The following is a 72,089-nucleotide window of genomic DNA, read 5'->3' as shown; positions in this document are numbered from 1 at the left end:
CTTTGGAACTTTAATTCGTTGGAGTAGCAGAGCATTGTTAAAGCGTTCGTAGCAGCACACGGAAGAGCACAGGTTCTTCTGATCGATTTGATTGATTTCTGGCTGCTTCCCGAGACTCCTTTTATAGGCTCTGTGAAGCTGATCCAGATCCCCAAGCTTCGGGATCAAGCTTGACCCGAGGCGGATCCGTCGACCGATCCCTGCGTTTGGTCGATCGATCAAGCAATCTTCTCTCATCTGATTCGCCCGATCCGCTCGCTCCGCTTCGATCTGGTCGTCTCATCCTGGGTTCGATCGACCGATCCCGTTGTTCGGTCGACCGATCAGCGGCTCTGACACGATCAACCTGGTCTGATCCAATCGTCGCTGATCCTTGGTTCGGTCGACCGATCCCAAGGTTCGGTCGACCGATTCTCTGGTCGAGCCCTGGTCCAATCTCTGTGAATCTGATCTGCTGACTTGGGGGTTCGGTCGACTGATCCAGGTCAGATCTAACCCTGCACAAAAATGTTAGTCTCCTGCAAAACGGAGTTAGAATATAATAGATAGTATACGAAAAGTAAGTTTGACAGTCTTTGGACTGTCCGGTTCTGACTTCGAATTTCCAACCGAAAACCCTAGGTCGAACTGACGCCTACTGTTCCCTCTTCCGGGGAACGCGTCCTCACCTACTCCCCTCAGAAGAGATTACCATATGCCAGAACTATCCTCCCGACCGACTGGACTTTCCGCCTAGGGTTACCCCCTCCTAGGACCTAGGGTTACCTCCACCTAGGGTTACCACCCCCTAGGACCTAAGGTTAACCCCCCCTTAGGATTTCCCTCCACCTAGGGTTACCACCCCCTAGGACCTAGGGTTTTCACCTTGCATAACCGCAGCTAGGACTTTTGCCTAAGTGCCCTTAGGACTTTCCTGCAAGCTTAATCAGGCACATCAGAAAACAAGGAATCTTAACTTTGAAACCCTTTTTGTCATTATCAAAACTAAGGTTCAATCATCGGATGCTTTCCGCACCAACAATCTCCCCCTTTTTTATTATGGCAACCGAAATTCAAAGTTAAGTAAAAACATGCAATAACAAATAAGCATGATAAACACAGGCATGACAAACATATAAATTTAGCTCCCCCTTCATAGAAGCTCCCCCTTGAATTTACTACTCGGTATAAAAAATTATTTTAAAAGCCCCCTTCTTTGAATTTTCTATTCTGCCCCTTTTCCATATATCAAAAAAGGTAGTAATCAATGGCCTTAGTTTGTTTGAATTTTTTTCAAAAGTATTTAGGAGAGCTTATGACACTTAGCTTTTTTGAATCAATGAAACGTGAATTTGAAAGCGACTTTGAAAAAGATAGTTCGTTAAATTCTTAAGTCTTTTCCTAAATTTTGAGAAGCTTTCTTTGAAACAATATTAAGTCAAATTTGAAGAAGCCTTTTGGAAAAATACTTAGCTTAAAAGAAAAAATATTTAGTTAACTTGTCAAGGAGAAGGCTTTTAAGTAAGTTTAGTTTAGAAAGATGCTTAGTTTTTAAAACACTTTGTTACAGACTTAGTTAAATTTGAGAAAAAAAAATATCTTGAGAAATCTTTGAAAAATTTTGAAGAGAGAAAGAAACTAGTTCAATTCGAAAAGGTTTTGTTTAAAACATTTTTTGTTAAAGTCTTTAAAAGACTTAGTTTAATTTTGAAAGAGTTTTTAGGAAATATGCAGTTAAATCTTTGAATTAAATTTTGAAGAACTTTTAAGTTAATTAAATTTTGAAAAATATTTAAGTTGGTTAAATTTTGAAAAATATTTAAGTTAATTAAATTTTGAAAAATCTTTAAGTTAAGTTAATTAAATTTTGAAAAATCTTTAAGTTAACTAAATTTTGAAAAATATTTAAGTTAATTAAATTTTAAAAATATTTAATTTAATTTAATTTAATTTAATTTTATTTAATTTTATTGTCCTTAGTCATCTCACCCAATCTAGATTTTTCAATCAGGGGATCCTATAATTTTGTGAGATGAATTAGTTTTATTATAGGGTTTGATTTAACTTTGTGTTAGATTCAGATTTAGCTTTGGGCTCAACAAATAGGCATTCTTTGGATAAACTTCTAGGCTATGGTGAGTCACTTGGACATCATTAAAGTAGCAATGCCTTCGAGGTTTTCCAAATAGTCATATCCACTGAACTTAGTACAAAATCTTGGTCTAACTAGTTATGATCCATAAAGGGTAGCTTCGGTCAGTTCCACTTAGCCAAATGCACCAGGTCGAAGTCATATCTTCCTAGACATGCATAGACTAAACTTCCCTGACGTACTATCATCCAATACTTCACCAGTACCGTGAGTTAAGTTAAACTTAGCCCTTTTTATTCTAGCCCTTATTACCCTGCCGGGTAGTTTGCATTGGGTTACCCTGTCGGGGAGATTCCTTTTGGAGGTGCCAGCTATTTTGAAGCCTCCCCCTACATTATTAATTTTTTTTTATATTTTTATCTAATATTTATTTATTTATTTTTAACACATTAGATTTAAGTTTTTTTTAACTAATTAATTTATTTTTAGCGATTTTTCTTTTTATTAAGATGATTTTTCTATTTACTCCCCCTGGATCATAGCCTCGGTATGGTCTATCGAGATAATGTATTTGATCCTTGGGGACCCAATATTGTCTAAGTCCAACTTGATTGACCAGGTTAGACTTGGGTACCCATGCTTTAACTGTTTTACTATTTGATCTATTTACTAAGGATAGATAAGAACGAAATTTCTTTTTAGCATGAAATCCTAATCCGGATCTATTATATACGGCTTTTTGTTTTCCAAGAATCAGGTCAAGATTCTTGGAACCTAGTGTGAACCGTTCCAATGTAGTCTTTAAATCTTTGACTTAACTTTTCAGGCTGGAATTCTCTTCCTCAAGTTTTTGAACTTGAGTTGAGGTTCCAGTCTAAGTTTGGTCAATCAACGATTCGGTATTAGTCGCTTCTTTAAGGGAAGTTACTTCCTTTAGAAGCGACTTGATCCGAATTTTAGATTTGGCTACTTTATGCATTAAGTAATTAATTAAACAGTATAAACGACATTTACTTACAGAGGAGTTTGGCCCTTCGAAAATGGAAGCAAATCCGTGGCTTCTCTCGGACTCTGCTTCCGATTCGTCCTCGAATTCGTTGGTGTAGTCCCGAGCCGTCAATGCGAGAAAGCTTGCCTGCTCGACTTCTTCGTTGTCGGATTCCTCAGAAGAGGGCTCGTCCCAAGTTGCCTTCAGGGCCTTCTTCCTCCTTGGTTTCTTTGGATCCTTTTGGTTCTGGCAGTTTGCCTTAATATGCCCCTTCTGATTGCACCCGTAGCAGGTCACCTCGAATTTGACCTTTGAGTTTGGTTGGGCTTCTTTGGACAGGATGACCTTTCTGACATCCTTTTTGTTGAAGCCCTTCTTTTTGTAGAGTTTCTTTACCAAGTTGACTATTTCAGTCGTGAGCTCGTCGTCGTTGTCCGAATCTGTTTCTTCTTCTGACTCTGGTTCGGTTCTGCGTTTTGTTCTTGATTCACGCGCTCTGCCTGTACCTGCAACCAAAGCCAACCCTTTCTCGGCAGGGCGTGCATTAATCTGCTCATGAAGTTCAAATTTTGCAAAAAGTTCATCTAATTTAATGGTAGATAGATCCTTGGATACCTTGTAAGCATCTACCATGGATGCCCACAAGGTATTCCTCGGAAAGGCATTTAGAGAATACCTGATGATGTCCTGGTTGTCTACCTTCTGTCCTATTGCATGAAGCCCGTTGAGCAGATCTTGTATCCGGACGTGGAGTTGGGCAGCCGTCTCACCTTCCTGCAATTTAATATTAAATAATTTATTGAATATTAGGTCTCTTTTACTTACTTTGGTGTCGGACGTTCCTTCGTGAAGTTCGATGAGCTTCTCCCATAGCTCCTTGGCGCTGGTGAAGGGGCTGACACGGTTAAGTTCTTCTTTTGATAGGCCACACTGGAGGGTGCAGGTCGCCTTGGCATTTACTTCCACCTTCTTAATCAGTGACGTGTCCCAGTCCTCGTATGGTAGTGGCTTGCCGGCGCCATCAGTTGGTAGTTGGAGCCCGGTTTTGACGATCATCCAGACTTCAAAATGAGTCTGGAGATACGCCTCCATCCGACCCTTCCAGTACCCGAAGTCGTCTCCGGTGAATAGCGGGGTGTTATCATATATTCTTGAGCAATTTTGGATCTAGTATGCAGAAAATAAACAATAAGAAAATTCCAGGACTTGATCCTGGATTAGTAGTGCGGGAAGTATATGAAATAAAAAAATGAACTCGGGTGGTGTTGCACCAACCTCGAGCAAGGGATCCAATTACGAAAAAAACGGATTGGAAAATGGCAAGAATACTGATTCCGATCGACTCCTAAAAACAGAAAATACCATGAAAGATGCTTGATTGGTGGTTGCACCAAATCAAAACTACCCCGCTCTGATACCAATTGTTATATCGAAAGCGCTAGAGGGGGGTGAATGGCGCTCGTGGCTTTCACTTGTTCCGGAATCGAAAATCGTTCGAGTTAGAGTAGTGGAAATAGATAAGAGAACAAACACAGAAAATAGAGGACACCAAGATTTTACTTGGTTTGGAGTCTAGGGCGACTTCTACTCCAAGGCCCGCGATCGTTAATCACTTTCGGTGGGAAACAGCTATAATATCGAAAAAGATGATTACAATTTGAAGTACAATTAAGTGCAATAAAAAAACTATACCAACGAAAGGAGAACAGAGAACTTTGGAACTTTAATTCGTTGGAGTAGCAGAGCGTTGTTGAAGCATTCGTAGCAGCACACGGAAGAGCACAGGTTCTTCTGATCGATTTGATTGATTTCTGGCTACTTCCCGAGGCTCCTTTTATAGGCTCTGTGAAGCTGATCTAGATCCCCAAGCTTTGGGATCAAGCTTGACCCGAGGCGGATCGATCGACCGATCCCTACGTTCGGTCGACCGATCAAGCAATCTTCTCTCATCTGATTCACCCGATCCGCTCGCTCCGCTTCGATCTGGTTAAGTCTCATCCTGGATTCGGTCGACCGATCCCGCTGTTCGGTTGACCGATCAGTGGTTCTGACCCGATCAACCTAGCCTAATCCCATCGTCGTTGATCCTTGGTTCGGTCGACCGATCCCAAGGTTCGGTCGACCAATCCTCTGGTCGAGCCCTGGTCCAATCTCTGTTAATCTGATCTGCTGACTTGGGGGTTCGGTCAATCGATCTAGGTCAGATCTAACCCTGCACAAAAATGTTAGTCACCTGCAAAACGGAGTTAGAACATAACAGATAGTATACGAAAAGTAAGTTTGACAGTCTTTGAAATGTCCGATTCTGACTTCGGATTTCCAACCGAAAACCCTAGGTCGAACCGACGTCTACTGTTCTCTCTTCCGGGGAACGCGTCCTCACCTACTCCCCTCAGGAGAGATTACATGATACCAGAACGATCCTCCCGATCGACTGGACTTTCCTCCTAGGGTTACCAACCCCTAGGACTTAGGGTTACCACCCCCTAGGGTTTTTCTCCACCTAGGGTTACCACCCCCAAAGACCTAAGGTTACCCCCCTTAGGATTTCCCTCCACCTAGGGTTACCACCCCCTAGGACCTAGGGTTACCACCCCCTAGGACCTAGGGTTACCACCCCTTAGAATTTTCACCTTGCCTAATCGCAGTTAGGATTTTTGCCTAAGTACCCTTAGGACTTTCCTGCAAGCTTAATCAGACACATCAGAAAACAAGGAATCTTAACTTTGAAACCCTTTTTGCCATTATCAAAACTAAGGTTCAACCATCGGATCCTTCCCGCACCAACAGGTGCCTCCTATCGGATTCCACACCCACTTCGACCAGGACAACTACTTCACTACCATAAACAAGGTTAAAGGGGATTATACCTGTCTCTTCTCGTGGAGTAGTGCAGTAAGCCTACAATACACTAGGTAACTCATCAATCTAGCTCCCTTTAACATGATCAAGCTTAGTCTCGAGTCTAATAATCTCTCTATTGGTGACCTCAACTTGACTGTTGGTGACCTCAGCTTGACTGTTGCTTTGAGGATACGCTACAGATGTAAAGGCTTGTACAATTCCATTACTCAAACACCATTCTTGGATCTTTCAACCTTAGAATTACCTCTTGTTATCTGAGACAAGCTTGTGTGGAATCCCAGACTGACAAACAATGTTTCATCCACATATATCTTCCATGTTTCTTCTGGCTCGGGACTTTATTTCTCCGTTATAAAATCAACTAAGGCCCTAGCTTTGATGGTTGCTCGAGGTTAATATTATATGTCATATTCACTGAAATCAATAGTCCGCTTAATCAATCTTCCTGATACTTCTGGGTTAATAAGCATCAGGCCCAGAGTTCTAGTAGTTAGTACGATGATCGAGTGCGAGAGAAAATAAGGATGTAATCTCAAAGCATCTAAAACCAGTCCATAAGCCAACTTCTCAAGTGTGGTGTAGCGACACTTGGCCTTTTTTAATAAATGACTTAAGAAATATATAGATTGTTGTTCCTCTCCTCTTGCCTTACTAATATCGACCTGATAGCATTCTCAATAGTGGATACGTACACCTATAAATGTTCTCCTACTATCAATTTGGTGAGTACAGGCAGGGCGGAGAGATAATCTTTCACGCTCTTCGAATGCTTTGTTACATTCGGTGTCCCATTGAAATTTGGTAGTTTGGCTGAGTATCTTGAAGAATAGAAAACTTTGATCGGCTGATCTTGTTATGAAGCGAGATAATGCCCTGATCCACCCGGTCAATCGTTATGCGTCCCTTAAATTGTGCGAGGAGCCATATCTCATAGAGCTTGCACTTTACTTGGATTAACTTCAATCCCTCACTCTGTAATTATGTAACTTATGAACCACTCACTCTTGGCTCCGAATAAGTATTTGATGGGATTAAGCTTGAGCCCATACTTAATGTTTGGCAAGTCTCATCTATATCAACACACAAATTTACCACCCGGAGTGACTTAATTAAGATGTCATCTATATAGACTTTCATATTTTGCCTGATTTACTTCCAGAACATCTTATTCATAAGTCGTTGGTATGTAGCTCCTATATTTTTTAGTCTAAATGACATAACATTATAATAATAACTCCCTTCAGCAGTGATGAAACCTTTTCCAAGTTGTCCTTAGCTAATGGGACTTGATGACAACCTTGGTATGCATCTAGCATGCATATTAGTTCATATCCGAAGGTTGAATCCACTACCTGGTCGATGCATAGCAAGGGATAATAGTCTTTGGGACAAGCCTTATTTTGATCCCGAAAGTCAATACAAACTCACCACTTATTTCCTGGCTTAGATATCAGAACCACATTAGCAAGCCAGTTCTAGAACTGTACTTCATGAATGTAGGTAGCTTCCAGCAGCTTGTCTACTTCTGCCCGAATGATCTTATTTTGTTCGACACCAAAATCCTGCTTCCTTTGCTTGACCAGTTAAGCGTCCGGTCAGACATGAAGCACATGTTCTATAACCGTTGGAGATATTTTCATGATTTCCTTGGGCTTTTAGGTGAAGATATCATTATTGTGTGTTAGACATGCAACAAGCTCTACGGATAAGTCAGCTTCTATTTGAGTAATAGCCTCTGATCGACCTGGTCGAATTTGTACTTCTTTTTTCTCTTCGTAAATCAGAGTCGGGGTGCCTCCTAGATGGCGTTAACTTCCAACCACTAGCTTTTCGGGGAGACGTTGACTTCAGTCTTGATAATATTAATGTAGCACTTACGTGCTACCTGTTGATTTCCTCTATTCCCCCCCCCCCCCCCCCCACTTAATCATCCATGGAGAATTTTATTTTTAGGAAGAAAGTTGAAACAACTGCTCGGAATTCATTTAGGGCCAACCAACCCAAAATGAAGTTGTATGCCAAGGGCACGCCCACCGTAATAAAAGTTGACCGGCTCATCCTCATTATGGGCTCCTCCCCTAAGGATATGACCAGCTTAATCTAGCCGAGTGGTTGAACCTCGTTACCCGTGAAGCCATATAGTGGTGTCATAATGGTCTGGAGCTCACTCTTATCAATCTGCAGTTACTCAAACGCCTTCTTGAAGATGATATTGACTTAGCTGCATGTGTCAATATAGGTATGATGTATATTATAATTGGCTATAACATCCTTAATAATCAAAGCATTGTCATAAAACACTTCCACCCTCTCTACATCCTTGGGTCCGAAACTAATCTCAGTTCCATGTGCATGCTTTTGGCTGCAATTGACTGCGTGGATCTCTAGTCGACGAGCGTGCGACTTTCTTGCCCAGTTAGAGTCTCCATCAGTCGGGCCTCTTGCGATCATATCAATATCCCCCAAGTAGCATTATTGTGGTTTTCTTCTTGCCGCGTTGGGAGGATGCTTCTGCTATACCCGGGTGCGGGTATGGGCCCGGTTATCCTGCTGCTGGGGTGTTCTTTGGCGTTGTGATGCCTTGTTAATTTCTTCGGGATGGTTCATTTGGCCACTGATAATATCGATGATTGGGAGATGATGAGCACTGATGGAATCCTTGGTTGGCTGCTTGACGTTTCTCCTGATTGTAATGATAAGTAGGGGTGAGCATTCGGTTAATTCGATCTATAAATTAACCGAATTAACCGAAAACTGATTTAGTGTTGGCTAACCGAATCAAATCAAAGTTTTACTAAAACTGAATTAACCGAATTAGTTATTTCAGTTAACACCAAATTAACTAAATTTGTTTAAAATAACAATAAAAAGAATTTATACAAAATCATTATCAAATTAACCGAATTAACCGAATGCTCACCCCATTGATAACAATCCTAAGTATTGTGCATTTCCAATCAATGATAGTTGCAGAACTTTGGATCCCACTTGGTGAACTCGGGAAATTGCGTCTGACCATCCCTCACATGTTGCATCACATGAGGTCAAAGCTCGTAAACAAGCGGATGAGCGCCCACTTAGGACCCTATGTATGGTAGGAAAGGAGGAGGTGCTCGGCTCTCAGGAGCGATTATTGGCACGGCTGTGGCGACCTCCTTGTCCCACGCAGATTGAGTTTCTTCTAGATTAATATACTTGGTCGTCCGTCCAAGTAGATGACCCAAGTCCCTTGGGGTTTCTTTATTAGTGATCGGAAAAACATACTATCTATGATCCCTTGAGAAAAGGCGCCCACCAGAATCTCAGGGGTGCCCGAGGGAACGTCCATGGTTACCTGATTAAATTTTTTGATGTAGATCCTTAATGTCTCATTTTGTCCCTGTTTCAGCGAGAATAAGCTCAACATAGTTTTATAGTATCGGGGAATACACCTAAAGTGATGAAGGAAAGCTTTACAGAAATCCGAAGTGATAGATAGACTCGGTCGAGAGCCAATTGAACCATCTCTACTCCGAGTCTGAGTGTGTGGTGAGGAACACTTAGCACTTCACTTCATCTATGTGCTGGTGGAGGATGATAGTGTTTTTGAACTTAAGGAGGTGGTCTTCTAGGTCAGTTGCCCTTCCATGTTCTCTGATTATTAGGGGTCAGAAGTGGTTCAACAGCTTATCCTCCAGTATTCCTTGGGAGAATGATATGTTGATCTAGGGGAACTGCTAATCATTAGAGTGTTCCCCTTTTGAACATCCCGAGTAGGGAAGAGGGTCCTTGAGACCTTTCTACTCGGCCAGCCCCTTCGAAGGGTGTATGGAACAAAGCCTAATGATGTGGTACTGAAGACGGGGGTATAGCCAGTAAGATGTTCAGTTATGCAAGTACTTGCACAAATCCCATTGGGGGAAGAGGAGTCGACTGAAATCCAATTGGCCCTTCCCTCCACGTCCTTTGCTCAGCATGTGGCCCCGTTACTAATAGGGGTAGGTCATTTGGCAAGGGGTGCTCCATTATTGCTTGTTGTTGCTGTGCGAATTTCTATATTCGCGTAGCTATGAGCAACTCCAAATCTTCCTGTGATAGAGTGATGGTTGTGAGTCATCCAACTTCTTTCATCTCCTTGTTTTAGATTCAAGCGAAACTTTTTATAGACTGCACTAAATTTGATCATGTCTAAAAGCTGCGAAGATAACGCACTAGGTGGATGACTCTGTTGTTGATTAGAAGAAGATACCGAATTGGATGAAAATGCTCGGAGTTGGAGCAAAAAATGTGTTGGTGCAATTGACTTCTAGGGTTTCAATGTTTGACAATGCACCCAAGTCTGGTCAGTTTGACCAAGCGTTAATCCAAACAAGACTTGATGTTTGGAAGAGAGTAGTCTAGTCAATACTAGATGACTAGCAAGGGTAAGTTCTAACCAAAGGATAGGCAATGAGAAGTTCTGGTGAGTGAAGCTAGGCCCTAGAGATTAGCCAAGTGGAAATCCTGGTGAGTGAAGTTGGGCCCTAGAGATTAGGCAAGTGGAAGTCTTGGTGAGTGAAATCGGGCCCTAGTGAGTGAAGCTAGGTGATAGAAGTCTTGGAGAGTGAAGTCTGGCCCTAGTGAGTGAAGCTAAGTGGTGGAAGTCTTGGTGAGTGAAGCTAGATGGTAGAAATCCTAGTGAATAAAGTCAGACCCTAGTGAGTGAAGCTAGATGGAGGAAGTCCTGTGAGTGAAACCAGGCCATGGAAGTTCTAGTGAGTGACGCTAGACAACCCTTGGGAGGTGACCATAGGTAATGTGTGACCGACTGGTTTATCTATGGTGAGTGAAGCCGCCCGCGGTTGATCGGACTAACGAATCTTGAAATATATTGACACTATTTTACTTTACTACTTTATCTATTGTACTAAATCAGTGTGTAGAAGTTGACAAGTCTGAGGAAGTCCAGAAAGGTCAACGGGGCGACCGAATATCTGACAAGAAGACCAAATAAGTCAATGGGTGGACCGGATATCTAGCAGGAAGCCCAGTTGGGTCTACGGATCGGACAACTGGCAAGTTGGTATGCTAAAGTAAGTCACTGGAGGAGAGTGACCTTATGAGGACGCATCTCGGTTAAGGGGACAATAGGCGTCGGTCCAGGTTAGGTCTATTTCGGATCCCTAATCTGAGACCTTGACTATTTCTTGGTCCTGGGAGAACATGAACTAATTAATACTGCTCATTATTATTATACTAACATTTGTTTTGTAGGTTATTATTTTATTTTTTGGACTAACGTTGTTTTGCAGGACAAAGGAGCACAGTTGCCTTCGGATGAACAGTGTCTAAAGACGCCTTCAAGCTTGATAGAAGGCGCCTTCGTACTGTTCATAGAAGGCGCCTTCCATGGCTATGGAAGGCGTCTTCCGCAGGATGAAGTTTTGGATGTTGTCGCGGATAAGTGGCGAGTTGTTCGGGATCGAGTTTCCTAGGTTGGAGGCGCCTTCAATGGTCTTGGAAGGTGCCTTTCATGCTCTTTATAAGCTTGCTCGCCCAAAGCTTCAAAATATAACTTACATACAAGCTTCTACGCATCCGATTGAGGTTCTGACTGCTCCGGCCTACTGCTGTGACTCTGCTATTATGATGTTGTGCTTGACTACTACCGAGGAACCGACTGACACCGAGCCAAAGCTTGCAATCTTCGAAGGTGTTGGTTAACGAGTTGTAATTAATTTTTAATTATTTGCAATAGGACAAGTGCATGGTATTGTATTTGTTTTGTCTTTCTATGTATTCAATTTCCTCTTCCGAAGGTACTGGAAAAGGCTTTTAATGGATTATCCATCGATAGGTCCGCAGACCTGGGTCTTGGAGTATGAGTCGTCGACGGCTTCCAACCAAGTAAAACCGTTGGTGTTTTCTTATGTTCTCATTTCGCTTTAATTTCCCGCTGCGTGCTTAATTTTTGAAAAGAACGTTATTTTTAAGACAAGTGATTCACCCCCACGTGTATCTCGATCCAACAAAACGTTGTCGCTGCTTCCTCCTCTGCACATAGCAAAAAAAGAGTAAACAAAACGTTAGAGTGAGAATCAAGGAAGAGGTCTCTAGTGCAGACACTCCGACACTCAAATCAGTACGATGATCGAGTGAAAAGTAGAGAAGATGAACAATAGATACTTGAGCGTAAAATGTAATATGTAATCAAGCGTACCAAATAAAATGACAAAAATATTATTTATCAAAAGATATCGGATAATAAAAAGTATAAGGTCTTTATTCGAGAAATCTTCCATTATAAAAAATTTGTTGGTTTAAAAAAGATATATGTTGTCAACGATGTATACATACTAATTTTGATCTTAAACCTAAGTTTCTATCAAAATTCTCCAGGAAAAATCCATCTACATTTTCCGAATTAATTAAATGTATAGGATCCATCTACATTTTTCGGATTAACGTTTTGTGTAGATATATATCCGCGTAATTTTGTTTATTCTTAAATCGAAATTTTCTTCAAGTGATCACTTGTTTTTTCCGTTTTATTTTCGTAAAATTAACAATTCCTCGCCGAATCCGTCCCTCGCAGAAGCCCTAGCCGCCCTCGCGATTCTCCTCGCCGCGAGCTCCCTCGTCGTGACGAGCTCTCACAGGCGCCCTCCCTCGGCGAAACGAGCTCTCGTTCTCCCCGCCCTCCTGCAAATCTCGGCCCTCTCTTGCCGTGCCCTCCCTCGTCGCGCCCGAAGCTCCCTGCAACGAAGCTCCCCGCGACGTCGGCCCTCGCCGCGCCCTCCCTCGAGCCTCCCTCACTTGCAGCGACGAAGCTAGGGTTTCCCCGCGCCTCCCTCGCCGCGACGCGCGACGTCGACGCTCGCCGCGCCCTCCCTCTAGCCGTCCTCACTTGCCGGTAAAAGCTAATCAATTTTAGAAATTGCATGATTACTTGTTTTTTCTGTTGTTTTGATCCGTGTTATACCGGAAGATAACACAGTTCTATTGTTTCTGATCGGATTGTATTGCTTGTGTTGCATATTTCAATTCTCTATGAATGCTTATCTGTGTTATAGCTCCGTACATGCTTTTTCCTGTTAATCATTTTTAGAAATTGCATGATTACTCTTGCTTTTATCTGTGTTAAAATTCCTTAGCAAAACATGATTTGTTTCTATTGTTTTTCTTCTGTGTTATACCTGTATCTACGACAAATCATCTGGTAGATGAATTAGTCTGAAAATCTGGAGTCATATAGGACTAGGAATACTTTTGCTCTTATATTTTTCCGAGTTAGTTCTCTAAGACCAAATATAATTAGTCTTAGATGAATGTAATTGTGTCTTCATTGTAGAAGCACTCTTGCTGATTATTCGGTCATAAGATTTAGTCTTTCTTCTCCTCCATTAGGAAGATGAAGAAGTTGTTTTCTATGACAGAGAAAAAGTGATGTAAGGATAGTAATCCTTGATTATATAGTCTCCTTGAATTAAGTGAATTTAATTGTTCATTTGAGAATATAGTTAAGTTTTGTTCTATATCTACAAAATCTTCTAATTGATAAGTAAAGATACTATTACGTCTTCTAGTTATAATGTTATCTAACCGGGAAGTCATATTTGTTTTTGTTTGTCCTCTCACTGTTAGTGAGGGGCATGCAAATGGTTCAGCTTGAGTTATTGTGACTCTTACTAGTCAGTTTTGTACGTAAGAAACTTATAATTATTTGGGGGTTGTCTTGGGACAATCTTACAAAGTGATAACTTTCTTAAATATTTGTTAATGTTGTCCAATGCCTCCCTGCAATCAGTTGTTTGGATATTCTTTTGTAGATAGTTTTCTATTGGTAATAGCATATTTTCTAGTAAAGTTGTTATATAATGCAAAGAAGTAAATAATGCTAGTATAGTATTATTTTGTTGAACTAAAACTTTGTCTCATTTTCTAGTTAGTTCAATACTACAATATCTATTTTCTTTTGTCTTAGCAAATTGTTTAGAGAAATCTAGGGCTTCTTCGTAATGAGTATTCTCGTTGTGCAGTTTGTTCATTTAAATTTGATTTCCTTAACTGTAGTATGCAAGAGTTTCAGTTGTTTTCTATCTGAGTTTTATGTATTGTAATTGGATCTTTAATATGAAGTAAAACAGTCTTGGACTAGAGTTCAAAATTTTTATGTTTACTTCATCTCTTCTGTCTTTTGCTTCGATAGATCAATGGCAGATTCTTCGTCGAGATCTTTGCCTTCCAAGAACAACTCCGCCGTCGAAGAGGAGCCCAAGCTGGAGCTCCTCAAGAAGGTCGTGTTTTTGATTTATTTTCTCGTCTCTTCTGCAGCACTCCGCTTCTTGCTGCTTGTTGATGAGCAAATTTTTTTCCCGATCGTAGATTCGAAGGCACGAGGTCGCCATCTCTGAGCTGAACCATCTCCAGCCCTCCCGAGTACTTCTCTTCTCTCCCTCAAGTTTTCTCTTGTGCCTTTGTTCTAGAGTAAGCCAGATTTAGGGTTTTCATACTTTTTTTATCGATGACTGTTTCGATTTGGCATCGATGTCTCCCTGTTGAGAGTATTGAATTGGCTTGCATTCATAATAAAATCCATAGTGTGCTGATTCAAATTGCTCAAAGATTGCAGAGCTGTATCAAGGTCAGGAATGGATCTAGGAATTAGTATTTAGGCGGGCTTGAATGTAATAAATTATATATTATTATTAAAAATATAATGAATTATACATATATAACAAAACAAATCATTATATTACATTATATTGTTCAACAAACAGGATAAAAGAAGTCTTCGGGGCTACGATGCAATGATTAGACCCTCTGAGTGGTTAACCAGGCAACTAAGAGTTGAATCTCAATTGTGATACACTGCATGGATTTTCTGGAATGACAACCCTAAGAACGATAGCCATTTGGACGAGCCTCCGCGCGAGCTCTCTCGATTTATCTTGGTAGTCGGTAGGAAACTTCGAGGGAGTTGGCCGATCACCTCTAGAATAGGGGTGCAAATAAGCCAAGCCGCTCGTGTGACAATCACGAGCGACTCGGTCAAAACTCGACTCAAGCTTGAAGTTGACCAAGCTCAAGCCTAATTATTACCGGCTCGATGGCTTATTGAGCCAAACGAGCCCATAATAATATATATTTTTATAGCATATAATATATAATATATAATATACTAATTTATTTATAAAAAAATTGGAGCTCGAGCTTGAGCCCATAATTGAATATCAAGCTGGAGCTCAACTCGAGCTCGAGCTTATATAAATCGAGTCGAGCAGAGCTCAAGCCTAGGTCGGCTCAAGCTAGGCTTGTTTACAACCCTACTCTAGAATTAGTCGATTCAAATTGTTGGATACTTCAATTACCAAAAAAACAAAAAGGATGAAAGGAAAAGAAAACAAAATTCTTCCCCTCTTCCGACGATCTTGACTAGCTCTGACTGAAAAAAAAAACAAGAACTGCTCATGTTGAAGAGGAAGAAGAACTAGGATTGTTGTTGGTTGGTTGGAAAATTACAAAATGACGGGAAGGAGGAACAGGAAGAAGAAACAGGGTTGTTGTTGGAGAAGTGGAAGAGAAAGACAATTAAATTACGATTGAAAAGAAAAAAAAACAAGGAGAAGGAATTAGAAGATCACAAGGAGCAGAAGAGGTCAACACGGGGAGGCTTGTGTATGAGTTGGTGGGAGTGAGATTGCTTATATGGAAGAGAATAAAAAGAAAAGAAAGGAGAAAATAGATTTATCAAAAATTCTCTAACTCATTTTAAATCGATTGAACCCGTTTAATTCAATTAAATTTGGGTCAGCTATAACTTGGTCAAATCAAATCCAAATCAATCTTGATTTTGGCCAACATACTCCCGCTCTCGGTTCCTACCCAATGCATTTTGTTCGATCCCAATCTGATTTTAAATTAGCACCTTCACTTCATGTTAAAAAAAATCAATACTTTATAAAATTTATATAGATAATAAAAAAAATGGACTGGGAACCCATACGTGGCTCCATCTCTAATTAAGGTAGCGATCCTTGCCTCCTACTTCCGTCCTCCACAATGCTTCCTCTGCAAATAGCTTGCTAGAAGACTCCACATTCTTAAAAAATTGCCAAAAATAAAATTCTATATCTCTTTTTTATCATCGTGTATGTCACCATACACAAATCCTAGGTTCTCATTTTGTGCCCCCATCAACAAACCTGGAGGTGTAGAGTTTGGTGATACAAACTGTTATATTACCTTCATATGCCTTACGTGTATATAGACTTCTAATAAAACTATAAACCTAAAAGTGTTGATCTAGAACTAAACTTGCTACATAATATATTATTAACTTGATACTCTTCACAATTCTTCTTGAGACTAAGACATGATCATAAGGAGTTAATGAAATACATAGAAGTCATCTCAGCATACCCCCCTCCCCCCTCCAGGACATTATAATTCGGTTAACATTCCATCCATCTCATCCGACGGTCCATCTGAATCAGTTTTCGGACAGGATCAAGTAACATTTTGAGTTTTGTATTTATTTAGGAGTTGGTTTTATCTGGTATTTTATATCCATCATCCACTGTTGTTATTTAATTTTTTTTTTATAGTTAAAAACTATCCTAAATTGCCCGTATGTTCTAACCCTTTGTTTACTAAAGGTTGGACTTCTATGCATAGAAGTAGATCTTTAAATTGCTATGTGGGCTAGTAATCGTTTGATGTGCGTAGTGCATTCTTCCATTTCTCAATTTGTATATCTTAAGTCTTGGGCTTTGATGGTAAGATCTAGGTCTATAATTGTTAATCTGCAATAGATCTTTTCTCGTTCCTAGTATTTTATAGGGTTTTCACCTATGACTTTTATTTTTTCTAATTGAGAGATTAGAGAGGTCGGGTATGGTTGGGTATTTATCAAGTGGAGAAAATATGTGGGATTAAGTAAATCTTTTAGTATGGCTAAGTCTGAGTTATCAAGTGGTTTTGTCTGTGCACTGACATTTACTGATATTAGTGGTAGATGTAGAGTTGATATCCTTACTAGTAATTGTAGGAATAGGTGTAGTTGTGGTGGTTTTATGGGTGTCTCCACGCTTACACACTGTAGAAGGGTAATCAGAAAAAATTGAGGAGACTATGGGCGTAAAGACAAAGATAGCATAGTCTTCTGTAATTAATAATGTTTTATCTTTAGCAATAAAAAAACTAAGTCCTAAGATTAAGGGAATATTTGGATGTACAAGAGGTTTTATCCAAAGCTTAGAGAGGGAAAGAGAGGAACCAAAATTATCACAGTTAATATGAAGTCTTAAGTGAGTATTCATTACAAACTTGTTACATGATAGCTGTTGACAATCAAATTGGATACTAATCAATGGTTGAGTAGCAGTTTTGATGAGTCCTGGTTGTTGGATCGCGTTGGCCGGCTAGAAGGAAGGGGTGAATTGCCTGCACAAATAAAAACAAACTCTTCCCGGACTTCTTAAACTAACACTTGCATAAATAAATAAAAACAATAAACTAAAAAAGAGACACAGGAGTTTACTTGGTTACAACCGGGAGGTTGTTAATCCAAGGAGAATGAAGTGCAATGGATATCTTCTTTCAGGCGGAGAAGCCTCTTACAGCATTCAAGCACAGAAAAATAAGAAGCTAAACTAACAATGAAAGCATACAAGTGTTGTAATCAGAATTACTTGTTTATTCTAGCTTCTGGACCAATGTTGTATTTATAGCCTTGGTCAGAGCGTCTGGAAGGATTTCAAACGTCTGGGAGGGGATAAAACTTTATCCCGACGCGACGGTCAACGTCCACGTCGATCTTGATAAACTTGAGGTTCCGTGCGCCCGGACCCTAAAGTCAACCTAAGTTGACTTTTTCGGTTCGGGCCCTCTGCTCCGGTTTCGCTTGCCTTGATCCGAGTCTTCCGCTTCGGCTCCGCTCGCTTGGGTGATCTCGGTCATCCGGAATAGGGCTCACCTGAACCTAACTTTCGGCCTTCTCGTGCAGACTTCCGTTTCGGCTTCTAGTCCCTCGGAATCGTGGCGTGCCTCCTTCTCGTCCGCCAGCATACTCATCCGTAGCTCTTCGTCCCTCGGACGCACCGAGCCCATCGGCTCTCTCCCGTATCGACTTTCTCGCTAGCTGTGTCTCTTGCTCCTCGAGCAATCTTCCGCTCCGGCTTCTCTTCCCTCAGAAACACCGCACACTTCCTTCTCGTCCGCCGGTGTACTCTTCCGCGACACCTCGTCCCTCGGACGCACCAGCCCGTCGGCTCTCTCCCTGTGCCGTCCTTCTCGCTAGCCACGTCTTCCGTTCGACTTCCAGTGCTCCTAAATTCTTGCACACTTAGACACAGGGTCAAAATACCACAGGATCTATCTTAACTTATTTGATCATATCAAAACAACTTTGGGATTATAACACTGGTGGAACTATTGATAGTATAGTGGTTTCATCAATCGTGGAATTGATGGCCCCACTATCAAGAAAAGTATGAAGTGTAAATCCATGGCCATGAATATTTACTAAACAGTGAACTCTTATATCTGTGTTCATCCAGTATTACTGATATTGGGGATTATTATGAATACCAAGTAAGTATCACTTCATAAAACTTTTTTAGGATTTCTAAAAATAGACTAAGCAAACTCCATTTAGAATTTAAGAAAGTATCAAAATAGTATTTAAAGTGTTTAAATTCATTATTAACATCGTTTAATTCATTTAATAGATTCTAATAATCTAAATTGAAAGATTAATTTATTATACTAAGGAAAATTAAATTGATAAACTAAATTTTTTAATTTAAATCACGATTTTGGATTCTCTAATAAAACATAAGGACTTGTATTTGATTTTTAAAAATTATGAGAGTACATCGAAAAACAGCGCAAACTATGAAAGGGTGAAATTGAAAATTTCCTGAATTACAAATGAGGCAGGATCTCCTGGATGAACCACTCATATTTGCAGCCGGATCGTGGCCGCGATCCGGCCGCAATTGGTTGCGATCCCTTCCTAGGTTCACCGTCTCCACCAAGTTATAATTTGGTTCAGCTATAACTTGGTCAAATCAAATCCAAATCAATCCTGATATTGGCCAACATACTCCCGCTCTCCGTGCCTACCCAATGCATTTTGTTTGATCTCAATCTGATTTTAAATTAGCATCTTCACTTCATGTTAAAAAAAATTCAATACTTTATAAAATTTATATTGATAATAAAAAAATTGGATTGGAAACTTCCCATACGTGGCTCCATCTCTAATTAAGCTAGCGATCCTTGCCTCCTACTTCAGTCTGCCACAATGCTTCCTACACAAATAGCTTGCTAGAAGACTCCACATTCTTAAAAAATTGCCAAAAATAAAATTCTATCTCTTTTTTATCATCGTGTATGCCACCATACACAAATCCTAGGTTCTCATCTTGTGCCCCCATCAACAAACCTGGAGGTTTAGAGTTTGGTGATACAAACTGTTATATTACCTTCATATGTCTTACGTCGGTATATAGACTTCTAATAAAACTATAAACCTAAAAGTGTTGATCTAGAACTAAACTTGCTACATAATATATTATTAACTTGATACTCTTCACAATTCTTCTTGAGACTAAGACATGATCATAAGGAGTTAATGAAACACACTGCCAATAATCTATCTCAAATCAGCAAAGCGTTATAATAGTTGAAGAAGCAAACAAACAATGGTTCCTTCTATGTGAAATCAGCCAACACATCAAAGAGAGGATAAATGGAGATCTAAGAAATTAATCTATGAAGTGAGCTTCTTGTTGAAGTGGCGATTATAGCAAACACTCAATAGACCAAGGGAAAAGGGAAAGGATTATAGAGTAAGATGAATAGACAAATAGATAGCACAACTCGACCTTTTGCTAGAGCAATATAAGAACACGATATTTTCTCTCTTTAAGTCTGCACTACAGATTAGACCACACACACAACACAACAATAGGATAGAATAAGACATGCAAACAGAACGAAGAAAGTGAGAACAAGATGCAAGAGAACAAGATGGATTTGGACCTTGATCGACGAGCCTGAAATGAAGGAAGATAAGTTCACACATTTAGATCTGACTTTTCCTACATATAATAGAGGAAAAGAGAATAGAGATGCACTAGGAGAACATCGAAAGGCTCAATAGAGGGCAAAGGTTGATATACGAGGAGTGAGAGGATCCGAAATCTGCAGTGGGAGTTGAGTGGGTCAGTCATATAAAGGTTGTGATTTGCTTTCAAGAAATCAGTGTAACATCGTCTGTAGATGTGTGTCCACTTGAAAAAACCAGCAAAATGAAAAGGGAAGAGATTTGTTAGTGTCAAAGACACTGATGCTAGAGAATTGGCCACGTTAACGATTTCTCAGTGACAGATGAAGTAGAAATTGATTAAATGGAAAGGAGCTAGGAGTGTGATGATAAGGGACTTAACAAGGAATTTTATGATGATTTGTTTGCCCACGAATAGAGGACTAATTCTTGCAATGAAAAAGTGAATAGAGGACTAATTCTTGCAATGAAAAACTGAACTAAGTTTTGTGTAGTTGCTTGTACCATGTTAGTATTAATTTGAACAGTTGTTTTCCAGGAGAGAAACATTTGAGATACTGATTATATTCATATGACTTACAAATATGATTTATTCTGCATATAACCATATTGTGTTTATATTGTATGATCGATGTATACTTCTTTTTTTATGAAAATTAAGAAATCATCTCTTCCTTGCAATTTGATAATCTTTTTTTCCTTTTGCCTTTTGTTTTTCCTAGACAGTATACCAGCAGAATTGTAATATCTTCTTCCGGAAGACTATCAAGACAGTGATGGCATCTGAACAGAGTAACTTGCCTTGCCAGTCCTGGCTAAGTTCATACAAATCTTTTTCTCTATCTGTTGCACTCATTTTCTTAAGTTATGTTGGTCAGAACATCTTGATTTAGCTAAAGCTCAGTTGCAAGAATTTGATGCTGTTTTGAAGCAACCACAGAAGCAAAAATGACGAAGGTATGTCGTTTCCAATTTTTCCCTTTCTTTCTCATTATCTTGTGAGTGCCCTTAGATAAAGTGATGGCATTGCATTGGTTAAGGAACAAGTGTTTAGTAGGGCGATCTTTGTTCAAAAATATGAACTCCCAGTTGAAGAAATAATAGAAGATAATCAAAGAAAATAATTTCAAAATTGAAAGAAAAAAATAGTAATCCGAATTGCTGCCTTTGTCTCGAGATTTCATACTGGGATCGACATGACGGCGTAAGTTTACTCGGAACTAAACATGCTGGAATAATTGGCACAATTTTTCTAAGTTCTTGTACAAATTACCAATGTATTCAGATTTAATTCTGGAAACTGAGGCCCAGCAAAAACTTCAGACTTGAATTTCTCATTATCTTAACAATACTTCCTATATCTTCATGGAACAATTTGCACAATAATGCTGTCGATCTTGTTACGACGACTTAGGAACTACTTAAAAAGTTTTATTAATCTATTTATTTGATTGCTACTTGCCTTTTTCATTCCTTTGCAGATACATGGTGGGTGATAGTTTCTGCCTTCGTCAGTGTATTACAATTCGGCTGTGTGCCCAGTATTTTGTAATATTTTTTTTCGTTTTTTTAATGCCTAATGTCTATTATAGTTGTTGAAAAATGTCACATCTGATTCCATCTACGAGTAAAATTTTCATTTCATCCTGATAGCTGCATCACTAATTACCATAATTTCAGATTGGCAAATTATGTTTTGTTTTTTTTTTTAAAAAAAAAATCTAACTCTTGTAGAACACGATGAAACAGAACTTGCGCATTTATGGATTGACAAATCATGTTTTTTAATCTAACTCTCAAAGAACATTATGGAATACCATTGAATCTTATGTATCATTTCTTTTAATTTAGGTACTTGTAAAGTATATATTAATGTGATGTCTTGCTAATCCAAGAACAATGAATCATTGCATTCTTTTCCTTTGTTTTGGACGGTGGGGTGGTGCAAACGAATGGAGTGAAGGTTTTCATAGCAGCGGTGTTCTTGGGAATATTTATAGAGGGGAAATAAATCAGCAAATTATTGAATCACGGGAATTACATAGCTGAAGTTGTCGAATATTTGAATCACTTAGACCAGTTTTAAAATTATCAAATCATATTTAATATTCATTTTACCTCATACTATTCACAATTGATAGATTTACCCATTGATTGTTACACGATTAGTAAATCTGTGAATCGAATTAGATGTATTAAGGAAATTAGATGGGCATATTGGATCAAAATCTATTGATAAATTTTGAGAACTTTAAATCACTCTAAACAGACTTTTGTACTTATCTAAGTCTCCTAATAGATTTATGTTCTCAAATATCAATTTGATATACTATATTGAGAGCAATGATTTTTCTCCATAACCTCTGTTTAGATAGATGAAATTATCATCCCTAACCTAGGTGATTTAGATATTCAACTTCGGCTACAAGGTCAATGATTTACCCCCAAAAATTAAAAACAAACAAATATTGTGAAAACATAGGGTGAATCATTTTCATCCATGTGAACCAAAAAAAATGAAAAGTTGTAGATGCTAAATTATATTTTTAAATACATTAAATGGCTAATTTATATTGTCATATTATTTTAAAAAGTGAAATTTGAATATGACTAGATTAAAAAAAAAACTGTACTAAAAAAACTTTACCAGTTATTCTAGATCCATGTGGTAGTCCTTTGATAAACCGCTGAAGCCAAGTAGGCATGTGACCAAAAACAAATAAATATATAAAAGATTAGAAACACAATTAAAAGGGTAGAATGTTGATATGTAATGACTACGAGCTGTAGCCGAGTTCTGAAATGACAGTTTCCTCGTGTATTATCATTTTAACCAACATCATAAACACTAGGGGGCTCAAAGATTGAATGAATAATACATAGAAAAGAATGATAAATGGTAACTAAGAAGATCAATTGTCACATATTTACATCAAGATGCCTACCAAAATTTCAGTCGATGGGGTGCTTATCTGCTTTACGTGAGGTATATTGTGCAGAGAGTAAAAGTAAAGAAAGAAAGGCGCTGGCCACAAATATTGCGTCGAACCAACGGTGGTAGAAATCAAACTGAATGTCGCCTCCCAGAACATCTGTGATAATCAACCTGCCATCACACATCAAAATGAAGTAAACAGTCGAGCATTTGATGATTATATATCAATCATGGCGAAAGTGTGGCACAGATCTGGGGCTGACGATGTGTCTGCTCTACAAAGGATGACACTACAAACTCACTGATTCACACTTTAAAAGGCAATAGCCAATGTTAATACTTCTAGCAGTGAGAAAATTAGTTTTATAAGTACTGGCAATAAAAGTAACTGATGAAAGTAAATCTTGAAGGGACATATGCATATAATGGAAGGAAATATAGAAGGCCCTCAGAAAATGAAGGTAAATATACCTGTATTCAGTTGCTAGACTTTTTCTTATCAGAAGGATAGACGAGACAAAGTACATGCCCATTATTTCAGACAGGAAAAGGACGACATTTGTAGATGACCCGCTTCCAACTCTAGAAACAGCAAAGAAGAACTACAAGTAGAAGGATAATGTGAGATACAATCATATTAAACAACCAACACAATCAACTAGCGAAGCAAATGAACATATTTGAATATTTGTCTTATATAGATGTAAATCCATTTTGCGTCAGCCCTGAACAATTGTGACTAATATGACTTGATGATGATGCATCCATTGTCCAGAATTTCAGAAATAAATTGGCTTGTAGAAATCTATTATTGTCATCCAGCATTCTGGCTGAGATATATAACTCCACGGATTGCATTTGGCAAGGACTTTGGAATATAGAGACGATGAGCACTACATGACCATGGTTTGTTCACATACAACATAATCAGTATAACTCAAAAAGACAACATTACCTTCATGAGATTGGTCAGGAATCCTCGGACAGAAATGACAATCAACATACCGATGAATAACAAAGATATATACTGTTGAAGAAAAGACAAGATACAACATTAATCAATGCTACAGCAAAATGCGCAAGGGAATAAGAAATACAAGTTCCAAATTTAATTGATCTATTGCCTGCCTGCCCTATAAATATTTCACTAAATACTTCATCATATTTTTTAAATCACAGAAACAAGCACATTAGTTAAATTTTTGTATGCCCAAAAAAGTTAAGATATACAAGAAGCATTGCAACATTAATTTTAGATATGGGTATGGGATCTATTATACATAATCAAGGTGGCAAAAGACGAATACGCACGTCCCAGCGCCCCCGCCAACCCATCCCAGGGCCAACACGGAGGAGGTAAATCACAAGTGGCTACTAGCCTTTGGAATACTGACTAGCATATAAGGGAGGTATTTACCTCGGCTTTGCCGAGATTCGAACCCTAGACCCTATGGTGACAACACCTCATGTGCTAACCACTAGACCTTCCCGAGGAGACCTATTATACATAATCAAGAACTGTAGCATGATGGTAAGTTGCTGCTCATTTATTTATTTATACTTTATGAGTTGGAAGTTACGCAATTAAAGGAAAAAACAATAATTCATTTCGAAGTAAGATAAAGATGAAATCAGTGAATATGCTTAAAATGACATTGATACATTATAATAAGAGATTAGACGTCTCAATTCTCAATTACAGTAAGTGTACTAATGCTGGAAGGAAAAGGAAAAGTGAGAAAGTAGTGGAACAAAAGTAGAATCTCTTGCATGCGATCCAGCAAGAAGAAGCAAGTGTTCAAGATATGAAGAAATTATCTTCCAAAGAAAACTGTCATTCAACATCCAACACCACCATTCATCATTACAAGATTTGATTGATGAGGTGAGCCTAAGACTACAATGGTCATCCAAGGCTCTCAGGATAAAAGTAAACTATCAAATAACTAGGCAAGATCTTTGCTTCATATATCGGGTGCCCACTCAAGAACTCAAGACAAGTCCTAATACATTCTTCAATCTTATGGTAACTCTTGAAAGAAGCTCCCCATCCAAATTCAAAATATCAAATTCATAACTGGAATCAAAAATAACTTTGGCCATGTAGAAGGGGTAAAGAATCATCTGGCGTCTAAGTCTATGAAGCAAAGGAGATATATTATTGAAGATCCTAAAAATACAGTCTCACATGCTGACAGCTTCTTCTCCTTTTTATGTTGCCACAAATTGCTAAATGACACTACTAGTGGGCTATGTAATGCAGAGGATTCATGAATCAATAAAATAATCAATAGGTGTAATACTCAACATAATGTTCATAGCATAAATTCATATATCAAGTGCCCAATAAAATCCATAGAGAAATTCTTATTCATAGTATATAACAGCAAAACCTGTGACAAAAGAGCAGCATTGATTCCTATGTCGAAAAATTGCAAGAATATACTGATTGTCATTGTCACTGGGTCCACAAAACCAGCCTGTAAGAATGCAGGTAAGATGAAAAAAATCAAGTAATCAACCGGAGGCAGTTCAATAAACAAGTATAAATTAGTTAAGTAACTCAGGTGATATTTATTATAGTAAATAAAAAAACACAGTTTTTACCTCCTTGAAAACAACACTTTGTAAAGACTGCAAAATTAAACCAAATAGTATCAATTAACAATAATGCCAGGAGCAGAAACAAAAAGTTGAAAGAAAAAATGTTAAAAGAAAAAAACAGATGGCACTCAAGATAATAGGAAGTTAAAAATAATTCATCATGGTGCATACATGGCACTGGGATTGGAGATATAATACATTGAGTAATAATATGTTCACTAAAGACTGCACTGTGATAGCCTCAAAAGTGAGGCCTGGATTTTGAACCGTGCTAATATTTTTTTTCCCCAAAATTCTAACCCTACACATGCATAACAAGTGCATATAATATATGCCTTTAGCCAATCTTATGTACCAGAATGAAGCTCATTATGCATCTCTTCTCTCAGATTAGGCTACTACAAGAAGAGTAAGTTGTGTGGCAAAAAGAAAAAACAGATTCAAATTGTCTATCTACAAAAATCTATTAGTCGTATTTGACATTTTCTATGCATTTTAACGTATTCTTCCCTCATTTTCAAATCTATAGGAGGGATCTACTAGCTCATAAATAATAATATATTCATTTGATTCCTCTTAGTCCCCAGTATTCCATTGCATTCACAATTAACATTTGTTATCATTGCTATATTAAATTAGAGAATCTAAAATATTTATTGTTTGAAATTTGGGAAATTGCAGGTTCTCATTTAAAAACTAAAACTTACATTGAATTATATGTTCAATAATTTGATTGTTGATTGAATTTTTTTAATCCACAATAAATATCAAATAAAACAACATTAGTTTATATATGTCGGCACTATAATTAATTATCTAACATATTCATAACAATGCCATAACCAATAATCATAACTTCAAGCAATTCGAAAACATTAAATATAAGTTCAAAATACCTAAGATTTTATTTAGTGGACATAAAGTCAATACGAAGTACCTATTGTTAACCAAAATTTGTGCTAATGATTAACTAATTGATAGTAGATAAAATTATACACCTTCATATAGGACACACAAGATAAAATGAGATTTGAAAGGTGAATACATAGACCCATACAGTATGTATGATAAGTCATATGACAACCCTATGAAAATTTTCCTTTATTATCAGAGGCAGCCATACAGAACTCCAAAAAGTTGTTGTATTAAAAAATATCTAGAATTCCATAGATAATTTTTTCATAATTCTTCCTTCACTTTTTTTTGGGGTTTAGATGAAGTTACATTCTAATATTCAGTAAATTTTACTTAATCTAAAATCTTAATTTCTAAAGTTTGTCTCCACAATTTACCTTTCAAATCCAACCAAATGAACTCTCATCAATCAACACAATATCATCCAACTGATAATGAATTATCATATTGATATCTTGATCACTAATAAATTAATAATCCAGTATTAAGTGTTAATGTAAATAAAACATTCATGTTAAATAATAGTAAATCAAGGAGAGAAAACAAATCAAGACACCAATCGGAATCCTATCATTACATGAAACATTCAACCAATATTATGTCGGTATGCCAAGTAATTTCACATAAGCCCTTCAATTAAGGTGCTTATCAATATTGCTAAGAATATAGAAATAAGATTAAGCAAGACAGCTATGTGAATTGTGGTAGTGTTTGCCAATCATTGAAGAAATATAATTTAAGTATGTTGAGCTTGGGCCAATCCAATCTGGTTTGTGTGAAGTTTTAAGAAGATATAGAATAAAAGTAGGTTCTTTCTGAAAATCTTATAGGCTTTTGGAATAAGTGGTTACCCAATAAAACTTGACTGATATTATAAACTATAGTTCCTGCAAAATCCTAAAGCAAAAGACAGTACAAGAAAAGGAAATGATGATTTGAATTAGATAACATATAGTTAAAATTCATATCAGTTTGAATTATATAACATAAAGTTCAAACTCATATCAGAATTCTCATCCTTAAAATTTTATGTAAATCAAATAAAGTGATTGAATACCTTAATCATTTTGTAAACACAATAAACTGACAAAGCATAGCCAAGTAAATTCTGTAAGTGCCCTCTCCAAGTTCGAGAATAAGCAGCTGCTATCTGAAAATAAATTAATCATGTCTAACAAGAAGTGAAAAGGTAATAGGCATGACATCATCAGACATATTAAGATGCAAAAATGATTTAAATTATGACAATTGTAGTCAGCATATGCTTTCAGAAAAATAGAAGTTGTATGCACAACAATGATATGGAAAAGTTAAGTATTATTAACGGTGTCGTTGAATTTAGGTAGCATTAATCATTTTGATAGATTTTCAAATCATACATTATTGTATAATGAATTGTAAAATTCACAAAAAGCTGTGTAATGGGTTAAAACCATCCCACCTTATTTGGAGTAAATTTTACAGCCTAAATATATAAAAATGATATTATATCCTATTCATATATAAAGTACCTATGTAATGACAACATAATTAACGAAACACACTAATCTTGATTGGAAACAAGAAATATAGGTACATATCTCACTAGATAAAGTATATAAAATATTGTCTACTACATTCCATTAAATGAACTAAAAGTGAGTAATGATCCATGTCATTAAGATGTGAAATCTAGAGTAGTTGTCCCCAGGGCGTAGCACAACTGGGGGCGTATGGTTTCGTGGCCGAGAGGTCCAGGGTTCGATCCTCGGGGTGTCATTGTCTGGGGTTAGCGTCCTGGCCATGCGCTTTCAGCTGTGTACTTGCATTTACCTCCCTCCATATCCATGGGACCGGCTCTAAGGGGGTCGTTGATGTGGCGGTTCCACATTTTTTTTAGAGTAGTAAACAAACTGGTTTGAGATTCTACAAATCTTGAGCATGCTTAGTGCAATAAGTTTCCTTTTATTCATGTAGTTGGTTTCAGTAAAAACTTATCCATGTTTAGAAGACATTTTTGTTATGTTGAAAAACAGGCTAAGTGGGATGGGACCCTGGGGGTGGGCAGTCAAGTTGAAGATCAGACATGCAATTTGTACCATATGTCACGGGTCAACACAACCATACATATTCCTTGGCCCACATTGGCATGGGGTAGTACTTTAACCCTTGGATATTAGTCTAAGCAAGATTAAATATCATTTTATGATAAGATTTTTGTCAGTCCAGACCTATATGTTTTTGTTATTATGTGTGAGAACACTTAGATACATTTTCACATGTTTCAAACTATGCCAAGATCAACTCAAGCAATTTTTAATCCCTTAATATAAGCTTATAGCAACGAGAAAGGCAATTAAATTTAAATTTTAGAGCATCAAATATATATATAGAGAGAGAGAGAGAGAGTTTTGTTACCTTACACACCCATCTATCATCTATGGGCAACCGTGGGCACATAGTGTTTTTTTTTTTTTTTTTAAATTTCACTTCCTTTAGCCTAAACCCTAAACTCTAAAAAAAATTAACACTAGGTGCCCACGGGTTGGCCATAGATGGGTGTGCATGGTAACAAAACTATATATATAATTGGAGTTGAACAAACAATGATACATAGATACAGGATATAGATGCATCTCAGTTTTTCTATCTCCAATGTCACTCCTTTTTGTTGTTGATAGTGCTTTTCTCTCTTCCCCTCTCATCTCCTCTTATAGTGTTTTCATCTCCTCGTGACCAATAGATGGTATTGAAGGATTAGTCAAAGGAAAAGGGAAAAGTTTTCTTTTTTCAGTTTGAAACTCTGCTACAAGTTGGATGGCACAGTGATATCTAGCTGTGCCAACATAGTGTAACTACATATTTTGACCATGCCGACAAATATTGATTCGTATTTAATATCATAAGCGTTTATGTGGAAGTGCCACCTAAAACATCTAAAACTAAGAAGTTAGAGTAATTAGATTGATCTTTTTGGAAACTATATTGATTTCAAAAGTATCGATAATCTGTATTGTATTCTGTCCTGTTCAACTGATTGAGTATCTAGAGGGGAAAAAAAAAGTAGATATGTGAGTCAATCTATAAAACATTAAGAATAAAAGTAGAAGTGTGAAATGGATTAAAAAAAATGTAATAGCACATTACTAAAACAGTTCTAGGAAGAAATGTATCTTAACACAAACCTTAGCTTGCCTTAGTTCATATATGTCTAGGAACAGCTGCTTTGAAAGCTCTTCCAAAGCTTGTACTTCGGCTTCCCAAGTTTTGATATCTTAAAAAAGAAGACGAGGATTAGTACGGAAAGATTTCTATCAAATACTACGGATGTAATGTAGAACTTTGTTTGAAAAGCCAATATACAAAGATCAATAATTAAATTAGCCAAACAGTGAGAGTGATTGCAATTATTCTCTTCCTTTAGTATGGTCAGAAACATATGCAGGCAAAAGAGAGGCTTATTAAGATGTTGCCCACAAGTAATAAGTCCTCATAAATGGAAGGTTACACAAAACCAACTCATTCATGAAAGAAGAATACATAGGAACTGAATAAAAGCTCATTGCTGTTGTGACAATAAAAAAAACAAACAACTAAATAAAATATTGATCTGGAACACAAATCTGGTCTAAGAGTTACAGGTATTGAATTTTATATATCTAAGGGGCCAAGGGGTGACAATTCGGGTCGGGTTCGGGTTGGCGGGTTGGAACATCAAACCCAAACCCAACCTGCTTAATATTTCAGGTCAAATTGTTCGACCCGAACCCGATCCATTTATCTGTATTTGACCCAAACCCGATCTGAAATGACCCACAACACGAATCCAACCCAAACCCAACCCAAAATGACCCATTTATAAAAACATGTTCATCTTAACTCGAGCTCAACCCAAACCTGACCCGAAAAGACCCATTTGATTAAAATATACTTATTTTAACCTGAACTCAACTAGAATCTGACCCGAACCCTACCCGACAATATTTATAAATGGGTTCGCGGGTTGTAATCGGGTCATTTCAGGTTGACCTGAACCCAAGCTGTTTTATTAATCGTGTCAATCAGGTCGACCTGAATCCAATAAAACCTGACCCTAACCTAATTTTTTCGTGTTCGGTCGGGTCGTGTGTTTGTGTCGGGTTAGAAATTGTCACCCCTAGGGTCACTGGTACACAAATGAGAATGCAAAATGATAGATATTGGTTGAACATTAAGAGTTACAGGTTTTGAATTTTATATATCTAAGGGGCCAAGGGGTGACAATTCGGGTCGGGTTCGGGTTGGCGGGTTGGAACATCAAACCCAAACCCAACCTGATTAATATTTCGGGTCAAATTGTTCGACCCGAACCCGATCCATTTATTTGTATTTGACCCAAACCCGATTTGAAATGACCCACAACACAAATCCAACCCAAACCCAACCCAAAATGACCCATTTATAAAAGCATGTTCATCTTAACTCGAGCTCAACCCAAACCTGACCCGAAAAGACCCATTTGATTAAAATATACTTATTTTAACCTGAACTCAGCTAGAATCTGACCCGAACCCTACCCGACAATATTTATAAATGGGTTCGCGGGTTGTAATCGGATCATTTCAGGTTGACCTGAACCCAAGCTGTTTTATTAATCGTGTCAATCAGGTCAACCCGAATCCAATAAAACCTGACCCTAACCTAATGTTTTCGTATTCGGTCGGGTCGTGTGTTTGTGTCGGGTTAGAAATTGTCACCCCTAGGGTCACTGGTACACAAATGAGAATGCAAAATGATAGATATTGGTTGAACATTAAGCAGCCTTGCTTGAGATATTTTTTTCAATTGATTGGGTGGCCATGTATGAATATTCAAACAGAATCAGAATTTGTCTGAAGAAAACTCATTTGACAGTTTATTTCACAAACTACAGTTCTTGCTTATACTCAATATGCCAACTGCCACCAGTCCAACTATGATCCATCACCCAACTCTTGTGGTACCGAGCATACTAACTGATTAGCAGGCTGTTTATTTTGTTTTTATTGAAATGATTATTAGAAAGCAACATAAACAAATTTAAACCTTGCTCCTTTTGATCTTCTTGCACAGATCGAATGACTGTTCCAACTATGCGCCTGATAAAAGAACTAGCTTTTAGCTTCTGCACAGAAAATTTGGAAGATATGTAAATGGGTGACAGATTACTAGAATCAAAGGGCTTAACAACTTCAAGCATCATAAACAAAACAATCTGTTTCATTTTATTAAGTGAAGAAAAATGTCATCACAGGCATACAAAGAAGCACATTTGAACAGCAGTTGTTACACAAGGAAAGAACAGAAGGCAGAAGCTAGAATATGGTCCAATAAGACAACCACATTCTCAAATCAGAAAACAACATTGTCAAGTCCTAGAATACTAACAAATTATGTCCCAGTTGGAGTTTTGGATATAGAACTTCTATGGTGACAAGTGGAGTTTAAATCCATGGAATTAAACTGAAATTGACATACAAAACAGAACTTTAAAATAATGAGCTATTTAAAATGAAAATTAATAAGTTAGTGAAGTGTCAGGATAAAAGATAAGCGAGCGATTTGCGAGGGGTTAGGTGGAGTGAAAACTACGGATCGAAACAGTAGTTTAAAATAAAAGAGATAAGCAAAGGAGAGTTAAACTTACTCAAAGCAGACTCTTCTTATTAAAAACTTCAAACTTCCAACTGATTACAAGACTCAGATCCTTCCTAAGGCTCAAGGTAAGCTTGAATGCCTTGCAAAGGGAACAAGGTTCGTCTTAAATAGAGAAAGGTTCTCCGGGTGCTCTGAGGGCCCCATCGTCAAGAAATCTTTATGTCAGATAAGATCGAATCTCGCGAGATGTTAGAGATAGCACCTAGTGCTTATACTTTACAGCTCACACTTTACATAAAGTAAAGATTCCAGCTCACACTTTACATAAAGTAGGACACGTTTACTTCTTCTTTACATAAAGTAGAGATTCCTAGTCGCTTCAGACTTTAAACTTATTCATTCGTCGTACCGCATTACTTAGTAGGTTGGCATCTTGTTCCAGCTAGTGGTCTACTTGCCTAGTGATAGGGTGCCACCCGGACCACCAATTGTCTTTGGTATTAAGGTGCTGACATTCTTGTAGCTTAAGTTCTTCTCTAATTCGTTCATCTTTATCCAGAGAGATAAGGTATTGCCTTTGCAGTAGTCTCTGGTATTGTTTAGCCAACTGGAGAGGTTGTTGATAATCTTCAGAATCTCCTCCTCTGCTTCTTGGCTGGGTTGTGATTGAACTTCCTTCATTGCTTGGGGAATTAGCTCTAGTCCGCCAAGGATTTGTTCCGACCATTCTAAAATAGTAAGAGAATTTATTAGTCTTGATAAGGCATCGACTAGTTGGATATCCTTGTCGTCAATATGCTCAAAGGAAATAGGAATGTCGGTTCCTGTGATGTAGTCCGTGAAGGCAAGACATCGAATTCTGGATGGTTTATTTGAAGCCGTCTTACCGAAGAAGCTTATGATGGCTTGACAGTCACTACGGATGACTAATTCTTTTTTATCCAGATAATAAATTTTTAGGGCTTCCAATATATTCATTACCGCATGTATTTCAACATCTATGATAGATAAATTCTTCTGTTCCACGGAAGCAATTGCCCATTTTTCTCTGAAAATTAGCCGGTGCGTTTTTTAATCCGAATGGCATAACTAGCCATTCAAACAGGCCATCAGGGACCAAAAAGCGATCCATTCAATAGAATCCGGATGCATTGCAATTTGATGAAAACCACTTTTAAATCAAATTTTGAGTAAATAGTACTAGTACTAACCTTTTGAAGAATAGTATTGATTCCGGGCAGGTTGTATTGGCCTTTATTGGTGAGATCGTTCAGCCTTTTGTACTTAAATATCATCCGCTCTTTACCTTTTACTTCTTTTCCGATTGCCGGATCAATAGTTGTTCCGGAGTTTACTATAATAGTAGTTGTTCTGTGACAACTCTCGCTGGCCTGATAATTTTTAACTTCAATAAAGCTTCAATGTGCTTCGTGAAGGCAGCCTTTTGATTAGGAGTTAGGTGCTTAATGGGCCTATCTTCTATGATGAAATCCGGGTTCTTAATATCCAAGTAACATAGCACTTGTTTTTGGACCAGTGCTGTAGAGGATTTTCCTTTATAAAACCTTGATCACGTAACTCCTTTAATAATGTGCCAAATTTTTTAGTGAAAGTCCCTGAGGATGTCCCAATAAAATAATATACAATTTCTTTAATCTGTAAATACTCATCCTCTTCCAGATCAAGTTCTTGAATAGCAGAAGCTGCTCCTAACTCTTGGGTTTGTCAGGCTTTCCTAAGGAAAGGTTTTGGAGAGTATACGTGCACAAATCTGAAGAACCATTATTGGTAATCAATTCTAACCAAGTTGATAGAAATTTCATTCAGGAGGAAAGTTTCCAACAATTACGAAGAAGCAGAATGCAATATATTCATATTGGAATCCTCCAAGTTCGAATTCAAGCTCTCCATCGACAAGAAGAAGGCGTCCTAACACTCGTAGTATTCCGAGACAATAGATGGCTGGGAGACCAAGCAATCTTAGCCACCATGGAAGTAGACCTGACTAGAGGTAGTCAGATGGTATATGTTATTCCTGATATAATGATGACTGTTAATGATTTTTACAGGAATATACAAATCTCTTTGTTAACAAGAGGTTATGATCAATGGAGAAACGGAGAAGCCAACCTTATTATCACAAGAGGAATGGTTGGGAGGTTATCTAATACTCCCAACGTTGGCTTTGCTTATGAAATTCAAGGAGTAGTTGATTATCTTGCAAGCCATGGCGTTAATGCCTTGCCAGGAAGGAGATACCCTACAATACCTTTATTAGGGCTTGATTGGGTTATACGGCCGACGCAAGTATGCATTCCAATGCAACCAATGGAGGTAAGCAATCGCAATCTAATTGACGACAGAATTTCAATTAGTTTTTCTAACTATACTGCAGCAAGAGACGGTACCCTTGACGAAGAAGAAGAGAGGGAACTTATAGTGGTTCTCACATCAAAAATCGGCTATGAAGAAGACTATGTTCCCCCAACTGAAAAGCATCCTGCAATTAATATTAATATTGACTATGAAGAGGACCCTAATCAAATTATTGCAATATTTGAGGGTTTTCCTTATATTCTTGTTCATCGGCTTTCTAGCACATCCAAAATGTTACAGCCAAAGTCATCAGGAGCTGCTAGTCTTGATTTAGCAGCAAATAAGACCGCTATTATATAGCCAAGAGGACGAGCCTTAATCTCTATTAGGCTCAGCCTGGAAATCTCCTAGGGAACGTACGGTCGTATTGCAACACGCTCCAGTGCGGCATGACATCTTGGCCTAGACGTAGGAGCTGGGGTTATTGATAGTGACTACAGAGGGGAAATTATGATAATAGTTTTTAACCATTCGGACGAACAAGTAACTATTATGGAAGGGGCGGCTATCGCTAAAATAATATTTGAAAAAATTATTCATCGAGATATTTATAAAGTTCCACAATTATCAGAAATTACTCGAGGAACTAGCAGTTTTGGCTCAACTGATGCATCCTCAAGCACTTATACCCCTCATCCATCACGACATAAGCCAAACTGGGATATATTACTTCCAAAAGAAAAACATGCTCTATCCATGTTTTTTTGAGGACTCACCGTCTTCTCTAATAGAGCCATTAGAAGACCTTGCAGGGACTATAAGTCCATGGGCCTCTGCACCCCGCTCCAAGGACCCTTCTATGGAAACTTTAGAGGAGGAGGAGGATGACCTCGCATACATCTAGTATTTGGCAAAATTATCTTCTCCAGAAAACACTGTCTAGGACACATATGATGATGATGATGATGATGATGATGATGACTGGGAAAATCCATTTGCCCAACAATTAATTGCAGTGGGACAAGAGATGCTCTATCCAACATTGAGGCAATTATCTAATATGAATTTACCAGAACAGCAACAAGTATATTCAACAAGTACTGTGATTTCTCCATTATCAACCCCCTAATGATACCACTATGGGTCCCCCAGACTATCCACCGGCAATACGGGAGCTAGACCCATCCAATGGTGACCTCATCCAGCCAAGTGTTCCAAAGGAAGGTACTAAGTTACAGGGAGAAGGAATTAATAATGAAATGTGGAGTCTACCTCTAGCCCAACAACAGGGAGGGGCAATCTTTGTAATCTCTGAACAGTTAGGATTATTTCACGACGTCTTCTCAAGGTGGGAGTTCATTACTTTAAATCATGTTGCAGCTCAAGGCTTCACAGATCCAGCAGAAAAGATGGAAAACATGGAAAACCTTTTGGGTGAAATAGAAAAATTAGCCTGGATCCAATGGCGAATGAATTATACCACGGAATATGAAGCTCTTATCCAGTGTTCTAAAAAGCGCCCTAGGCGGCCGCCTAGGCGCCGCCTAGGCGCTCGGCGGTTGGCAACTGCACTGGAAAGGTGCTGGGCGGCCAACCTAGGCGGCGCTCGGCGTCGATGGTAGTCGTTGGGCGCCGCATCACGGGACACGGGACACGCCCGCCAATGCCAGACGCGTTCCCGAACGCGTCTGTTGCAGCCAGACCCGTCGCCGGAAGCTTCCGGTGCTGCCGGAAGCCTCCGGCGAAGCTTCCGGTGCTGCCGGAAGCCTCCGGCGAAGCTTCCGGTGCTGCCGGAAGCCTCCGGCGAAGCTTCCGGTGCCGCCGGAAGCCTCCGGCGACAGGTCCAGCGGCGCGCGACAGCAGACGCGTCCCGCGCGTCATTTATTTAATTAAACAATTTCTCACTTAAATAGGATAATTTCAATAGGCTTTTATACCGCTAATTAAATTATCCCAACAAACTAAATAAAAAATATATTTAAAATTTAAATCTTTTTTATAAATTTTATTAATTATTTATACTCTAATAATATTATATTTAAAATTTAAAAACTAGGATTAACTATTATTAATTAATTTATAATATTTTAGGTATAAATTAAAAAATTCTAATAAATCTTATTAATCCATATAAATCATATTTATATTCATAATTTTATATTTAAAATTTTTAAAAAATCCTAATAAAATTTATTAATTTATTTATATTCTAATAATATTATATTTAAAATTTAAAAATTCTAATAACTATTATTAATTAATTTATATTTTGATATTTTATATTTAAAATTAATAAATCTAATAAATCTTATTAATCCGAGGAATCCGCCTAGCGGCGCCTAATTCCCGCATAGGCGGCCTAGGCGCTAGGCGCTGGTCTAGCGCCCGATTAGCGCCTAGCGAATTTTAGAACCTTGCTCTTATCCAAGCCGCAGAAGGAAGAGGTGGCACCCAAAATATTATTTCTCAAATGAGAAGAGTATTCTCATCGGAAGATCCTACTCAAGGCTTCACCGTTATACAGGATGAAGCATATCGAAGCCTAGAGAAATTATCCTGTGAAAATGTCAAGAATATAGTCCAATACATGAACGACTATATGAGGTTAGCTTCCAAAACTGGTAGACTTTATAAACGACCTGAATTATCTGAGAAATTTTGGTTTAAAATGCCCGGTGATCTCGGAGCCAGAATAAAGGCAGCCTTTAAGGCAAAATATACGGGTTTAACAGTAGGTGTTATTCCAAGAGTACTCTTCGCCTATAAGTTCTTAGAACAAGAATGCAAAGATGCTGCTTTCAAAAGATCATTAAATGACCTTTCATTCTGTAGCCAAATACCTATATCAGGGTATTATAAAAATCAAGGGCAAAAAAAGTTCGGCCTCAGGAGAAGCAAAACATATAAAGGCAAGCCGTATGACACTCATGCGCGTATTGAAAAGCGAAAACACTTACTAAAATATAAAAAGTGTAAGTGTTATCTTTGTGGTCAAGAATGACACTTTGCAAGAGAGTGTCCTAACGACAAACGAAGCTCCAAAAGGGTGGTTATGTTTGAACAGCTGGATATTCATGATGATTGCGATATATTATCTGTCCAAGAAGGAGAAGATCTAAGCAATGTGTTGGGATTCAATCAAAGTCCCACATTGAAAAGATTTGGTAAAGATCATGGGGTTAAAAGGATGCATGATATCTCCATTGGCATGAGGCCTTTTGGGGAGAGCCCAAGAGCAAAGCCATCAAGGCCTAGGCCCAAAGTGAACAAATATCATGCCATTGTGGAGATATGTGGGCATCCTTTCGATCACAACAAATGGTATCAGAGTCATGGTCAGGACCAGATGTCATATGGGGTGGCCTTGAACGAAGTTAAGGGTGGGCTTGGAGCAAGTCAGGATGACTGGATGCTTGCGGGGAGGCCCGGAGTTGGTCAAGGTGACTGGATACTTGCAAGGAGGCGAGTAGGTCAGGGTGACTGGATGCTCGCAGGGAGGCCCGAAGTAGGTCAAAGTGACAGGATGTTCACGAATAGGCTTGAAGCAGGTCAAAATTGACCGGATCAAGCTGTTTACGGGGAGGTCCGGAATAGGTCAGGATGACCGGATGCTTATGGGAAAGGCCCCGAAGCAGGTCAGGGTGACCGAATACTCACGGGGAGGTCCGGAGCTGGTCAGGGTGACGAAATGCTTGCGAGAAGACGAGTAGGTCAGGGTGACCGGATGCTCGCAGTGAGGTCCGAAGCAGGTCAAGGTGATCGAATGCTCGTGGGGAGGTCCGGAGTAGGTCAAGGTGACCGGGTGCGGATGCTTGCGGGGAGGCCCGGAGCAAGTTAGAGTGACCAGATGCTCGCGGGGAGGCCCGAACCATGAGAGTAATTGTGGTTCTTCGCTTGAGGGGAGGATTGTTGGGGTTCAATCAAAGTCCCACATTGGAAAGATTTGGTAAAGATCATGGGGTTAAAAGGATGCATGATATCTCCATCGGCATGAGACCTTTTGGGGAGAGCCCAAGAGCAAAGTCATGAGGACATAGGCCCAAAGTGGACAATATCATGTCATTGTGGAGATATGTGGACATCCTTTCGGTCACAACACGATGTAATCTTCAGCATTTCCGAAGGGGAGGAAGATAACGGAGATCTACAAAGGTTAATTCAAACCCTTACCTTTTTTGAAAATCTTTTTATGCTTAGACAAATTGATGGAGATGACCCCAAATAAAAGTTACTGATGAGCAGTATAATTGCCAACATGAATGGCAAGCCAATGATAATATTTTTACGCCACAACCAACAATATGCACTGGATGCAAGAGGGAGACTCTAAAAAGAGTCAGAATACACTGCGCCAAGTGTTTAATCACTTCATGCAATTTATGTGGCCCTTATTATTTCAGCAAAAAGATACCAGTTCTACCTGCTACTCCTGCACCATTTTTCAGAAGGATTATGAGAAGCTTAACCAAGATGTTGTCATAACATCAGAAGAGGAAGCCGTTAATATGTTATATTCAGAAATAACTAAGAAGGTATCCTCAGCAGAAAAAGACCCTCGATTGGTGAAAAACATGCTATACAATTTGCATGTGGAAATGGAGATTCCTGGAATTCCAAAATTTTCATTAAAAGCAATATTGGATACAGGGGCAACCACATGTTGTGTTGATCAAAACTCTGTTCCAAAAGATGCGCTAGAAGAAAACACTTTCTTAGTACATTTTAGCGGGATAAATTCCCAGCAGACAGCAAAGTTCAAAATCAAGCCTGGAAGAATGATGATTGGGGACAATCATTTTCGTATTCCATATACATATAGTTTCCCCATGATTTTGAGAGATAAAATACAAATGATCATCGGATACAATTTTATTAGGGCAATGAATGGTGGTGTCAGGATTGAAGGTAATGTCATCACATTTTATAAAAACCTGACTATTATCAATACTCTCCTTACAACTTCTGCTATTCAATAACTTGATCTGGAAGAGGATGAATATTTACAGATTAAAAAATTGTATATTATTCTATTGGGACGTCCTCAGGGACTTTCACTACAAAATTTGACCCATTATTAAAGGAGTTACAGGATCACGGTTTTATAGGGGAAAATCCTCTACAGCACTGGTCCAAAAACAAGGTGCTATGTTATTTGGATATTAAGAACCCGGATTTCATCATAGAAGATAGGTTCATTAAGTACCTAACTCCTAATCAAAAGGTTGCCTTCACGAAGCACATTGAAACCTTATTGAAGTTAAAAATTATCAGGCCCAGCAAGAATCGTCACAGAACGACTGCTATTATAGTAAACTCCGGAACAACTATTGACCCGGCAACCGGAAAAGAAGTAAAAAGTAAAGAGCGGATGGTATTTAATTACAAAAGGCTGAACGATCTCACCAATAAAGACCAATACAGCCTACCCCGGAATCAATACTATCCTTCAAAAGGTTAGTACTAGTACTATTTACTCAAAATTTGATTTAAAGAGTGGTTTTTATCAAGTTGCAATGCATCCGGACTCTATTGAATGGACCGCTTTCTGGTCCTGTTTGAATGGCTGGTTATGCCATTCGGATTAAAAAACGCACCGGTTATTTTTTAGAGAAAAATGGACAATTGCTTCCGTGGAACAGAAGAATTTATTGCTATATATATAAATGATATTTTGGTATTCTCCAAAAATGAAGCGGAACATGCCAAGCATCTATAGATTATGCTTGATATATGTAAGCGGAATGGTTTAATTCTGAGCCCTTCAAAGATGAAGATTGCAGTTTCAGAAATTGAATTCCTTGGAGCCGTTCTGGGTAATCGAAAAATTAAGCTTCAACCGCATATTATAACAAAGATTACAGAATTCTAGGACGAGGATTTAATAACCAAGAAAGGTATGCAATCATGGCTAGGAATCTTAAATTATGCAAGGAATTATATTCCCAACCTCGGGAGGTTACTTGGACCATTATATGCAAAGACTAGTCCTACTGGAGATAAAAGGATGAACTTCCAAGACTGGTCACTAGTTAAAAGGATTAAAGAAACAGTTCGTAATCTTCCACCACTAGAACTTCCCCAAGAGGATTGTTTTATTGTCCTAGAAACTAACGGTTGTCCAGAAGGATGGGGCGGCATCTGTAAATGTAAGAAGTGCAAGTTTGATCCAAAATCATCTGAAAAAGTCTGCGCTTATTCCAGTGGAAAGTACTCTCCCATTAAGTCTACCATAGATGTTGAAATACATGCGGTAATGAATACACTAGAAGCCCTAAAAATTTATTATCTGGATAAAAAAGAATTAGTCATCCGTACTAACTGTCAAGCCATCATAAGCTTCTTTGGTAAGACGGCTTCAAATAAACCATCCAGAATTCGATGGCTTGCCTTCACGGACTACATCATAGGAACCAGCATTCCTATTTTCTTTGAGCATATTGACGGCAAGGATAACCAACTAGTTGATGCCTTATCAAGACTAATAAATTCTCTTACTATTTTAGAATGGCCGGAACAAATCCTTGGCGAACTAGAGCTAATTCCCCAAGCAATGAAGGAAGTTCAATCACAACCCAGCCAGAAAGCAAAGGAGGAGATTCTGAAGATTATCAACAACCTCTCCAGTTGGCTGAACAATACCAGAGACTACTGCAAAGGCAATACCCTATCTCTCTGGATAAAGATAGAACGAATTAAAGAAGAACTTCACCCGCTCCAACAGCGAGCAGCGATTTAGGCAACAAACGCCTTACAACAGTTACGAATCCTACACTCACTTAAGCTACGAGAATGTCAACACCTCAGTACCAAAGACAATTGGTGATCCGGGTGGCACCCTGTCACTAGGCAAGTAGACCACCAGCTGGAACAAGTTGCCAACCTACTAAGTGATGCGGTACGACGAATGAATAACTTTAAAGTCTGAAGCGACTAGGAATCTCTACTTTATGTAAAGAATAAGTAAATGTATCCTACTTTATGTAAAGTGTGAGCTGGAATCTTTACTTTATGTAAAGTGTGAGCTATAAAGTATAAGTACTAGGTGCTATCTCTAACACCTCACGAGATTCGATCTTATCTGAGATAAAGGTTTCTTGACGATGGGGCCCTCAGAGCACCCGGAGAACCTTTTTTTCTGTATTTAAGACGAGCCTCGTCCCCTTTGCAAGGCATTCAAGCTTACCTTAAGCCTTACTTAGGAAGGATCTGAGTCTTGTAATCAGTTAGAAGTTTGAATTTTTTAATAAGAAGAGTCTGCTTTGAGTAAGTTTAACTCTCCTTTGCTTATCTCTTTTATTTTAAACTACCGTTTCGATCCGCAGTGTTCACTCCACCCAACCCCTCGCAAATCTCTCGCTTATCTTGCTACTGTTGGCAAAAGAATTTCCCAGTTGCCTTATCTCTTCGTTTCATTGAATGGATATGGAGGGAGAGAAGGAAAGGTTTGGGAAGGCTACTTCTACTACATTTGAGCAAGAAAACAATCTATACACATTAAATGAAGATCAAATCGAGCAAAAGAAAAAAAAATCAACCTTTCAAAAACATTTTTTATGTTTTTATTGAATAAATGTTAATAATTTAAAACTCTCTATATCTCTCTTTCTTCCAAGGAACTGATGGGAAAGATTTCCCTACTGATTCCTATAATAAACTAGTAAAAATTTCCTCACCCTTTTCCTGTAAACTTTCCTCTACCTAATTCATCTCTCTCACAATTTCTCTTTCCCAAGGAAACACACTAAAAATCAGTTACCATTAAGGAAATATAAGCATAGCTTCTGTGGATGCATGAACCATCAAGATTCTCTTTAAGGTCGATAATATATGAATGCATGTGAAATTTGTATTGTGTAATACCTCTTCCGACCCCTGAATCCGCTCCATCTCCATCTGCGATAAAATAATTTTCTTTTTCTTCGCAACACAGGTCTCTATTGATTGCATCAATTGCCTCTCTAAAGCTTTAATATCTGATTCTTCAATCTCCCTAAAACATTCAATAGATAAACACCAATTCAGTAGCCAGATTCTATGCCTTTTTTTTCACATTGCTAGACATATAGTACACCATGAACACAGGAACAGCAAGCATTGTAATATGAAAAATACAGAGATAAACTAGCTACAATGATATAATATAATTTAATTAATTTGTAATTCATCATGCCACCGAAAAGGAAATAAAAGAAATAAGGAAATGATAATATATAAGTAGCATAGTTGGCTTGTAAATCTTAGTTCGTGCATTTTTTTTTTATTATCCTGACTTTCCAATAGTCTTTCAGATGAGTGTTCATTTTCACAAAAATTGATGAATTGGCATAAGCGCAGGTCCTCAATGGGCCATTCAAATGCATAAAATGTCAGTCGAGCTGCGTACTATTCATGGGCTAAAGTGATATTTCCAGAGGAAAATGAGGAGTGTTAACTAGGTCAATTGTAATGTAGGTATGATACTGGCTCCTTATAACTTTATTAACCCTTACTCTAGAATATCATTACTCCTCATCTTGGGAACAAGACCAACCTTCGATTGCAAAGATAGGGGGCATTATGTCAATGGATCCTTCTCATGCTAGATCATTCATTCTCTATCATCTACTGAGAAAACTTAAGTCCTAGGGCAGATTAGCTCAAACTAAGAAAAAGGAAATGCCATTCAACATATGAACTCGATACATTTTTGAATTTTTAGATTGAGCTGAAGTTAGGAAATTAATAAGCATTAGACAAAGGTGCACAATGAATAGCCTAGTTAGGACAAACACCATCTCATGATGGCGCATATTGATCTATCGGTTATAAATCAAGTTTAGCAGGATGCTAGGTTATAACCTTTTGCCTATGTACATCTCTGATATTTCTAATTCTATTTTTTTTTTTTTTTTTGCCAGTCTCGCTTGCTCACAATGTTATTTTAGTAGTATAGATTTCTAATATATCCCCATTCCATTATGGTATTTATTGTTTGCAAGTCATTGCAGTCTGTTATGGGAAAGTATAGCCAATTCAGCAGCCCCATTTTCTACCCCATTTAACATTCAGTTTCATATTATTTCCATTAATATACGACCATGTGAGTGAAACAATGATTATCACATGTATATCTCTTCTTTACTTGGCATCAAATATTGACGGTCAATGACATTTAGCTTGCTAATTCCTCGGTACCTCCAATATCAATATTCTCATTACTACCAATAACTAGAGGAGCCTTAGAAGGGTCAAGAAAAACTCTTCAATATGAAAGAATAAGGAACCATATTGACCTAATGGCTTACTCAAACCAGCACTAGCAGAGCCTAGAGTATGGAACTGTCCTCTTTATTTAATATTATTGATTAGCTGTCAGTGAAAAAACATATTTCCTCAAGACACAAGATTTAATGTTACATTATCCCATGATTCTCAAAGGTCTATACAAGATGTGAGTAGCCATTGCTGGTTGGTAGCTCTTTAAGTGCAGAACACTTTGGGCTCAAGAAGAATGATCAGTTAATTTCTGTGCAGCAATAAACCATAATTGTTCCTGGAATTAACTTGTGAATGTACAAAACTACATTGCAGTAAAAGACAAAACATCCTCCAAATGAAAAGAAGAGTTTCAAAATTATATAAAAAATGTTGGATAAGCAATAATGGGTTGAAAAGAAGTAACTGATATAATGTCAATACAGTCAATCACTTGTGAATAAGGAAAAAATCAAGGAAAAATGAAGAGACACTGGTTGAAGACACATGCAACTGCCAGTTAGACAACCAACTCAGTGCCCATGTCAGCTGTTATGATTGGCCATCACAACCCGCTCCATTCTCTAGTTGTTAAACAAATTGGATAGTAAAGTAGTGCCCCAAGCAGTGAACCTCGCATCTAAAACCTATAGACACAACATTAAGGTGCATCTTAACTTGTCCTCACTCCTCATATCTCAACCCTTGTCTAATGCACTAGAACAAAGAATCCTCAACCTTGGCCAAGTATTATCCCAGTGAGAATGAATCTCTGGTCCATTTTAAAACTATTGAGTAATACAAGATCATAAGTCAAGACAACTGGACCTCACCTTCCCTATATGATGATTATTGAGTAAATCAGTAACTATTATACTCAGTTTCTTGCAGAGACATCAAGTCTGACCTAGTCAGATATCATTAACGATGTAACACTTGACTAACTAATTGATACAGAAAAAGAATTTGTAAGCAGTCATAATCAGATATCAAATAAAATGAGAGACACTAGCAAAGTATACATAAAAAACATGACAAAAATCTTCACCAAACCAATTACTCAAAGGTCACTAGAGTTAAACAAACAAACTGGATCACCTTCCTTCAAATTAAGAGATACAGTTCCTCCATTCTACTCATAATACATTCAAGATGACATTTAAGAACAACCAAATCTAGCCCTTTACGAAGCCTTATTTTAAATTTCATCTTTCTGTATAATTAACATCTCATTCAATATGTATAGGATAGCAGCTTGGGTATACTAAAATCAAAATGTAATATAGCACTCACAATCTAGATACCTACTTGATATGCATGCTTAACATTCTAAACTACCTTATTGGGCTTTTTTATCATCACTTGAATGTTGTGCCTATACCAGGAACTATATCAAATGAACTCCTACATTGGCTCTATAAAATTTTTCCCTAGACCAGCTAATGGTGCATAAGCAGTATACCATGTGCAATCAGACATTGTTACCTATTTTTGCAATAATTTAAATCCATATGTGCTGAAAAAAGTGAAAAGATCAAACCACACTCTAATTTAATAAATTAAAAGAACCATCATAACCCTAGCCGACTAAGTGTTCATTAGCTTCAGCTAATTTGAGGGCACACGACAATAGGTTCAATTTTTAATTAATAGGTTTCTCAAGATTCAAAATAATGAATGTGTAAATGGTTTTGTAAACTGAACAAGTTTAATCATACTTCAGAAAACTACAGAAGAGAGCAGATGCCTTAAACCATCAAGATAAACATTATTTTGCAGATGTTTAAATACAAAAATAATCATATGCATCTTAAATTCCAATTTTGAAGCAGAAACTTATATCATTCTCTTGAAAATCTTTCATGTAATCGCTTATCATAAAACATAAACACAATTTTTATCGACAACCTGATGAATAAGGATAAATAACTATATGGTAGATTGACAGCTCCAAAGCCAGAGAGAACAGCCATCACAGTAACACCTATCACACCAACTCTGCTAACTAATTGAGGCATTGTGAAGAAACCTGTAAAAAAGAATCACATTACAAAACTATTTGCCAAAGTTGTAACTACAACTCGAAAATACATGTCAATGTAAGAGCATATTCTAGACAGACCAATCAATACAAAATCCAAAAAATATTTCCAATGAAACAAATGGAGCCTGTTGTTTGGTGGTTTTTGATAGTTTGGCTTGGCTTGAAAATAGGTATTGGACCAAATTATGGCAACCCTTAAAGACAACATACGATTTAATTGCCTTAGGTCATTCTTTACATGGATCAATTATTTGTTGCTGATTTGCAGATGAACCTGTGATGCAGTTACTGCTATAGGGTTCGTGGAACCAGGGAAAACCTTTCCATGCCATTTTTTTCCCCCACAAAGGCCAAAAGAGATGCAACTCCAACAATAGCATAAAAATGACTTATGAGTTCATGGAATTAATTTAAGGACTAGGGTATAAGTAAGCCATATATGAGAGCTTGTAACCTTTCAGCCATAACTCATAAGTTTGATTTGGTTTGTCTCTTTTTCCACCATAAATGAATATATCCTTTCTTCCTCCCTCACTAGCTCATTAACATCCTACCGACTTCACCTTATAAGTGGAATTTTTACAGATGAAGCTAAATTAACAATTAGTTTACAAGTTCCTGACATTATTTGCCATTGGATAATAATGTTATACAAAGCTTTGGTAAGGATTACCTTCATTATAGATTAAGTATATGCCAATGCTTGGATTAAATTGTCAATTACAAGGATATAATTATTAATGTAAGTGTTAGTAACTTAGTATCTTTAGAGCTTGAAAAAAAAAAGTTTTAGCTTTCGACTTTACATATCACATGTGAGGTCAAGATTCCATGAGCAAGGAAAACTAGCCTAGTCCAATAAAATGATGGTCCAAGTTATTGGACCTATCATGAAATAGATAAGTTCTCAAATCAAACCTTTTTCTGGAGAAGGCATGGGAAAGTGGATTCCCAAACGCCAAAAACCATATAGGAATGCAAGTAAGAACAAGATAGCTCCAAATGCTGCTCGTTCTCTTCTAACCGCTGTCATAATAACAGAAGTAATGTTGTCTGATTTGTCAATGTCCTTCAACTAATTAACAGAACTAAAGACCTCCATAAAGAGAGCATGATGTTTTTAAAGATAACAAAACCGTATACACTGTAGACAAAAGAAAATAATACATGTGAAAACATTCTGCCTGATCACAATAAAATATCTAGAAAGCAAAAATGACCATGTTTCATGCAACAGAGGCAACTTATTAGATTTCATAGACAAGATTTATCATATGCTCTCCTCTTAGGTGAAAAAAATAAATAACAGCTCATTTATATCAAATATCTTTTAGCTCATATTTTAGTTGCTGACTCCATTAATGAATAAAATTCACTATAATATGCAACGATCCTAGAACCCATCTGCTGCAAGCAAGAACAAGCGGGCAGCCAATTGGAGTCAAGTGGGTTGTTTGTCAGTCCGCAATGATTCCTGAATTTTGATCATAATCCATACCATCATTAGGTGTAAAGACTTCCAAACTGAACACTAAATATTGACCATAACAATCAAAAGTCAAAACTAGAGGCTCAAATGTTAGATCAGGTCGCAGTATACCTTTGACTTAACCCAAACCACCCCATCCCACTTACCTCAAGGTGCAAAGCATTTGGGCAAGTAGAAAGAGTTGTGTACAAATACAAACACAATGATGACAACCAAGCCTTATTCCACTGGTGGGGTAAACATATTAATTCTTCTTCTTAACGGATCAATTCATTGAACATTTGCCTTAGTTTAACACAACCTAACCCAACTCTTCTCCTTTTTCCGGTCTTGGGACCAACCATGACGGGGAATTCGTCATGGGCGGATTTACGTACAAACACAATGAAATTGGACAAAATCAAATCAGAAAGGGTGAGAAAAATGGGAAATGTTTCTAGGATCTTTTAAACATGTCAAAAACTGCCAATGGCAAATTTAACAATATCAAGTTGTTATCTCATAAAATTGGCTAGTTAGGGTCTAGTTAACAAAAGAGAAATTATAAAAGCAGAGAGTTAATTGCTAGAAGCTAGGAAACAACATGTACAAAAAAACAAAAATTAATGTAGTAAATATGAAAATATTATGTGGAGTTACATAGTAAAGATAGATAAAAATAATAGTAGAATATGGAGAAATTAGCATAGCTCCAACAGGCAATAGAAATAAAGAAAATAGATTGAAATCTATTAATATGCTTTAAGAGGATTATTAGATTCTATAGTTAAATGAGCTAAGTCAATTACAGACTCTAGTTACACTAAAACTTATTACATATCAATTATTACTAGATCTTATTTTGCTAAAATTGAAAAAATAATTGCAACATACATGATCATATATTTCTCTTTTAACCAATCAAAAACATGGTCATTCAGAATGTTCTAATTTTTTTCATTTATGAACTTAATAAACAAATGAAGGGGAGTTTTGGTGCAACTGTAAAATTGTTGTCATGTGACTTTGTGATCAGGGTTCAAGTCGTGGAAACAACCTCCTACAATGCAGGATAAGATTGCGTACAATAAATCCAATGTGGTGCGACCCTTCCCCGGTACTCCACATTGACGGGAGCTTCGTGCAACAGGCTACCCTTTAATCAATGATCTTTAAATTCTTCCAAGTCAAATTGTGGTTCAGAAAGGACCTACACTCTTTCCAATTTCCATTTCATTGAACCTTCTTCGCTCAATCTAAAGTATGTCATCTTATGAACATCATTATCACAAACCACAGGCAATGAACTCTATTTGAAAAGCGCCTTAGTATGTATGAGAAAGAAACTAATAAAACAAAATATTCACCAATATTAGTCAGTACAACTTCATTGGTTTGACCAACATAACTACATAAAACTGTTTTAACTAACCATTTCAACTCCACCGAGAACTTCTTAATCAAGACTATGCTTCTGAAAAGAATTCAGTAGGATTTACTAGATATCAACAAAAAATAGTCATAGCTAATCCAGCAATGAGTTGCAAGGACTGCATCTGAACATCACAGGTAACGAAGAAAAAAAACGAAAAAGGGTTCCGCGAGATGGTATCAATGTCTTGCAATAGAGGACCAAAAGGATTGCAAAGGGACTGCAAAGGATGAGCGTCTATATGACATACCGCTGTTGCGAAGAATCAAATAACAATGGTAATATGGCAATACAAAGACCAGCAACATGATCAAACAAAACAGGTCGATCTTCCAATTGATCCATCTAGCCCTGCAACGATAACCAATGTGACAAGTTTAAACCAAAATGCTAAACTAACATCAACTGAAGTTCACGAAAATCACAAATCCATATGTACGGACTTCCATAGTCAACTGCAACAAACTCAGCATAACTCAATTCAGAGGGAAACCCTTAACGCGGCAGAGTAAAAGGTAGTGAATTACATATCTCAAAAGACTACAGCCAACACAAATTCGAAAGTAAACGGCTTAACTAATACGATCTGAATATCACTGAGAATCCTGCAAAAAAAGAAAAATCGAATCTGAAGACAAAAATCGACAAACTTTTGGATCGAGAGATGAACCGATTCCCGAACCCTAAGCATGAGGCTACGAGTGATTTCGATAATAAAATAAATAGGAGGATATGGAGTGAGAGGGCAAACTTCTTAGAGAGAAAGGGGAGGATCTCGAAAAGCACGAGCTGGAAGAGGTTGCAAGAGAAGGCGAAGACGAGGCTGAAGAGGATCTGGACGAGGGCGCGCTTCTCTTCGTACTCCTTGTACAGCCGCCTGTTCAAGAACCAGAGCCCACCCCACCCTAGCAGCGAGAGCGAGCCCGCCACCACCGCCCCCTCGTACATCATTCTCCACCCCGATTCCATCGGCGTCGCCCGCCCGCCCGCCCTCGCTCTCCGGTGGATCTGCAGAGCTGAGATGTCTTCGCTTTGCTTCGTTTCCCAAAATGCATTTAACCAAACTTGAACCACGTATAAATTTTAGCCCATTATTAAATAAAATTAAGAGTTTATTTGGGAATAATGAAGAACTAAGACGCTCAGACCCTTTCTTTAACCATTCCCAAAGATAAATATGTATCTTCTAAGGGCCTCTTCAATAATTAAATCTCTTCAAAATTTTTTTTTTAATTTTCAATATGCCACATCAAAAAAAGAAAAATTTACTATTCTCTCCACAATCAAAAAAACCTCCATACAATTTTTTTTTGAATCATACATTACAAATCATACATCTTTATTTTTATTTTTTCATTTAATATCTCTATATAATTTTTACTTAATATTTTATTTAATTCTCATCTTTAAATTAATTTATTTTTAATTTTTAATTAATAAATTAATAAACTTATGATTTTTAATTTAATTTAATTTGTAATTTTTATTTAATATTTAATTAACTTATGAATTTTAATTTAATTATAGTCATTTATATTTTTTTTAACTTACCAAATATATTTATTTTCAAAAGAAAAGAATATAATTTAACTATTAAATAAAATATTTAATGGTTTTAAAAAAATCAAACATGCAATATTAATTTTTCAATGATTAATGGCTCCATCTTTAGGAGAAAAAAACAGGTTTGAAATATCAAACCTGTTCTTAAAATAAAAACCTCAAAACTTATGTCTCTACTCATTAGAATTTTTTTTTGAGTTTTTTTAATTTTATAAATCTATTAAAAAAGCTGCATTGAAAATGTTCTAAATGTCAAAAATGAGAATTCAAACACATAATTTATTGACATTAAATTAATTTTAAAATTATTCAGTTTTCAAAAAAAAATTATTTACTTTGTACATAATTTTCTCATTTTTCAGACATGTTATATAGAATATGTTAATTAATCCGATTTTGGGTAATGGTGCAATAGATAATTAGGACGTCTAACGGATAATTAAAACATCTAAGATTTAAATTTCAATTATGTATTATAAAAAAAAATCTAATAAAAAATGAATCTAAAAGTATTGATCGTTTTGATGGATACACTTTCTAATTTATTTTTGATGATAGATAGAAAATTTGTATAGGACAGATCATCATCATCATCTCCAGGATTACGAACGGGATATCTGGAAAAAACAAAAGTTAGTTAATCCGAATACTGGTAAGCAATTCGTATCTGTTGTTGATTTTGCACATAATTTAAAAAAACATGCATCAATTTTTATTTTTATTCATAATTTATAAAAATAAAATAAAACTATCACATTGAAATATGATTTGTTGCAATAATATACAAATTTTATATGAATTTGAAGTATTTTTTAAGTTAACAATTGTTTATTAAGAAAATTTTATTTATTAATTAAAAATTGAGAATGCACTAATAAAATATTAGAATTGGGAATAAATAAAAATAAATTGAAAATGTCAGGCTTGCCACGCAAAAAAAAATAATTCTTTAATAAAAAAATTTAAAAAGACTTAAAGTTAAGGGCAAAAAATTATATAACAAAAATCTTTACTTATAGAATTATAAAAAATATTTTTTAATCATATTTTTATTCCAAAATACTTTTATTCTAATATTACTACAACTTATCAAAATAAATTATTGTTCTTTCATTTCATTTCACCTTAATAAAACTACTATACATAAATCACAATATTTTTATATTTCATCAAAATTATTTAAATTTAATTAAAATAACTGCAACTTCAATATGATCAAAACCATCCAAAATCGTTTGTAGTAACTATCTATCTAATACAATAATTTAACAATCATTTATTGATTACAACTATTAAATGGCCTAGCTTAATAATTGCTACAATGATTTTGACCATATTAAATTAATTTTAATTAAGTTAATGATGAATCTATTTTATATATAATATTTTTAACTAATTTATTTTAACAAGTTATAACTGTTGGTGCTTTTGAAGATCGACAAAAAAAGGAGAGATGAATTGTCCTGAAAAATTAATTCGATCTTTCTCGGATTTTCAACTAAATACAGAACACTTGTAATTAAAAAGACAGAGACTAATAAAGAAAATAGATGCATAGAAGTTAGTTGGTTTGCAATCAGAAATTGCTAATCCAAGGAGAATAAGACTCACTATCTGAAAATCTCTTTCGGACGAAGTAGTCTCTTACAACGTTAACAACACAGAAAAAAAGAAAAACACAGAGAAATGGATTACAAGTAAGTTGTTCTAACTGTGAAAATCAGTGCTATATTTATAACACTGTTTGGGACGCCCCGAAGGGTTCCGGGCGCCTTGGGAGGATAAAACTTTATCCCCAACGCGTAGGTCAGCGTCCACCTCATCATGGATAAAATATTAGTTCCGAGCACCCAAAAGGGTTCCGGGCGCCCGGACCACAATAAAGGCTCTGGGCGCTCAGACCACAAAAGTCAACCCAGTTGACTTTTACAATTCAGTTCTTCTGCTCCAGTGCAGCTCGTCTTGGTCCGGGTCTTCCACTCCAGCTTCGCTAGCTTGGGTGATCTCGACCATCTGGAATAGGGCTCACCCGAACCCAAGTTCCGACCTTCTCCTCGAGCAGCCTTCCTTCCTGATTTCTCGTCCCTTGAACGTCGCGTACGTTCTTCTTGTCCACCGGTGTACTCTTCCGCGGCCACCTCGTCCCTCAGACGCACCGAGCCCGTCGACTCTCTCCTCGTGTCGTCCTTCTCGCTAGCCACGTCTTCCACTCGACTTCCTGTGTTCCTAAGCTCCTGCACACTTAGACACAAGGGTTAAACCAAACATGACCTAACTTAACTTGTTTGATCACATCAAAACACCTTGGGGTTCCAACAATCTCCCCCTTTTTTATGTGAGCAACATAGGCTAAGATAGGGTAAAACAGACATAATATAAAAACAAATAATGTTACAAATATGGTTCAATGAAAAAAATTTTAAATACACCTCCCCCTAGACTTAACATTCTTAATATTTTTCTTCCCCTTTGATCACAGAAAAAATGAGGTTCTCTTAACAAGTCTAAGGTAATTTTTAAAAAATATTAAAAAAAATAAAAAATTTTGTGCAACGGAATAAGTAACATAAAAATATTTTTTTGAAGTTAAGGTAAAATAATTTCCTAACTTTCCTAACCAAAAAAAATATAAGGTAAAAATTTCTAAGACAAAAATATACAAGGCAAAATATATAGAATTTTTTTTTAAGTTAGGAAAGATTTCCTAACTTAAAAAAAAAAATTCTAACTTTTCGTAAATATGAATATTTTTGAAAATCTTTGCTAAAATAGATTGAGTAACCTTTTAAAGCATTAAGTAATTTTAATTTTAATGTTTTTTCAGTTAGCCAATTAAACTGTTTATTTCAATACTTGGCTTATGCCTTCTTGGTTATTGGAGCAACAACCACTTTCTTAGACAAGGTATTATAAAGAAATTCACTGTTTAATTTTCTTGCTGAAAGTACTAAATTTAATTAACAGTTCAAGTTAAACACGACTTTGGAACCCAATATAGATTTCATCCTACATGGTTAATCAGGTATTTTCTAGGTACATTAGCTTTTGATATTTTTCTAATCTGACTTTTATGAAATCTATAATACCAGTTTAATCCTTTATAATTTCTAAAAGTAGAAATATTTGAACAATCAAAATTTTTCAAGTTTTCTATTTCTTTTTTTAATTTAACATTTTCAAGTTTAATTTTATCAAAATCCTCTATCAGACAAGATTTTACTAAAATTCTTTTTATTTCCAAATTTTCATTTTTTTTAATTTAGTATTTTCACTTTTTAATTTATACATAGACATTGTCATAGCTTTAATACCGAAATACAGCCGATCAGGAGGTAAGAGATATACTTCACTTACCATATCAGACTTGAGTCTGACTCTCCCCCTCCTTCACTGCATTCATCTGAGGTCGCTCCCCCTTCATCGATATTGGGTTCTGATGTACTTTGCCCTTCATAATTTGCCATCAGTGCTAACCCGACATATTCTTGTATCTCGGACTCAGATGATGAACTATCGTCCCAAGTAGCTTTTAGATTTTTGTGCTTCTTGGGTATCTTCACTTTGTCCTTCTTGGGTTCTGGCAATCCTCTTTTAAGTGTCCTTCTTTTTTATACTAGTAGCAACGAACCCTTCTTCTATTTCTTGGATTCTTCTTATTCTGCATTTCTTTAAATTTCTTAGATCGAAAGAATTTTTTAAAATTCCTTACCATATACGCTTCTTGATCTTCTTCTGAATCTGACTCGAGTTCATCCTTCTTGGTTGCATTTAGCGTCATTATCTGACTTGATTCCTTTGTTGTCCCTGCACATCTGGTTTCATGTAATTCAAGAGTAGAAAATAACTCCTCTAGGGTACTTACCTCCAGGTCCTTTGAAATGTAGTAGGCGTCGATGATTGACGTCCATTCTGGAGTTCTGGGAAAAGCCTTGAGTGTGTAGCCTATGGTGTCCCGGTTGGTTACCGTTTCACCAAGATTCTCGAGTCCGGTAATTAACTCTTTTACCTTTGTATGTAGATCGACTACTTTCTCACCTCTTTCCAGACGGATGCTCGTCAGTTTGTTCCGAAGTATATCTCTCCTTGCGAGTTTGGCTTCGGATGTCCCTTCGTGGAGTTCCAAGAATTTTTCCCAAAGTTCTTTAGTCGACGAATAGTTTTCGATGCGGTTCACTTCTTGAGGCGGCGACACACTCAGCAAGTGATATTCCGTCCGGTTGTTTGCAACAGAATCATTTTGTTCCTTCTTTGTCCAAAGACTCTCTTCTTTTTCTTCTCCATTCTGATTCGTAAGAACTACAAAACCATATTTTATAATTAAACGAATTTCGAAATCGATTTTCAGAAATACATCCATACGATGCTTCCAGTGTGTGAAGTCCCGCTCGAATTTTGGTGGAACGATGCTTGGTCCGGCCATTGGATGCTTACTTCGATCGACGGTTAGTCCTTCTGAAGCGTCCTCGCTCTAATACTACTTGTTGGTCCCTTTGGAGGCCGACAAGAGAGAAGGGATGAATTACCCTGAAAAATTAATTCAACCTTTCTCGGATTTTCAACTAAATACAGAACACTTGTAATTAAAAAGACAGAGACTAATAAAGAAAATAGACGCAGAGAAGTTACTTGATTTGCAATCAGAAGATTGCTAATCCAAGGAGAATAAGACACACTATATGAAGATCTCCTTCGGACAGAGTAACCTCTTACAACGTTAACAACACAGAAGAAAAGTAAAGCACTGATAAATGGATTATAAGTAAGTTGTTCTAACTGTGAAAATCAGTGTTATATTTATAACACTGTTCGGGGCGTCTCGAAGGGTTCCGGACGCCCGAGGAATAAAACTTTATCCCTAACGCATCGATCAGCATCCACCTCGTCGTGGATAAAATATTGGTTCCGAGCGCTCGGACCACAATAAAAGCTCCAGGTGCTCGAACCACATAAGTCAACCCAGTTGACTTTTTACGGTTCGGTTCTTTTGCTTTGGTTCAACTCATCTTGATTCGGGTCTTTTGCTCCGGCTCCGCTAGCTTGGGTGATCTCGACCATCCGGAATAGGGCTCACCTGACCTTCTCCTTGAACAACCTTCCTTCCCGATTTCTCATCCCTCGAACGTCGTGTATGTTCTTCTCGTCCACCGGTGTACTCTTCCGCGATCACCTCGTCTCTCGAACGCACCGAGCTCATAGACTCTCTTCCCGTGTCATCTTTCTCGCTAGCCGCGTCTTCTGCTCGACTTCCTGTGTTCTTAAGCTCCTGCACACTTAGACACAAGAGTTAAATCAAACAAAACCTAACTTAATATGTTTAATCACATCAAAATACCTTGGGATTCCAAAAATAACAACTAAAACATCCTTGTGACTACTTAATTGACCTTAAATAAAATGGAACAACCTATTTCAATTTTTTTTATTACTGCTGACCTCCAATTTTTTTAGCACCAATTCTTAGTAGAATAAAAACATAGAAAAAAAAAATCATCTACTTGGCAACAAAGTAGAGAATATGTCCCCTTTGCTATCATTTATTCAATTTCCTTTTTCCCTGGAAACTTTTTTCTTCTTTACCTTCTCCAGGAATTGTAAGGCAGAGCTGAAATTTTGCATGGTAGTAACCCAACTGCGACCTGGTTTATCCATGCTTGAAATCAACCATTCAAAATCTTCTCTTGCCTTCTCAGATAATGGTTCTAAAAACTCGCATTTGGCTAGTATTTCAGGTGTTGGTGCTCCATCGACAAGATTTGTGTCAAGTTTAGGCCTCCCTTTTATGGATTCTCGAGGTCCTGGAAAATGTTCAATGGCGAAGGGAGAAGCTCCTGGGATGACTTCCTGATGGAATGGCAGTGCTCTAGCAATCTGCAAGCAGAACTCTATCCACTGATGGATGAGTGGGGATGGGCCTCTGACTCTTCCGCCAATTTGGTCGGTTTTGAATCTTGTAGCCGAAGGTATAACCTGAAAGGCAAGCAACAAGGTATTATCGACATGTGTGAATGGAATGGAAATGGAGCTATGCAGAATGACAAGTTTGACTATTGTAAGATTGCATATGATCATACCCACAGATCTGCCCAGATACTACTACCCGACTTTGGAACAATCACCGCGACGTTGGACATTCGCTTCGCAACAGGAATAACATCACTGCTCCATCCAACGGCAACCCAGACATCTCCAACACTAAAGGCCTTCAGGTAGTGAACACTGTCAAACACCCGAACCTACAAGAAGCAAAATACAAACCATTGTGCCTCAAGCAAAGGAAGGAGAAGCAGTAATAGGGAAGTAAAGAATTACACAATTTATAGTCAAATAAGACTTGCTATCGACGATTCAGTGCGATAACAATATAACATGCCACCGCTAACAAAAAAATGCATCTCATTGATTTCTGTTGATCATAATTGCAGCAAATGTATAACTGTATCACATTTGCAATTTACCCAGTTTTAACCAGCTAAGTATTCCAAATGATGGTACATGTCCTCAAGGTCAAGGGTGCAGGAGAGGAATACAATGTGTTAAGGGATCAATCTTTGAATGTAATTCTAAATCTAAAGCATTCGATTTTGATTTCAACATGCTCTTATAATATAGCCTACCTCTTTTATATCACATGGTTAAGCTTTCAGACATATCACGTGCCCCAATATAGCGGTGGAAAGCTGCTTGGAAGGTGTAAAATCTCTTCTACTAGAATGAGATGAGAAAGAGTAAAGGATCACAAAGTTTACAAAACAGCATCCGATTTGAGGAGTGAGGACATTATTTCTCTAATTCCAAAAATATGGATTTTTTCTGTCTATTTGAACTACATTTGCACTACATAGATCTTCCATTGAGTTCTACAGATATATGCCTAAATCACTAGTATTCAAGTCACAGCTGCAATAGATCACACTTGGTCCATCCCTTAAGAATTAGATTTATCTATTCGACAAAAGGGAAAAGGCAGTCGGTGTGTTGTCTAAGGAGGCAATCTTTCGGTTCACACTGAACCGTGAGGCATTCTCGGAAGATGTGTTTGATGAATTCCTCTCTTGGCAATATAATAGAAAGAGAGGATACATTATACCACACCCAAAACTAACTTGACAAACTGTTGATTGCATAAGCAGTATTCTTAATGATAAGTACTTGCATGTAAAGATGTGTGTAAACCCCAGTTTCTGTATACACTTAGTGTTTTCCCCTAATTACTTTTGCAAGTAATAACAACCTCCTTTATAGAACCTATATTGCCATTATAACAGAAGACTTTAACTTAGTGGGAGATGGTCCATGGAAGATGGGAGCAAATATTTGGAGGGAAAACATGTTACACACGACCTACAGAAATCCAGTTGTGCAAAAATTATACAATTTCTTAAGTCAATTTTTTTTTTAAATGAACATCAAATATCTCAAATTCACAACCTTTACAGCATACCTGCCTCTGAAGCACTCTTAAGCAACGTAGCACTTCTTTCCTCCCTCCAGAAGCTTGTTTTTCAATGTCTTTGGTGTTGTATGAAGCCCCCATATATTTCAATACTGCACCAATGACCTCCCTAGAAGAATCTACCATTGAAATCTTCCCAGCAAGCTCATCTCTCCATAAATCACTCCAATCCTGTGATAATTCAAGTATCCTAGATCATCATATGAGAGTGAAATTGGAATCATGCAAATTTAATTTCCTTCAAAGAGAAAACATTCATATTCCTAATCTAGATGCAAATAACCAAATGAAGCAGAACAAAAACAGAAATGTATAGCCCATAATAGTACAAAGAATTTCACTTCTCATTATGAAAAATGAATGGAAATAGTGGTGCTCGTGTACTTAAAACACGAATTACCTCAATTGGCTTTAAATTGTGCTTTCTAAATTTGTTTTTCTTGTATGCTATAACCATAGTTCCCCAACGATATGGTGCTCCCCATATACAACCATTAGGATCCAACTCCCCTTTATCATTCCTGCATAAATGAACCTGAGAAACTTTATAAAAATTAAAATACCAATTATGTCAGAAAATACACAGGACAGCTACAAAGCATTTGAAAATTTGACAAATTTTCAAAGACATAGGTCGCCTTTTAGATACTTACAATCGAGAAAAAGGGAAGTAACAAAACTATGAAGGTTCAAAAAATGAACAGACAAAATCAATAGAATTCAAAGAGCAGTGTCTCACCTTCCACTTGTCACTTAAAGTTTTAAACCAATCTTGCTCTTCTATGTGTTTAATGGGCACAATTAAATCCTTGGCGATGGCAAAATTCAGCCAAGAGTCACCAATGGCAATGATGTCAGCTGCCATAGCCGACTTTGGCTGTAAATGACCTTTATCTGAAACTGCTGCCAAATCAGAAAAGATTGATTCAAAACCTCCACGGTACTCAATACTCAGTTTCAATCTCCTTCCTTGGGCTTGAATGAAATCCTGTTTGTAAGAAGAAAACATAAGAGATGATTCCAGGAGTGATTACAAATACTTATATATTTTCTCCAACCAGCTAACAAATACTATATGATTGGTTAAACAAGCTTGTATAAAAGAGTCACCCCATTTGAAGTTGGGCCTCTTCATTTTAATGCAGGACGCTGAACATATAGCATCAATGGTCATTATTGATTTGTAGATATTAAATGCTTAAAGGGAAGAACAGGAGCAACAACCAAAAAAATATTGCACTACCACTCCCGCTCTTTATGCAAGCAAACATTATCAAGCACTAACCTTAATCCATGAAGGCGGTAGGGATCCTCGGAGAGACACGATTTTTAAGGGTACAGTCAAAGCATATGTCTTCGATTTCCAAGCCTCCAATGCTGCCAACAACTCCTCATCCTCAGTTGTATTTTCTACGACCGTGTCAGGGTTCCCCATTTCATGCACTTAAACAATGAAAATTTTGAGACCGTTTGGTCAGGTTCAATGATCAGTTAGCATTTCTAAAACTATATAATTAGATCGAGAATTCTACACCTGAAGAATGGTTCTTTACAGAGAAATCAAACTCAAAATAAAGACGGAAGCAGCAACAAGACGAGATTTTTGAGCAAGCTAACAAATAATTGATGTAAGACAATAAACCCTGCGTACCAGGCACGGCGAGGGCAGTAGGAGGAGCCAATATGACCGAAGCAAGTGCACACGGGCGAGCACAGAAGCCGATGAGGCAGGCAGCGGAAGCGGCAAGGTGGACGACCAGCACCGAGTGCCTCCTAAGGGTTTCGGAGAGAGGAAGTGGCAGAAGAATACGTCGGCACGGAGTGGTCTCAGATTCACCCGACGCGCCTGCGGCAGCGGCAGCGGCGGCTCGCGGAAAGCAGCCATTCCTTGCCTTCCCCGGAGCACTGAACCAGAGGGGGAGAGATGAAGGTGCGAGATGTGGAACGCCGGGGTGGAGAGTGGAAGGGAGCTGCTGGAAGAGAGCCATGGACGGAACGAATTCGTCGGAAGAGAAACCACGAGGTCGATGGGGGAAATGGATTACGAGAGAGATATAGGTTTACCATGGAGCATTTTGTGGCCCATTCCTTATGACAAACATGCAAGTCGGCCTGGCACACCCATTTGACCCTTAGTTACTAGTTAGGCGCACTATGGTTGTGGCCCCGCAGGCTGGGGTCAGCCTAGGCCTAACCAAGTCGTGCTTGATCAGGCGTGAGATTAGTCCAGCATGGTGGGTCGGTCGGTAAAATGCTGCTCATGTTTTAGTCACTCATTGATTCTTTGAATCTAAGTAGGATATACAATTTAAAATCTTAAATCTTAAATTCTAAATTTTAAATCTTAAATCTTAATTCAACTGAACTAATTAAATTAATTAATTTTTTTTTATAATCCATTTACTAAAATTGAACAAATTAAATTGATATGTGAAAGAGAGCCATGGAACGAATTCGTCGCGAGAGAAGCCACGTGGCAGAGAGAGAGAGAGAGCCGAAGGGTTAGTCATCGGTTTCTTTTGAGCCATAGATGGATCTGTGCTAAACCTAATTTGCAATGGAGCATTTCGTGACCCATTCCTTATGCTAAACATTTAAGGTGGTCTGGCACACCCAATTGACCCGAGTTAGGTGCACTATGGCTGTGTCCCCATAAGTTAGGGTCAACCTGGGCCTAATCAAGTCATGCTTGATCCGACGTAAAATTAGTCCCAGCATGGTGGGTCGGATAGTAAAATGTGGCTCAAGTTTTAGTCACTAGATTGTTTGAATATAAGTAGGGTTTAAATTTTAAAATTTTAAATATTAAATTCTAAATCTTAAATCATAACTAAATTAATCAAAATTTTTTATATCTGATTTACTAAAATTAAACAAATATATAAAATTTATTAATCCGATAATCAACTAGAGTAATTAAATTATGTGCACTGCTCCTCTATTATCGGTCATCAATTGAGAGCTCAATTCAATTGTTGTGGAATTCAGATTAATATAGTTAACGTAATAGTCAGAGCTCAATTCAATTGTTATGGAATTCAGATTAATATAGTTAACGTAATAGTCAGAGGTCAATTCTCAGGAATTGACGACTTGGGGTTTATCCCACCATGCGCCTGATACCTGTGTATTTACATATACATCCCTTCATTCCGTGGGACTGACATTAGGGGATCATTAATGTAGCAAATCTACATTTTCTTTTATAGCCTTAAGATTTATATTTATTTTCTCAATTCCCAACATGGGATTATTTAATTTTACCAAACAAACAAAAAAAACAACAAATCTCCAACTTGATAAAAAAAAAAGATTCTCTCACAAAACCAATATTCGATAGTGTCCCAAATTTCAGTTATCAATTCTGAACAATATTGATAAGTCTAAAAATGTTTAAACTTGATTGTAGTTACCATTTTTGTCATCATGTCAGTGGGATTTTAAGTGGTTCAAATATTTTGAATTATAACTCCACCTTCTTTTAGAATCTCATGTATAAAATGATATCGAACATCAATGTGCTTCATCTTGCATGATAAATCTGGTTCTTTGCTAAATGAATAGAACTTTGACTATCACAATGCGCTTTCATGTGCTTATGCTCCATTCCCAATTCATCAAGCAACCCTTGATGCCAAATTGCCTCCTTCACATCCTTTGTAAGCGTCATATACTCTGCCTTTATCATAGACAAAGCAACTATTGACTGTAAGGTGAACTTCCAACTAACTGGTGCCTTTGCAAAAGAAAACACATAATCAGTAGTTGATCGACACTTGTCCAAATCACTTGTATAATTAGAATCACAATACCCAAACTACATACTGACCATCTTACTTGTCCTACTGAAACACCAAACCAACATCTACGGTGTTCAAAATATATCTTAGAATCCATTTCACAGTTTGCCAATGCTCCTTTCCAAGATCATGCATATACCTACTTACAATCCCAACTGCATGTGACATATCGGGCCTCATACACACCATTACATACATCAAACTACCAACAATATTTGCATACAGTACTTTTGGCATGTATTCACATTCTGCATTATTCTTTGGTGACATGGATGCTGTAAACTTGAAATGAGAAGCAAGTGTTAGAACCAGTGCGACCGACAAGAGAGAGGTGAATTGCCTACACAATAAAATTCAACCTTTTCTCGATCGTTGACTTGATTAGATTAGCACAATTAAATTAAGAAAAAATAATTAACATAAAAGAAATAACAACTTAAAAGAGTAGGTAAAATACCAGAGTTTTACTTGATTACAACCTATGTAGTTGTTAATCTAAGATATTGAAAAGCTCACTAAAGAACTCCTTCATTGAAGGCGGAGAAACATTTTACACACGTTAACAGCTTAGAAATGACTAGGAAAGTTAATACTCAAGTCGTTGTATATTTCTTACCTCTAAAGGTCTTTTTATAGGCCTTGAAAAATTTTATCTAAAATTTGAAGGTGCCTTCAGTCAGGCAAGTTTAATCGCTGAAGATAAAATCTTATCTTCGGCCAACAGTCATCCGAAGGCACCTTCAACAGGCTGGAAAGTGTCTTCCCTGAGGCAGATCAGCTCCTTAGCTGATCTTCCTTCTCTTCGAGCAGGTTTCCACTCCGGCTTCTTATCCCTCGTAAACGTCACGCGCGTTCTTCTCGCTCCACCGACATACTCTTCTACAGCTTCTCATCCCTCGGATGCAGCAAGCCCATCAACTCATTTCTTGTGTCATTTTTCTCATCCGCCATGTCTTCTGCTTGACTTTTTACGTTCCTAAGTCCCTGTACACTCAGACGCAATACATCAAATACTGCAGAGCCTAACTTGACTTGTTTGATCATATCAAAATCATCTTGGGGTACCAACAATCTTTCCCGTTTTGATGTGGTCAACCCAAGTTAAGTTAGGGTTAAAAAAAAATTTAAAATAATTGTAATTTATAAACATGAAATAAATAAGCAATATTAAAACAACTAATATGCAAAAAATATACCACCCTAGACTTAATCTAATATTCTCCCCTTTTGATCACATTAAAAATAGGGGTAAAAATTCTAAGGGTTACACAAATGGTGAGTAGCACTTAGAAAAATTCTGGGAATTATTTTTCAAAAAACTAAATTTTTGTAATTTAAAAACTAATTTTAGAAGAAATAATTTTAAAATTATTTTTAATCGTTGACAAATTCTAAATTTTTTTTATAATAATTAAATATGCTTATCCAAAAGAGTGATAAATTTTTTATGAATAAAAGAAATAATATCAACAGTAACAAATTACTTTTAATGGAAGATGAATTTTAAAAAAATGCTTAACAAATAAATTTTGAGCTAAAAAATTCTTACAACTTTTTTCTCAGTATGTAAAATAAAAAATATATCTTTAGAAAAATTAAATTTTTAAAAATTGATTTTTAAAGATTTTTTAATATTAAAAATTAATATTTGGTAAAAAAATTTATAGAAAATTAAATAGTAGTTGAAAATTTTTTACAAAATTTTCTTTGACAGAGAACATAATGTTTTATCACAAAAAATATTTTTTTAAAAAAATAACTCTATAAATTAATTTCATAAATATGATTTTTTGTTAAAAAATTCATAAAAAATAATTTAGAGGACAATTTTTTTTGAAAATTTTCCTACCGATAAGTAATAAAATCTGTTTTCTCTAAAAAATCACAATCTAATTAAGTTCAAATAGAAAGGTTATGAAATAATTTATTTAAAAATAATTTTAAGCATACAATGAAAATATTAACACAAAAAAAATTAAAACATGCATGAAAATTTAACCTAAGCATGATTTGAAATCCAATATAGGTCTCTACCTACTAGATTAATCAGAAATTTTTTAGGAACATTTTTTCATGATAATTTTCTAATTTAACCCTTTTGATATCTAAAATACTAATTTAGTCTTTGATAATTTCTAACCTATTGAACATGTGAGCATGTTGTTGGAATGTATACTAAAAGTCTAGCTTTTTATATAAATATTTACTTAGAAATAAGAATCATATTGGTCAAATATCTACATTTATAAGTTAAGTGTAGTTGTTCGATTAATTTATATTGTAGATAATATGGTGTGTGGTGTCACACACAGAAGATCATGTTATCAATTCCTTATAAATTATAAACAGTAGCTCACGACTTAGATGAAAAGGAACAAACCATTGGAATAGTCGTAGTGTAATTAGGTATTAGTTTATCTTGACTGATAAATTACACTAGTACACTCTGAGTGTATTGAGCAGGACCATTTAAAGTAATTTTTTTTTTATACTGACTTAATAAAAGAACAAGACCTTAATTATTATGGAAGTGTATGCTCTTAATCCTAATATAATAACAAGTACATATATTTAGTATTTATTTCTTTGACTTATCAAAGGGTGAGATTTAGCTCGATAAATCAATAGGCCTGATAAGTTAGGAAATGATATTACTTATAGTGTGTGTTGTTGATTATAGAAGGAAACTGTGTTCTAGTAATTTATGTTGATAATGTCCCCAAGAGGAGCTCATAAGGATTGTCATGTTAAACCCTGCAGGTGGACTTAGTCCAACACGACAATAAGGTTGAGTGGTACTACTCTTAGACTAAGATATTAATTAAAGTGAGTTGTCAGTAACTCAATTAATTAGTGGACATCCGACATCTTAAACACATGGAGATTAACACACTCATGATAAGAAGGAGCCCAAAATGTAATTTGGGATTGGTGCGGTAGTTCAATAATAATTCTTTAATGGAATGAATTATTATTGATGAAATTAAGTTAGGTGTTCAGGGCGAACACGTGAAGCTTAATTTCATCGGGAGACCAAAACCAATTCCTCCTCTTGGTCCCTATTGTACCCTCTTATTAATAGAGTATTATACCCACCTATACCCATCTTTATACCCATCCTAAGGTGGTCGGCCAAGCAAGCTTGGAACCCAAGCTTGGGTCGACCAAGCAAATAAGATGAGTCAAGTTGTGTGGCTGGCCCTAGCTTTAATCCAAGTTTGGTGTGGCCGACCACATTAAATTAAAAAGGATTTTATTTTTAAAATCTTTCTTATGTGGATACCATGATTTTAAAAGAGAGTTTAAAATTTAAATATTTCCTTTTATAGTTTTCTACAAAAGATTAAGTGAAAGGTTTGATATCTTTCCTTATTTGTAGTTAAAAAGGAAGATTTTAATTTTTGATAAAACTTTTCTTTTATGAAACCATCCTCATAATTTTAAAAGAGAGTTTTAAGATTAAATCTTTCCTTTTATAGTTTCTACAAAAGATTAAGAAAAGATTTGATATCTTTCCTTATTTGTAGATTGAAAGGAAGATTTTAATTTTTTGATAAAACTTTCCTTTTATGAAACATGTTCATGATTTTAAAAGAGAGTTTTAAAATTAAAATTTCCTTATTATAGTTTCTACAAAAGATTAAGAAAATATTTGATATTTTTCCTTATTTGTAGATTGAGAGGAAGATTTTAATTTTAAATATAACTTTCCTTTTTGGAAATCATCCACATGTTTTAATAGAGAGATTTTAATTTATAAAATTTCCTTTTATAACCAACCATGAAGGGAAAAATTAATAGAGAACTTTTTATTTTAAAAATTTTCAGAAATAAATTAGGAAGTTTTAATTCTTGTGATTAAAACTTTCCTTGCTTGGAGAATTAGAGGTGGCCGACCACTTTAATAAAAGAAAAGGAAATTATTTTTTATCAATTTAATTTTCCTTTTCATGGCAAAGAAAATAAGGAAGTTTTTATTAAAACTTTTCTTATTTGCCAAGACCAAGGATTATAAAAGAGAGGGAGGGGGTGCCTTCACAATAACAACTCTCTTCTATTTTTCCTCTCTCTTTTCCTCCTTGGTGGTGGCCGGCCCTAGCATCTTCTCCTCCTTTTCTTCCTCCTTTGTGGCCGAACCTCATCAATCTCTAAGAGCTTGTTTTGGTGGCTGGATCTAGCTTGGAGAAGAAGAAGAGAAAGGAGGATTTTGTTTCCTAGTTTTCCTTGGAGCTTGGTTGGTGGTCGAGACTTGTTTTTCTTGGAGAAAGTTGCTTGGCCAAAACTTGGAAGAAGGGCTTGGGTGGTTCTCGTCTCGGTAGATCGTTGCCCACACAACGTCCGAGATAAGAAGAGGAATACGATAGAAGATCAAGAGGTTGTTTCTTACAAAGTAAGGTATAACTAGTAATTCTTTTCCGCATTATACTAGTTTTTCTTTGTATGGATTTTGAAATACCAAACACAAGAGGCTAGAGATTTTAGATTTTCGGATTTGTAATTTGAAGTGGTGTTTTTTTTTGTTTTATTTGTCAATCTTGTGATTCGATTATTCTTTTTGGTTAAACCTAAAGTTATATAAGGAAATTAAATATTGAATTTCGTTAAGAGGCTTTGTCGAGGCAATGGTGGATGTTCCCATACCCAAGAAGGCCAAGTGCCTCGCCATGTTTGACCTGGGAGTCGATTTTCGAAATAAATATTTAATTAAATTTGTAACCTAGGTGGATTTAGATCTATAATGTTAAGTATCATTTGCGATCCAAGTCTAAACCACTAAGAACAGATAAGTTAAATTTGGAATCAATAATGTTAAGTTTCGTTTGTGATTCCGAATCTAATTTCTAAAGAACACAATAGGTTGTTAGGAAAGATTCGACACTTATACAAAAAATTTTGTACAGTGGAACCGGTACGATCTTCCTAGGACCAACCAACACATGTTGCCTTGTTTAATTTTTCTAATTGTTCTTTTAATATTTTATTTTTTAATTTTCAAATTATCAAAATCTTCTAGTCTACATGCATTTGCTAATGTTAACTTTAACTTTATATTTTCTTTTTCTAATTTAACCATATTTCTAATAAGCATTTTAATAAATTAGTATGATTATTCAGAAGATAAAGCACATACCTCACTTACCTCGTGCTTTGATACTCCTTCATCGATGCTTTCTTCTGATGGCACTCCCCTTTCGTCAATGCACATCTTTGATGTACTTTCTATTGGTCCGGTTATCACTAATGGTCTAACTCAGATTTTGATGAATGACAAAGTATGTTAAGTTAGTTTTGTTGTGATCTAACACTTTAACTGAGTGTGCAGGAGAAATCCAGCTAGATCAACGGGTCGACCAGATAGTTGGTGCGAAGTCCAGATAGGTCGACGGGCTAACTGGATATCTAGCACGAAGCCCAGCTAGGTCGACGGGCCGACCAGATTGTTGGCACAAAGCCCAGCTAGCTCAAAAGGCTGACTGGATAGCTAGTACGAAGTCCAGATAGGTCGACGGGCTGACCGGATGTCTGACAGGTAAGTTAAGATAAGTCACTAGAGGGGAGTGACTTGGTGAGGACGCGTTCCCAATTAGGGAACTTAGGCGTCGATCCAACTTAGAACCATTTCAGGAATCTAAGTAGAGATTGTGACTAGATTCTGGTCTCGTTGAGATGAAATCTAATTACTACTCTGTTTGAATATAATTGTGCTAATACTTTATTTTGCAAGGTAGTATAAATTGTATTTTGTCTCGGACTAACATTTTCTTGCAGGAAAAAGGTGTGCTGGAAAATGATGGTCCAGGTGCTCGGATGGTCCAGGCGCCCGAAACTGGTCCAGGTGCCCAGAAGGCAATTTCTATCCTGACAGCTAGGAGCGCGCCGATTGGTCTGACGATGTCACGGTCCAGGCACTCGGAGCACTCCTATAAAAGAAGGCCTCCACCAGAACTTTGGAATAACAACTTCTGCTACGACTACTCTATTGCTCACTACTCCTGCGACACTGTGAGACTTATAAAATACGACACCCAAATAATAATAAAATAATAAGGTTATTTGAGGAATAATTTTAAGGGATTTTTTAGGATTTTTTAGAAATTTTTATGGAATTAATCGGAGCTCGTACGACGTATTTAGAGGGGATGCACTTATAGGCTCGAGAAAAGCCTGTTTAGAATACCCAGAGGTGGGAGCTGATTAAGGAATCAACTTAGGGTTTAATTGTACTAAATATAAGTATTTCTATAAAAGCTCCTCCAACCCTAATTTGCTTACCCGACACCACCTCCCCCTCTTCATCGCCAATCTTTACTAAGCCCTCATCCCGCGACACCGCCGAACTCCTTTCTTCCCCGAGCCCTCACCTCGCACCTCCAGCCTCTCCTCCTTCGCTGAACTCCTTCCTTCCCTCTCCCTCTCGCGAGTTCCCGTTCCCTAGCCTCTGTTGACTCCGCCCTTCTCTCCCGATTCTCCCTCTCGCGTATTTCTTTGTGATTTCTGCTGTGTTTATTTCCAGCCGTGTGGGCTATTATTAATTGCGTGGTTGTTTTCATTTTGTCCATCCGGGTAAACTGAGTATATTATCTGCGTGGTTGTTTCTATTTTTTGTTCCAGCCGAGTGGGCTGAATATATATAACTGCATGGTTGTGAATATATATTCTAACCGTATGTGGCTGATGCATTTTGTATATATGTATGCTTGAGATTGTCACCAGTACAGAGGAAATACTGTCAGATTTTTGTCTGGCAGGGACTCCTCTGGAGGCGTGATAATTTAGTGGTATCAGAGCATAGTTCGAATCAATTGTTGGGTTTTGGTGTTTTTAAGATTTCGATCTTGTTTCGAGTTATTACTTTTCGAGTTAATCTGATACCAATTCAATGGTATCAGAGCTAGGTTTATGATATATGTTTTTTTTGTGTTCTGAATTTTCGAGTTAATCTGATACCAATTTATTTGGTATCAGAGCAGGTATTCGATGGCTAGTTTTTTACGATCTGGATTTTTGAGTTAATTTGATACCAATTTATTTGGTATCAGAGCATGGTTCGAGTCAAATGTTGGGTTTTATGTTTTTGAGATTTCGATCTTATTTTGATTTATGATTTTTCGAGTTAATCTAATACCAATTTATTTGGCATCAAAGCATAGTTTTACGATACCTATTTCGGTGCTTCGGTTTTCTTTTCGTGATTTGGTTTCTCGATGTGACTTTTTTAGTTTTGGGACCAGGCAGCGACAGGAATCTCCAAGCCATAGGAGGTATGTTGTATACTGTTATCATACAATTCCGTTGTTACTTGACTAGTTGTTTATACCATGTATGACTTGTGTTGTGTCAGTCATTAGTTAGATTCATCAAACACTACTAGAGAATGGGGATTACAGTCTCATGGGATTTCTTTTTCCATACCACCAGTATTATTAGTTTATATTATCACTAATTGGGTAGTGGATGATATCTGCTAAATGTCATGTTGCTTCGGTTACTAGAGGTCCACTTTACCTTTGTTGACTTGGTCAGTGGAAGACTGATCCATTCTTGTTAGTGTAGTTAGTAGAGTACTGAGTTACTTTTATTAGTTCTGTTTGTCACGCCCGTAGAGGAGTCTCTGCCAGACAAAAATTCGATAGCATCTCCCCTGTACCGGTGACAATATGAAGCATACATACATACAAAATACATCAGCCACATATGACTGGGATATATACACAATCACGCAGTTATATAATCAGCCCACTCGGCTGAAATAAGAATAAACACAACCACGCAGTTATATATATTAAACAACTCACACGGCTGAAAGTAAAACACAACGAAAATCACAAATAACGATCACACAACCACAATACAACCAACTGTGAGCCGGCTCGGCTTGACACGACAACCACCACATCAAACCAAATATAAGATACTACAAAGCCAAACTCCATATAAAAGATACAAATACACGAATAAGTACAAAACAAAATTAAAGAGTATAGAAGCACTAACGGTATGGGAAGCTCGGTGTGACATGAGACTGGCGGATAGGATCTCCAGGCGACTCCATAAATCCTTTACCTGCTACCTGGCGAAATAACCAGTTTACGGGGTGGTGAGTACTCAAACTCAGTGGGTAATAGATAGATAGTAAATGAGAATAGTAAAGAACTAGAGATATAAAGGTATACAGTCTCATAGGAAAAATTGTAGATATTACAGGGATATCATAATAAGTGTCCATACCTGAAACCATATCCTAGGCTAGTAATAGAAGGTCAGATGTAGCAAAGACCTGCTACAATACTACTCATAACTACATGGGTAACATGTGAGGTATATACTTATTAACAATAAGTAAGCCAGTGTCTAAACACATACCACAGGTATATAACTCAACATAAGTAAGCAACAACAATATAAGTAGGCAACGACAAAATAAGTATGCAACAACAGTATAAGTAAGCAACATAAGCATAAGTATAATAACAACAACGTATGCACGGATAGTCATCCCGTCCACCTCTTTGCACCACGACCCATGTATGGTCGAGAGGCTGGATCGATTACAACTGTACGACACTCCAGCCGCCACTACTCTTGAGTGACCGAGTGGACAGTTTGTATAGTAGCTATCTAGCTACATAGCAATAGGGCCCCTGCTGCTCACAACTCCAGCCGCCATTACCCATGAGTGACCGAGTGAGTGCACGATAGAACAAGCGACATGCTCCAGCTACCACTACCCATGAGTGGTCGAGTGTGTTGCTCTGACCAACGACCCTCTCAACCATAAGGGAGACATGGTCGTTGACATGCATGCAATGACATGATGCATAAAATGCAATAGTCATCATATATATATAAACAGAAAACAAGCATGCTACGTGAAGCCAGCATGCTCAGTAAGGTATGTAAACATACAATATTCAAAGCAAGTAAACATGGTATCCAGTATCCACATATCCAATATCTACTATCTAGTATCTGGTATCTGCTAAATATCATAGATAGCAACAAGAGACTATATATATACAGAAACGAGTAGCTCAAAGATCGAGTGGATAAGTATCAAGCACGGAAAAAATATGAATGGAGTCAAGATAGATACAATAGCTATCCAAATGTATAAAGCTCATGAACTAGAGTCAAAATACTAAAGAGATAAAGCAAGAAGTATCCGCCTTTATACGTAGATCGAGTCAAACCATCCCATGTCGAGACGCTCGTCTCGACTAAAAGTCCTGCAAATCCATGACATATAAATTTAACTAATTTCATATAAATTAAATAGCTAAATCAAATCTCCTAATCTATTAAGGGTAACTATAAATCGAATATGATCCTCGATTAACCACCTAACTAGAGTTAAGTCAGCTTAACTCTAATTAATCCACCATCCTCCTTAGACTAGGTTTAATCTCTCTAATTAACCCTAACCATTCCACAACTCAATTAGATTAAGTTTATATATGCATATCTCCTAAAACTCACCCAATTTCATACTCATTCAAATGGTCACTCATATCTAATCATTTAATCCCTTGACCCAACTACTAGCCATCATGAATCAAACCAAACTCACCCAAATTTGGAAGATAGTCGGTGATCCATAGCCTAAGATGTGCTTGCTGCCGGAACTAAAACTGGAGCTACAATAGCTGATTCAGCACTGCACACATTCCAAACCAATTAACATAATCTTAATCACTTCATAACCATCACAACTTACTCTAATTTTACTCCACAGTCACCTAGTGAAAGGCTTCCGTTGTAGTAGTGTAGATTACGGAGTTCCCCACTTGGAACCAGTAGCGGTCTAGGCAGCCCTCGAGTGTAAGAAGAAGTAACGACGAGGTAGAACTGTTTCGGTGGCCCTGAAACAACATTTCTTGCACTTGTGTGGCCGGAGATGGGAGAGGATCGCCCTGCCGGCAGTGGCTCAGCTCTCCTCCGGTCATCTAGTACCCTAGTAGAGAAGGTGATGGACCTCCCTGGTACAAGATCCAGTGAAGAAGAGGTGGTGTACCTTTCTGATGCAAGAACTGATGCTCCTTTCCGATTCCACAAGCAAGGGAACGAAATTTCCCTAATACCCTTGTTGATTCTCCTTCTCCTAGAGTTGGCGATGCGATCAAGCAAGGCAGCTAGAAATGTAAGGCATCAGCGTTCTTTGGTCAGTTCTCACGGTGACTGGCGACCGGCGTCGGCTGTGGTGATCGACAACGGCACAGAGAAGAGGGGATAGAGATAGCTGCGGCGTCGGGTGAGGAGGAATGCAACGTCGCGATGGAGAGGAGGCGACATCGGCGATCAGGTGAGGGCAAATCGCGAGAGGCACGGGAAAGAAGAGAGATTGGGACGAGGAGAGAAGTTCGGGCAGTGCGAGTTGGCTAGGGCACGATCAACTTCCATATTTGGGTATTTCCAAACAGACTTTTCCCATGCCTATTATTTTATCCCCGCAAACTACCTCATACGAACTCTAACTAAATCCTAGAAGATTTCTAAAAAATTCCCAGACAATCCAATAAAATTATTTATCAAATAAACTTATTATTTAATTATTATTTGGATGCCGTATTTTACATTCTCCCCCACTAATAAAAATTTGGTCCCCAAATTTAATGCTCAACTTAGGGATCATCATCCAAGGGTAACAACCAAGTAACATACTCATATACCACTCCATCCAAGTATCATAACACATCTCCAAAATCCATAACACAAACTATCAGCAAACCTTTATCGTCCATATAATGTGCTCCGACTATCCATCTGCCTGAGGGTG

The 72,089-nt window shown here is 37.2% G+C and overlaps 3 protein-coding genes across 4 annotated transcripts; 1 reads left to right on the top strand and 2 right to left on the bottom strand.

The window, feature by feature from the left end:
- Nucleotides 1-12,448: 12,448 nt before the first annotated feature.
- On the top strand, nucleotides 12,449-21,603 carry LOC121999522 (the record flags this gene model as incomplete). The annotated part of the gene is made up of 6 exons (XM_042554193.1): nucleotides 12,449-12,795; nucleotides 14,092-14,179; nucleotides 14,268-14,321; nucleotides 20,679-20,748; nucleotides 20,835-20,913; nucleotides 21,438-21,603. Coding segments are annotated over 5 exons (633 nt in total), but the record flags the coding sequence as incomplete, so codon positions are not given.
- A 1,079-nt stretch (nucleotides 21,604-22,682) lies between these two features.
- LOC122001767 (GPCR-type G protein COLD1-like) lies at nucleotides 22,683-49,485 on the bottom strand. Its single transcript, XM_042556674.1, has 13 exons — nucleotides 49,251-49,485; nucleotides 48,750-48,850; nucleotides 46,518-46,625; nucleotides 45,464-45,584; nucleotides 42,182-42,311; nucleotides 31,454-31,532; nucleotides 29,575-29,663; nucleotides 27,468-27,560; nucleotides 25,499-25,525; nucleotides 25,285-25,371; nucleotides 23,847-23,918; nucleotides 23,363-23,493; nucleotides 22,683-23,062 (listed from the first exon to the last, which is right to left on the bottom strand). Exons 1-13 carry the CDS (start codon nucleotides 49,466-49,468, stop codon nucleotides 22,909-22,911), a joined length of 1,410 nt encoding a protein of 469 aa, XP_042412608.1. The 5' UTR covers nucleotides 49,469-49,485; the 3' UTR covers nucleotides 22,683-22,908.
- A 5,178-nt stretch (nucleotides 49,486-54,663) lies between these two features.
- LOC122001766 lies at nucleotides 54,664-59,582 on the bottom strand. 2 transcript variants are annotated; one of them, XM_042556672.1, is made up of 8 exons: nucleotides 59,167-59,582; nucleotides 58,801-58,958; nucleotides 58,255-58,503; nucleotides 57,916-58,050; nucleotides 57,504-57,686; nucleotides 56,134-56,295; nucleotides 55,640-56,029; nucleotides 54,664-55,325 (listed from the first exon to the last, which is right to left on the bottom strand). In XM_042556672.1, the coding sequence occupies exons 1-8, from the start codon at nucleotides 59,501-59,503 to the stop codon at nucleotides 55,095-55,097; spliced, it is 1,845 nt and encodes a 614-aa protein (XP_042412606.1). In that variant the 5' UTR covers nucleotides 59,504-59,582; the 3' UTR covers nucleotides 54,664-55,094. The 2 variants fall into 2 exon arrangements, with proteins under 2 accessions (XP_042412606.1, XP_042412607.1); XM_042556673.1 differs by having other exon boundaries at nucleotides 55,185-55,332; nucleotides 59,167-59,581.
- Between the last annotated feature and the right edge of the window lie 12,507 nt (nucleotides 59,583-72,089).

The sequence above is a fragment of the Zingiber officinale genome, chromosome 7A (assembly GCF_018446385.1).
Source record: "Zingiber officinale cultivar Zhangliang chromosome 7A, Zo_v1.1, whole genome shotgun sequence".
NCBI lineage: Eukaryota > Viridiplantae > Streptophyta > Magnoliopsida > Zingiberales > Zingiberaceae > Zingiber > Zingiber officinale.
This window is presented reverse-complemented; position numbering and strand designations above follow the sequence as displayed.

What these genes read in the sequence shown, in the direction of transcription:
- LOC122001767 (XM_042556674.1), bottom strand. Translation starts at nt 49,468, where the DNA reads ATGGAATCGGGGTGGAGAATGATGTACGAGGGGGCGGTGGTGGCGGGC. An exon ending in TTTGATTCTTCGCAACAGCG is followed by an intron (nt 46,626 to 48,749) that starts GTATGTCATATA and finishes TTATTATGACAG; the next exon opens with CGGTTAGAAGAGAACGAGCA. An exon ending in AGAAGATCAAAAGGAGCAAG is followed by an intron (nt 29,664 to 31,453) that starts GTTTAAATTTGT and finishes TTCTTTTTTAAG; the next exon opens with ATATCAAAACTTGGGAAGCC.
- LOC122001766 (XM_042556672.1), bottom strand. Translation starts at nt 59,503, where the DNA reads ATGGCTCTCTTCCAGCAGCTCCCTTCCACTCTCCACCCCGGCGTTCCA. An exon ending in GTATCTGGGCAGATCTGTGG is followed by an intron (nt 56,030 to 56,133) that starts GTATGATCATAT and finishes CTTGCCTTTCAG; the next exon opens with GTTATACCTTCGGCTACAAG. An exon ending in CCTTACAATTCCTGGAGAAG is followed by an intron (nt 55,326 to 55,639) that starts GTAAAGAAGAAA and finishes CTAAGTGTGCAG; the next exon opens with GAGCTTAAGAACACAGGAAG.